Source organism: Manis pentadactyla, chromosome 5, assembly GCF_030020395.1.
Source record: "Manis pentadactyla isolate mManPen7 chromosome 5, mManPen7.hap1, whole genome shotgun sequence".
Classification (NCBI taxonomy): Eukaryota; Metazoa; Chordata; class Mammalia; order Pholidota; family Manidae; genus Manis; species Manis pentadactyla.
This window is the reverse complement of record NC_080023.1, coordinates 20,031,809-20,103,897: the sequence shown is the minus strand read 5'-3', so window position 1 is coordinate 20,103,897 and position 72,089 is coordinate 20,031,809. Positions and strand designations below refer to the sequence as shown.

The 72,089-nt window shown below is 39.1% G+C and overlaps 1 protein-coding gene across 3 annotated transcripts; it reads right to left on the bottom strand.

The window, feature by feature from the left end:
* Nucleotides 1-30,268: 30,268 nt before the first annotated feature.
* On the bottom strand, nucleotides 30,269-63,649 carry PI4K2B (phosphatidylinositol 4-kinase type 2 beta). 3 transcript variants are annotated; one of them, XM_036920988.2, is made up of 10 exons: nucleotides 63,154-63,649; nucleotides 54,131-54,267; nucleotides 52,283-52,483; nucleotides 51,526-51,657; nucleotides 49,700-49,853; nucleotides 48,557-48,618; nucleotides 40,401-40,500; nucleotides 36,873-37,006; nucleotides 36,242-36,301; nucleotides 30,269-30,893 (listed from the first exon to the last, which is right to left on the bottom strand). In XM_036920988.2, exons 1-10 carry the CDS (start codon nucleotides 63,467-63,469, stop codon nucleotides 30,738-30,740), a joined length of 1,452 nt encoding a protein of 483 aa, XP_036776883.2. In that variant the 5' UTR covers nucleotides 63,470-63,649; the 3' UTR covers nucleotides 30,269-30,737. The 3 variants fall into 3 exon arrangements, with proteins under 3 accessions (XP_036776883.2, XP_036776882.2, XP_036776884.2); XM_036920987.2 differs by having other exon boundaries at nucleotides 30,269-30,911; nucleotides 63,154-63,647; XM_036920989.2 differs by lacking the exons at nucleotides 48,557-48,618; nucleotides 49,700-49,853 and having other exon boundaries at nucleotides 30,269-30,911.
* Nucleotides 63,650-72,089: the final 8,440 nt, after the last annotated feature.

Below are 72,089 nucleotides of genomic sequence, written 5' to 3'. Positions count from 1 at the left end.
TGCAGGAGAGCAGAGGCTGGAGTGGTGGCAGGACCAAGGACAGAGACCCAGAGGACGGCTGTGAAGGACGACTGTGCAGAGAGGCCCAGAGGACAGCTGTGCAGGATGACTGTGTGGAAAAAGGGGCCCAGAGGCAGAGACAGGCTTGCTGCATGCAGACTCTCTCTGAGTGAACGGGATTCTAGTGACTGACCTGCCACCTAAAAATAAACTTGGGTATAACCCTTTCACCCCAAGAACATTTTGCTGTCAATTTCTTTGATCATACTGAATCCATAGTGAACTTGCCTGGGGCTGAAACCCATTGGCAAGACAGCAGCCCAGTAGGATCTTGTTAGAACTGTCACACCAATTAAAGCCAGAGCAGCATTCCAGACACTGAGGTACACGACATGGAAGCAGGAGGCAAAGCCCCATGTCTGGACTGTGTCTCTGAAAATCTTCCTAGGGAGCAATATGCAGGCTCTGCCTGGGCCTTCACCCCCACAGAAGGATGATTGGGTGACATGGTTTGGCTGGAGGGGTCAAGTTCCCTACCTTGGTTGATGTGGTGCAGACTGGAGGCCACATGTAGAATTAGCTATTCATTGGTTCCCTGTCAATGTATGTGTTCTAGTGCCTGTGGACATAGCAGCTGAATGTTCTTTGATTTCAGGCGACCCTGAGCATATTCCTGGGCCCCCTGTGATAAATGGCTATGGGAGTAGGGCAATTAGACTGAAAAAAGCCCAAATCCCATTGGGGATAGGGCATTTACTCCAAAAGGACTATACTGTGTATATTTCTCCCATCCTTGAATATATTTTTGGGGTGGATATCCTGCAGGGCCTGTGGTTACAGACCACTGCAGGTGAGTTCAGACTGAGGGTTCATGTGGTAAAGGCATTTCTGAGGGGACATGCTCAGCACCCTCCTGTAGCTCTTCCTGTACCTCAGGAGATGACAAATACTAAGCAGCAAAAATTGCCTGAAGGGCACAAGGCAATTGGAGAAACTCTACAGGAGTTGGAGAAAGTGGGTATCATAATGCCCATTCATAGTCCTTTTAATTTCCTGGTGTTGCCAGTGAAAAAGCTGGATGGCTCTTGGTGTATGACTGTGTCTTAGAGGGAATTAAATAAAGTCACACTCCCTTTGCATGCTGCTGTCCCCTCAATAGCAGCAATTATGGACACAGTCATGAACTAGGGATGTATCATTAAGATGGGGACCTTGCTAATGAGTTCTTCTCTATTGACATAGCACAGGAAAGTCAGGAAGAGTTTGGGTAAACATGGGAAGGCTGACAGAGGACATTCACTGTCCTTCCACAGGGATACCTCCACAGTGCCACCGTGTGTCATGGACTTGTAGCCCAGGACTTGGCCACATGGGAGAAACCACAAATGGTGTGACTATATTACTACATTGATGACATCATGCTCATGTCTGATTCTCTTGCAGATTTAGAAGGGGCAGTTCCTAGACCGCTGCAACATCTAAAGGAGAAAGGATGGGCTGTGAACAGCACTAAAGTTCAGGGACCTGGTTTGTCTGTGAAAGTTTTGGGGGTTGTCTGGTTGGGTAAAACTAGTTATTGCTGTAGCCATCGTAGACAAGGTCCAGGCTTTCCCTATCCCTACCACTGTGGCAGTTTTACAAGTGTTGGGGGTATTTTTTGGCTATTGGAGAGTGTTTATCCTGCATTTGGCACAAATCGTGAAGCCCTTATCCCTGTTGGTACAAAAGGGCATCAGGTGGGACTGGGATGAGACATGTGCAGCTGCTTTTACTGCTGCTAAGCGAGCAGTCAAGGCCATACAGGCCTTGAGTGTAATGGACTCGTCAAGGCCCTGTGACCTGGATGTTCGTGTAACTGAAGATGGTTATGGATGGCGCCTTTGGCAGCAACTTGAACAGACATGCCAACCCATTGGATTCTGGTCACAACTATGGAAAGGAGCAGGGGTGTAGTACACCTTGACAGAGAAGCCACTGGCTGCTGTGCACCATGCCTTGCTGGCTATGGAGCCCATCACCAGAACAGCTCCAGTGAAGGTAATAACCACCATCCCTTCTCGGGGTGGGGAGAAGACTGGACCCAAAGGCACAGATGCCTATACTGGTCAAATGGGGCACATGTTTATAGTAGCGTAGCACCCTCTCTACTAGCCCCTTAAGTGGAGAACTCCAACACTTATTGGGGCTAGTGACATATACCAGCAAAAGTGGGAAGAACTTTCTTTTTTGAGCCATTGGTAGCTGAGAATCCTTATCAGAAGAGAAAAGCCCTGTACCTTAAGATGCTTGGTATACAGATGACTCCACTCATGGGCAGACCCCAAAGTGGAGGGCTGTGGCTTTCCATCCTAAGACTGAGACAATATTGATGGAGGATGGAGAGGGGAAGAGCGGTCAATAGAATGAGATGCAGGCCGTATGACTCATGATCACACGGGAGCACTCCCCTACAGTTGTCTGCGCTGACAGCTGGGCTGTCTATTAGGGGCTTGAGCCTGTGCCTACTGACATGGTAACATGCCAACTGGATAGTTGGTCACCAGCTCCTTTGGGGGAGACATGTGGCAAGACCTTTGGGCCTCTGGTCAGATTAAAACTGTTGCTGTATATCATATGACAGGCCATTTGCCTTTCGCATTCCCAGGGAATGATGAAGCCGACACATTGGCCCAAGTGCGTTGGCTAGAAGAAAAGCCTGCCTCTGATGTAGCCCAATGGTTACATCAGCATTTGTTGCACATGGGGCAAAAGACAATGTGGGCTCTAGCCCATTTGTGGGGCTTGCCATTGACCTTTGAAGACGTCAGCAGAGCCCAGAAGGGGTGCCTTGTGTGCTCTAAGAGGGACTTACACTGAGTCCTGCAGCAACATGGGACAATAGTAAAGGGGCTGATACCTCTTGTCAGGTGGCCAATAGACTATATTGGGCCTCTGCCCGTATCAGGAAGGTATAGGTATACCATGACTTGTGTGGACCTAGCTACTTGACTGTTGGTTGCTTTTCCTGCACATCATGCAGATCAGCAAACTACCAAGAGGGGCCTAGAGCATCTCTTTGCAGCCTATGGCTAGTCACAGGTGATTGAGAGTGATCAAGACACCCACTTTTTGGACATGCATTACAAGTATGGGTGCAGCAAGTAGGAATAAAATGGGTTTCATGTACCATATAACCCTACCAGGACAGGCATGATAGAGGGATAGATTTCTTGAAATCTGGCCTTAATTGAACATCAATAGTCTAGGGGGCTTGTCAGTTCACTTACAGACAGTGCTACGGCATTTAAGAAACCCTGAAAAGAAGCCTTGAGCCCTGTGGATATGCTCACACACCTTGCTGCCTCTCCTCTACAAGTGTATGTGCAAACCAAAGAGAAGTTATTGAACCCAAGATTTGGCCAGCAGAGCAACATCCTGCTGCCAGCTCGAACTGTGTTAAACCCTGGAGATTCTTTTAGTGGACATGGCCTTGGACATTTCAACACATGGACCAGTAATGGCTGGCCCTTCTGGCACCTTGTAGAAGAGGCCTGGAAGCTAGCTTCCTGTGTGTTCCTGGAGTCACGGCATAGTGGCCCCCAAAGATTATGGTAGTATATCCAACACATCCAGAGATTAGAGCATCTTACAGGGAAGTTTTGTTTTATGTTTATGGCCAGTGCATGTACCTCCCATAGCCCTATATGTTGACTCATCTGTAACTCCCACAGGAAAGGGGTGAAAGTCTGGTATATTAGACCAGTATGAGACCCATTCCTGCCATTGTCCTATCATAGGCCCCTCTCTTGCATGCATCTTACCTGATGGACAAGATTTGCCAATGCTGGTGTCGTTAAAACGTGTATCTTACTGTCTTTAAGGTTATTTTCTTCTATAGTGCTTGTGGCCTGCACCGCCCCCTGTGGCTGCAGCTGCTGCATGATGATTGCTCTGAACTCCCTGCAAGTTCTGCTACTGATTGCTGTGGAATGGGCAAGCTATGGACTTAATCTGCATAGGACTTTGATCTTAGCCGGATCCTCTGGTTTGAGGATTATCATGATTTTATTGCTGTTGTTATATCTTATTGGTTTGGTTACTGTGCTCCAGTTGTCTCACACAGGGGCTATTGGGGAAGATGGAAGCACATAGATTGTTAGGCAAGATTTCTGGAGGGGTGGGTTGTGGTTGTGGGTAAAATTGTAACATTTTCAGAGTATCTTGCCTGGCCTTAGTGTATCTCCACATCAATAGGTGTTTCCAAGGGGTGGATAGAAGTAGTCCATCTCCATGTCAATAGGTGATCAAGGGCATATCTGGACTGGAGAGATTTGGTGGCATCCCATTTTTGCAGCTGGGAGAAGGGAGACATGAGTGTGCAGAAGTGGATGAGTGCTTGTAATCAATAAATGGGTTTTTCCCACTTGATTTCTCCCTTTGACTGATTTCAGTTCCATAGTTTATGATAAGTGTCTGTCCTCTTATTTTAAAACATTTTCCCTATTTTATTTCAAATTAGGCATTTAGGTATACTTTGTATGAGTTTCATTTCAAGAAACTCTAATGTGTCTGCAAAGTATTTCTTACAAAAACAGGACAAAGGGACCGTAAGGGTAATCCAGTATATTTCAGCCTGGTGAGGGGCACTGCAGTGGTCACACAGACCTTCCTTGATTCCCGCTCCACCATTTCCAAATTCCCCAACTTCACGCAAGTTGTTTGACATCACTGAGCCTTCCTCAGGTGTACTATGGAGTAATAGTGCATATCTCTTCCAGGTGTAGGAAGGATTAAATGAGATCACATGTGCAACATTCAGGATCCTGGCAGGAAACAGATGGCACACTCCAGTGGGGTAATTGAGGGAGGTTTCCTACAGGGACTGACTGCCAAGTTGGGGGCAGAGTTTTGTTAAACTACTGGGGGAATGTGCATTCCTTTAGGGCTATCATCACCAGGGAGCTATTTCCACCCCATAGGGCTCCAGGGCCAAGGGGAGAATAACAAAAGAACAATACCTTTTCAGAGACATCACAAGACAAAGGGAATGGATGTTGGGTTCCTAGAAGCACCAAATTATGGGAAGGCAAAGAGCTGGGGAACCTAATGGTAAATAGGGCCTTGAATTGCCTTCAGTGATTACCTTCTGTCCTTCTGGTCAGATGTGGGTGCTTCCTCTTTACAAATTATGTCCTGTTTTTAGGCAAACGGGGAGGGCAGAGAGCATTTTTTTTTTCTATTAGTATTATTTTATTTTTATTTTTATTTTTATTTTTGAGAGGGTATCTCTCATATTTATTGATCATATGGTTGTTAACAATAAAATTCTGTATAGGGGACTCAATGCATAATCATTAATCAACGCCAAGCCTAATTCTCAACAGTCTCCAATCTCCTGAAGCATAACGAACAAGTTTTTACATGGTGAACAAGTTCTTACATAGTGAATAAGTTCTTACATGGTGAACAGTGCAAGGGCAGTCATCACAGAAACTTTCAGTTTTGATCACGCATCATGAACTATAAACAATCAGGTCAAATATGAATATTCGTTTGATTTTTATACTTGATTTATATATGAATCCCACATTTCTCCCTTATTATTATTTTTAATAAAATGCTGAAGTGGTAGGTAGATGCAAGATAAAGGTAGAAAACATAGTTTAGTGCTGTGAGAGGGCAAATGTAGATGATCAGGTGTGTGCCTATAGACTAAGTATTAATCCAAGCTAGACAAGGGCAACAAAACATCCACGGATGCAGAAGATTTCTCCCAAACCGGGGTCATGAGGTTCTAAGCCTCACCTCTGTTGATCCCCAATTTCTCACCTGATGGCCCCCCTGTGACTGTGCCTGTCTTAGGTTGTTCCTCCCTTGAGGAATCTTACCCGTCTCAGGCTAACCAGTCATCTTCCAGGGCCATACAGGGAAATGTAAAGTTGGTAAGTGAGAGAGAAGCAATATTGTTTGAAAAGGTTAGCTTTTTACTTTTTTGCAGATTTATACCCTGTGGCTTCTATGCCCAGCATTTGTCTTGAGGTATCTTTACCACTTGGAAGAATTATGATACTCGGTAATTTCAATATGAGGCACGAATTCTACTTAGGGGTTGTAATTATGAAGGAAGAAGAGAAGCTATAGAAGTAGCAGATGGAATAAAACATGGGAAGATTGATTATTTCTTTGACATATCTTCTTGTAGTGTAACATAAGTGTGTATAGATTTTAAATTACTAATTAAATTGCGTGCACACATTAACATAAATACAGCTACATAACCAAAGCAGACCTACAATTACCAGCCATATCCAGTGAAACCAAGAAAAACAGTTAGGCACCCTAGGCATTTGTGAAAAATTATCAATGACATGATGGATATTGTCTAACTGAATTTGAATATTTTGAGAAAAATCAGACAAATTAAAACAACACATTCCTGGGAACTGTTCACATCCCATATGTTCTTTTAACAGTAGATAGTCTATAGTCGCAAGATTTTGGAGTGCTGCAACTTGCACTTCTCCTAATTCTTGGTTGAGTTCCGGCAGTATAGATCCAGTCAAATTTGTTGTTTTATTGTATGCACAGGCCAGCTTAGATATCTCCTTCTTCATTCCAATGGCAAATCCAGGAACCGGTGGGATGAATGCAGCTACAACTGCAGCAGCGCCAGGATCTTTGTTGAAGTTTTTTGATGATCATCTTCTGGAATGACTCTACCAGAGAATGTTGATGTTGGAAGTTCTTCCTCATATTGTATCTTAATTCGTTTTCTGGGTAGCCAAATTTAGGCTTTGATCCTCTGTATAAACACAAACAAACCCTTGCCCACACTTTGATATGCCCTTTATACCATTGTGAAGAACTTATTGGAGATCACCACACAGGAACTGCTTTTTTTTTTTTAAAGAGAAAGGAATATTATCAGAAAAATGTACTTCCATAGCTAATCATCTGACACCCTTTAAATGATCAAAATTAAGGATATTTAAAGCATGCATTAATTGGTTATTTGCAGTTAGTTTTATCCTATGAGGGAGTAATCCCCCTTTTCTTTCTTTTTTTTTTTATTATTAATCTACAATTACATGAAGAACATTATGTTTACTAGGCTCTCCCCTATACCAGGTCCCCCCCACAAACCCCTTACAGTCACTGTCCATCAGCATAGCAAAATGTTGTATAATCACTACTTGTCTTCTCTGTGTTGCACAGCCCTCCCCTTTCTCCCACTCCCCCATTATGCATGTTAATCATAATACCCCCTTTCTTCTTCCCCCAACCTTATCCCTCCCTACCCACCCATCCTCCCCAGTCCCTTTCCCTTTGGTACCTGTTAGTCCATTCTTGGGTTCTGTGATTCTGCTGCTGTTTTGTTCCTTCAGTTTTTCCTTTGTTCTTATACTCCACAGATGAGTGAAATCATTTGGTATTTCTCTTTCTCAGCTTGGCATATTTCACTGAGCATAATACCCTCTAGCTCCATCCATATTGTTGCAAATGGTAGGATTTGTTTTCTTCTTATGGCTGAATAATATTCCATTGTGTATATGTACCACATCTTCTTTATCCATTCATCTACTGATGGACACTTAGGTTGCTTCCAACTCTTGGCTATTGTAAGTAGTGCTGCAATAAACATAGGGGTGCATCTGTCTTTTTCAAACTTGAGTGCTGCATTCTTAGGTAAATTCCTAGGAGTGGAATTCCTGGGTCAAATGGTAAGTCTATTTTGAGCATTTTGAGGAACCTCCATACTGCTTTCCACAATGGTTGAACTAATTTACATTCCACCAGCAGTGTAGGAGGGTTCCCCTTTCTCCACAGCCTCGCCAACATCTGTTGTTTGTTTTTTGGATGGCAGCCATCCTTAATGGTGTGAGGTGATACCTCATTGTGGTTTTAATTTGCATTTCTCTGATGACTAGCGATGTGGAGCATCTTTTCATGTGTCTGTTGGCCATCTGTATTTCTTTCCTGGAGAACTGTCTATTCAGTTCCTCTGCCCATTTTTTAATTGGATTATTTGTTTTTTGTCTGTTGAGGTGGGTGAGATCTTTATATATTTTGGACATCAAGCCTTTATCAATTTGTCATTTACAAATATATTCTCCCATACTGTAGGGTACCTTTTTGTTCTATTGATGGTGTCTTTTGCTGTACAGAAGCTTTTCAGCTTAACATAGATCCACTTGTTCATATTTGCTGTTGTTTTCCTTGCCTGGGGAGATATGTTCGTGAAGAAGTCACTCATGTTTATGTCTAAGAGGTTTTTGCCTATGTTTTTTTCTAAGAGTTTTATGGTTTCATGACTTACATTCAGGTCTTTGATCCATTCTGAATTTACTTTTGTGTATGGGGTTAGACAATGGTCCAGTTTCATTCTCCTACATGTAGCTGTCCAGTTTTTCCAGCACCATCTGTTGAAGAGACTGTCATTTCGCCATTGTATGTCCATGGCTCCTTTATCAAATATTAATTGACCATATATGTTTGGGTTAATGTCTGGAGTCTCTAATCTGTTCCACTGGTCTGTGGCTCTGTTCTTGTGCCAGTACCAAATTGTCTTGATTACTATGGCTTTGTAGTAGAGCTTGAAGTTGGGGAGTGAGATTCTCCCTACTTTATTCTTCTTTCTCAGGATAGCTTTGGCTATTCGGGGTCTTTGGTGTTTCCATATGAATTTTTGAACTATTTGTTCCAGTTCGTTGAAGAGTGTTGCTGGTAATTTCATAGGGATTGCATCAAATCTGTATATTGCTTTGGGCAGGATGGCCATTTTGACGATATTAATTCTTCCTAGCCATGAGCATGGGATGAGTTTCCATTTGTTAGTGTCCCCTTTAATTTCTCTTAAGAGTGACTTGTAGTTTTCAGGGTATAGGTCTTTCACTTCTTTGGTTAGGTTTATTCCTAGATATTTTATTCTTTTTGATGCAATTGTGAATGGAGTTGTTTTCCTGATTTCTCTTTCTATTGGTTCATTGTAAGTGTATAGGAAAGCCACAGATTTCTGTGTGTTAATTTTGTATCCTGCAACTTTGCTGTATTCCAATATCAGTTCTAGTAGTTTTGGAGTGGAGTCTTTAGGGATTTTTATGTACAATATTATGTCATCTGCAAATAGTGACAGTTTAACTTCTTTTTTATCAATCTGGATTCCTTGTATTTTTTTGTTTTGTCTGATATCCGTGGCTAGGACCTCCAGTAGTAAGTTAAATAACATTGGGAGAGTGGGCATCCCTGTCCTGTTCCCGATCTCAGAGGAAAAGATTTTAGCTTCTCGTTGTTCAGTATAATGTTGGCTGTGGGTTTATCATATATGGCCGTTATTATGTTGAGGTACTTGCCCTCTATACCCATTTTGCTGAGAGTTTTTATCATGAATGGATGTTGAATTTTGTCAAATGCTTTTTCAGCATCTATGGAGATGATCCTGTGATTTTTGTCTTTCTTTTTGTTGATGTGGTGGATGATGTTGATGGATTTTCAAATGTTGTATCATCTTTGCATCTCTGGGATGAATCCCACTTGGTCATGGTGTATGATCCTTTTGATATATTTTTGAATGCAGTTTGCTAATATTTTATTGAGTATTTTTGCATCTACATTCATCAGGGATATTGGTCTGTAATTTTCTTTTTTGGTGGGGTCTTTGCCTGGTTTTGCTATTAGGGTGAAGTTGGCTTCATAGAATGAGTTTGGGAGTATTCCCTCCTCTTCTATTTTTTGGAAAACTTTAAGGAGAATGGGCATTATGTCTTCTCTGTGTGTCTGAGAAAATTCCGAGGTAAATCCGTCCAGCCCGGGTGTTTTGTTCTTGGGTAGTTTTTTTATTACTGTTAAAATTTCTTTGCTCGTAATTGGTTTGTTTAACTTTTGTGTTTCTTCCTTGGTCAGTCTTGGAAGGTTGTAGTTTTCTAGGAAGTTGTCCATTTCTTCTATGTTTTCCAGCTTGTTGGCATATAGGTTTTCATAGTAGTCTTTAATAATTCTTTGTATTTCTGTGGAATCTGTTGTGATTTTTCCATTCTCATTTCTGATTCTGTTGATTTGTGTTGATTCTCTTTTTCTCTTAGTAAGTTTGGCTAGAGGCTTATCTATTTTGTTTATTTTCTGAAGAACCAGCTCTTGGTTTTATTGATTTTTGCTATTGTTTTATTCTTCTCAATTTTGTTTATTTCTTCTCTGATCTTTATTATGTCCCTCCTTCTGCTGACTTTAGGCCTCATTTGTTCTTTTTCCGGTTTTGATAATTGTGATGTTAGACTATTCATTTGGGATTGTTCTTCCTTCTTCAAGTGTGCCTGGATCGCTATATACTTTCCTCTTAAGACTGCTTTTGCTGCATCCCACAGAAGTTGGGGCTTTGTGTTGTTGTTGTCATTTGTTTCCATATATTCCTTGATCTCTATTTTAATTTGTTCGTTGATCCATTGATTATTTAGGAGCATGTTGTTCAGCCTCCATGTTTTTGTGAGCATTTTTGTTTTCTTTGTAGAATTTATTTCTAGTTTTATACCTTTGTGGTCTGAAAAGTTGGTTGGTAAAATTTCAATATTTTGGAATTTACTGAGGCTCTTTTTGTGAGCTAGTATGTGGTCTATTCTGGAGAATGTTCCATGTGCACTTGAGAAGAATGTATATCCTGTTGCTTTTGGATGTAGAGTTCTATAGATGTCTATTAGGTCCATCTGTTCTACTGTGTTGTTCGGTGCCTCTGTGTCCTTACTTATTTTCTGCCCGGTGGATCTATCCTTTGGGGTGAGTGGCGTGTTGAAGTCTCCTAAAATGAATGCATTGCAGTCTATTTCCCCCTTTAGTTCTATTAGTATTTGTTTAACATGTGCTGGTGCTCCTGTGTTGGGTGCATATATATTTAGAATGGTTATGTCCTCTTGTTGGACTGAGTCCTTTATCATTATGTAATGTCCTTCTTTATCTCTTGTTACTTTCTTTGTTTTGTAGTCTATTTTGTCTGATATTAGTACTTCAACCCCTGCTTTCTTCTCTCTGTTGTTTGCCTGAAATATGTTTTTCCATCCCTTGACTTTTAGTCTGTGCATGTCTTTGGGTTTGAGGTGAGTTTCTTGTAAGCAGCATATAGATGGGTCTTGCTTTTTTATCCATTCTATTACTCTGTGTCTTTTGATTGGTGCATTCAGTCCATTAACATTTAGGGTGACTATTGAAAGATATGTACTTATTGCCATTGCAGCCTTTAGATTCATGGTTACCAAGGGTTCAAGGTTAGCCTCTTTAGTATCTTACTGCCTAACTTAGCTTGCTTATTGAGCTGTTATATACACTGTCTGGAGATTCTTTTCTTCTCTCCCTTCTTATTCCTCCGCCTCCATTCTTTATATGTTGGTTGTTTTATTCTGTGCTATTTCATGTTTCCTTTAACTGCTTTTAGTGGGTAGTTGATTTTATTTTTTTGCCTTTAGTTAGTATTTGTTTGGTCTGCTTTCTTTGCTGTGATTTTATTTTCTCTGGTGACATCTATTTAGCTTTAGGAGTGCTCCCATCTAGAACAGTCTCTCTTAAATACCCTGTAGAGGTGGTTTGTGGGAGGCAAATTCCCTCAACTTTTGCTTGCCTGGGAATTGTTTAATCCCTCCATCATATTTAAATGATAATCGTGCTGGATACAGTATCCTTGGTTCAAGGTCCTTCTGTTTCATTGCATTAAATATATATTATGCTATTCTATTCTGGCCTGTAAAGTTTCTGTCGAGAAGTCTGATGACAGCCTGATGGGTTTTCCTTTATAGGTGGCCTTTTTGTCTCTAGCTACCTTTAAACTCTTTCCTTGTCCTTGATCTTTACCACTTTAATTATTATGTGTCTTGGTGTTGTCCTCCTTGGGTCCTTTCTGTTGGGAGTTCTGTGTATTTCCATGGTGTTCGATTATTTCCTCCCCCAGTTTGGGTAAGTTTTCAGCAATTATTTCTTCAAAGACACTTTCTATCCATTTTTCTCTCTCTTCTTCTTCTGGTACCCCTATAATACAGATATTGTTCCTTTTGGATTGGTCACACAGTTCTCTTAATATTGTTTCATTCCTCGAGATCCTTTTATCTCTATGTCAGCTTCTATGCGTTCCTGTTCTCTGGTTTCTATTCCATCAATAGCCTCTTGCATCTTATCCATTCTGCTCATAAATCCTTCCAGATTCTGTTTCTTTTCTGTAATCTCTTTCCGGGCATCTGTAATCTCCCTCCGGACTTCATCCCTTAGCTCTTGTATATTTCTCTGCATCTCTGTCAGCATGTTTATGATTTTTATTTTGAATTCTTTGTCAGGAAGATTGGTTAGGTCTGTCTCCTCAGGTGTTGACTCTGTGATCTTTGTCTGCCTGTAATTTTGCCTTTTCATGGTGATAGAGATAGTTTGCAGAGCTGGCACGAGTGACGCCTGGAAGAAATTCACTTCTTGTTAGTTTGTGGCCTTCCTTTCCTGGGAGAACAGTGACCTCTAGTGGCTTGTGCTGGGCAGCTGTGCACAGAAAGGGCTTCTGATTCTTGCCCGGCTGCTACGGAGCTTATCTCCACTGTTGCTGTGGGCGTGGCCTGCCTCAGGCTGTTGCTGCTCCGAAATGGTGGTGCTGCATTGGAGGGGGAATGGCTGGGAGGCTATTTATCTCCGTGAGAGGCCTCCATGCTCCCTGCTGCCCAGGGGGTTAGAGTGCCCAGAGATGCCCATATTCCCTGCTGCTATACTAAGTGTCCCAGGACGTTTCCATCCGGTTTTGGGGTCCCTGTCCCTTTAAGACTTCCAAAAAGCACTCGCAAAAAAAAAAAAAAAAAAAAAATTAAATAAATAATTAAAAAAAAAAAATCCACTTGCTTTTCTTTGTCCCCGGGCACCGGCCTCAGGGACCCGCTCTCAGGTCTTGCTGTCCTGTTTCCCTAGCATCCAGGGCCCCACGCATGCACTGTGTCTGCACTCTGGCCCGGATGTCTGGGGCTGGGTGTTTAGCAGTCCTGGGCTCCCTCTCCCTCCCGCTCCGACTCCTCTCCTCCCACCGGGACCTGGGGGGAGGGGCACTCGGGTCCCGTGGGGCTGGGGCTTGTATCTTACCCCCTTCACAAGGCGCTGGTTTCTCGCAGGTGTGGATGTGGTCTGGATGTTGTCCTGTGTCCTCTGGTCTCTATTCTAGGAAGAGTTGTCTTTGTTATATTTTCATAAATATATGTGGTTTTGGGAGGACATTTCCGCTGCTCTACTCAGGTCGCCATCTTGGCTCCTCCTCCAGAGACCATTTTTTATATCTGTCTCTTCTCAATTGCCTTCAGCTCAAAATCAGCCTCATGCCAAAGTGGCATATTTAGGAGTAGCATATCCTGCTACCTTTCCGTCTCTTCATTCAGAGTCAAAGGCTTTTTCTACTGTGATTCTCCACAGATTATAACACATTTCTGCATCAGTAAGGACAACTTGCCTCTCTGAGCCACATACTTTCAAAACTTAAAATAAAGGTTGTAATATTTGCCCTCAAAACATACTGGGGGGATGCTGTCCCAGTAAATGAGCAGCATTTTGCTAGAGATTCTAGGAAAGTACATGTAAGGCTGGAGGCATAGGAGGGAGGGTTGAGTATGTCAGATGAGCTCAGACCTCACCAAATAAGGAAAGGGGGCAGCAAAGCCCCAACCATGGCCTAGTAAGAGAAAGAGACCAACAGGTTCTGGCCTGATGACGTGCCAAAATCTCTGGCTGCTGTCCCCTTCCAACCTGGAAAAGGAGTAGTAACTTTCTAGTCCTTGGTCTACTGTAAAGGCCAATGACATGTGCCTTAGGCTAGGTAATCCTCACACCACTGTAGACCTATGCTCTCCCTCTCTCTAACTTCTTTATAAACTCACTGCCTGCCCTGCTGGGCACGACTTCTCTGGCCTTTGACTAACCAGACCGGCAAACATCGCCCAGGATTGTGCCCTATTAAACTTTTGGCTCCTTTGTTACCTCCTCGCCTAGTCATTTGTGCTTGATTTTACCTTGCATCTGGTGCCGAAACCTGGGAAGGAGATAGTGTGCGGGTCTCCAGCTGGCCACTGGTAGCTCCCACCCCTCCTTCCCTGATCCAGGACCTCCGTCTACTTCCAACACCTCAGACAGTGATTCGGTGAGTTCCTCCTTTCCCCTGGTCTGTTTCCCAGTCCTGTCTCCACCTGGTTCGGTTAACTTTGAAATCATAGCTACGTCTAGGTTCTCTGGGCATTACACCTGCCCTGGTCCCAAGATAGAGGAGATGTCCTCATCTGGGCTCCCAGATCTCTGGGGAAGAGTATGATACTTCCCTGTCTCCTCCTAACCTGAGCAATTTTGGGACACTGGGCTCGCCAGTTTAGGGACTCCTGGAAACGGGTAACAGACATGGGGAACCAGTCCTCTAAATCAAAGGCTCAGACCCCTCTGTGGTGTCTCATATCCAATCTGGTGACCCTAGATATAATGGAGGAGATCCATAAATGGAAACTGGTCCAACTTTGTTCTCAGACTTGGCCCCAGTATCCTCTGGACAATCAATCTCACTAGCCTCTGGAGGGAACTTTTGATTTTAGCCTCCTCACCAACCTAGCTAACTTCTGTCACCAAACTGGGAAGTGGTCTGAAGTCCCATATGTCCAGGCCTTTTGGACAGTGCCCTCTCACCCTGACATTTATGTTAAGTGTTCAACGATCTAGGTTCTCCTGGCTCGATCTCCAGTTAAGGATTGTCAGCCTCTTACTCTGCCCAGTCCTTCTTCCTTTTCAGATCTACCAGAGGACCTCGGTTGCCCACCTAGCTCAGCCCGCGATCCCGTTACCCTGTCTCCACCACCATTTTTAGGTCCTTTGTCCTCAACCTTGTTGCCACCATCTTTAGGTCTTTTGTTCTCACCCACGTCGCCACCATCTTTAGGTCCTTCATTCTCAGGCATGCCATCTTCCTGCTCCTCTCCTGTTCCAGTGTCCACACCACCCCCTCACCCTCTCCTTCCACCTTCACTGCCCTCTCCCCACTGGAACAGGCTCCTCCCACTCTCCGGATCCAGAAGCCATGGACAAGACTCCTCCCAGCACAGATCCACCTCCTTTCACTCCCGACCCTACACCCTTCCTCACACCCACCGTTCCCTGTTTGTATCCTCCTCTTCTGGTGTCACCTCCATCTTGTCCTTCATTTCTTGTTCCCACCCTGCTGCCATCTTATGTGCCCGTGCCACCCTTAGCACCCAGTTGGTATAGCCCTCCGGTCACCAGATCCAAGGCCCAGCGGCCACCCCAAACAAAGGCCCAACTAGTAGCCCCTCTCCGAGAGGTTGCAGGGGCAGAAGAAGTTGTCCGGGTTCATGCCCCTTTTTCCCTAGGGGATTTATCCCAGAATGAGAAACACCCGGGCTCTTTTTCCTCTAACCCCACAGTTTATACCAAAGAGTTTGACTACCTAACTCGGGCCTACAAACTTACCTGGCATGATATACATGTTATGCTAATCTCCACTCTTACCTCTGAGGAATATGACTGTGTTACCTCCGCCGCCCGACATTGTGCAAATGAGGTACATAACACAGATCAGGCCTAGCCAATTGGGATGGAGGTGGTTCCTCTCATGGACCCCAAGTGGGACTATAATACCTAAGACGGGGGAACTCAGCAGGACCGAATGCTCTGGTATTTACTGGCAGGTATGAATAAGACAGCTCAAAAGGCCACTAATTATGATAAGCTGAGAGAGATTACTCAGAGACATGATGAGAACCCAGCCTGTTTTCTTAACTGGCTCACTGAAGCTCTCTCTATACGTACCCACCTTGACCCCAACTCATTGTTGGGGTGCACGGTGTTGGCTACTCATTTTATTACCCACTCAGCCCCAGACATAAGATGTAAGTTAAAAAAAGGCCAAGGAGGGGCCCCAGACTCCACTCCATGACCTGGTAACCATGGCCTTTAAAATCTTTAATACCCATGATGAAGAACATGAGAGGAGGATAGCATCTTGGACCCATGCCTTCACAGCGGCTCTACGACCAGCAGAACAGGGATTTCATCACACCAAAAACCAGTCCAGAGCTCATGAGCCTCTGGGATCTTGCTTCCGGTGCAGCCAGGAGGGCCACTGGGCAAAGAGATGCCCCAACCTGACTAATAAGCTGACTAAACCCTGCCCAGTTTGTGGTAAGAGAGGTCATTGGAAGGTAGAGTGCCTGGCTGGGGGTTATCCCCCCATGACAGAGTCTTGCAGGAGGCAGGTCCCCCTGAGGAACTCCCCTCCGGACCTGCTGGGCCTACTCAAAGACTGAAGCTGCCTGGACTCGAACACCCCTATCACCCTTGCCAAGCCCAGGGCCACACTGTGGGTAGTGGGTAAGTCCATCTCCTTTTTGGTGGACATGGGGGCTACCTACTCTGTTTTACCTTTCTTTCATGGGCATTTACATCCTTCCCAGGTCTCGGTCATGGGTGTCACAGGAATCCCCTCTAAGCCTCTGGAAACAGATCCAGTAGCCTGCATGTTTGAGGGCCATCCTCTTACCCACTCATTTCTAGTCATCCCATCCTGTCCCATCCATTTGTTAGGGAGGGATCTCCTAACTAAGCTTGGTGCCTCTATCTCCCTGCCGCTTAGTCATCCCCAACCAAGTTCACTCATTGCCCTAGCCTGTATGAGTTGTGGCCCTGAGGCCTCCACGGACCCTCCTGTACTGTCAACTGATGTTAACCTGATGGTCTGGGACACCTCTACTCCTGTAGTGGCGAGCCATCATGCTACGGTCCTCATCCGCCTCAAAGACCCGTCCTCCTTTCCTTCTAGGACCCAATTTCCTATTTCCCAAGCCCATCGCAAGGGCATCCAACCTATCATTAACCGTCTTCTTTCCCAAAGGCTTCTGATGCCGACTAATTGTCCCTGTAACACTCCCATCCTTCCAGTCAAGAAGCCATCGGGGGCCTACCAGCTCGTTCAAGACCTGCAGATAATCAACGAGGCTGTAGTCCCTCTTCACCATGTTGTCCATAACCCTTATATTCTCTTGTCTCAGGTTCCCCCGGACACTTCCCACTTTACAGTTTTAGACCTTAAGGATGCATTCTTCACCATCCCTCTACACCCCAATTCCCAGTTACTGTTTGTCTTTACCTGGGAGGACACAGACACCTGCTGAACTAGACAACTGACTTGGACGGTCCTCCCTCAAGGCTTCAGGGACAGTCCTCACCTTTTCAGACAGGCACTGGTGGAAGATCTGTCCCATCACGACACGGGAGTCAGCACTCTCCAGTATGTCCATGATCTGCTCCTATGTAGCTCCACAGAAGAGGCCTCTGTTCAAGACATAGCTTCCCTCCTAAACTTCCTGGCTCAGTGGGGATATAGAGTCTCTCCATCAAAAGCTCAGTTATCCACCCCACATGTTACATACCTTGGAGTGGCCCTGACTCCTTCTTCCAGGGCACTCACAGTGAACTGAACAGCCTCCATTAGAGCTCTTCTACCACCCACCTCAGGAGCTGAGACCTTGTCACTTCTCAGACTGGTCGGGTTTTCCTGACACTGGGTCCCTAACTTTGCCTTATTAGCTAAGCCTCTGTGTGCTGCTGCCAAAGAAACGCCCTCAGGGCCACTCACCTCTCCCACAGCAGTGGCCCATGCTTTTGAAGAACTGCGAAATGCCCTCCTCTCCTCACTCCCGCTTATGCTTCCTAACCCTAACAAACCTTTTCTCTTATATACTACAGAAAAGACAGAAATAGCAACTGGGCTGCTGATCCAGCCAGTAGGACCCATACACTGACAGATCACTTTCCTGTCAAAACAACTGGATCCCATTGCTAAGGGTTGGCAACCCTTCCTTAGAGCCCTGGCAGTGGCAGCGTGCCTCACCAAGGAAGCTCTGAAACCAACCCTCCTACAGGTGATAAACGTACACTCTTCTCATTTACAGGACCTTCTGGGCCACAAATCCTTGGCCTCTTTCAGACCATCACGTGTGCAAGAATTTCACCTTCTATTTATTGAACACCCCCAGTTAACTTTACAGGTGTCACCATCATTACACCCAGTCACCCTCCTTCCTCCCTCAGGTTCGTCCGCCATGCCCAGCCACTCCTGCACGGAGCTGGTGGAAACCCTTCGACTCCCACGCGAGGGTCTCTAGGACAAGCCTCTCACTGACCCAGACTTAACTCTGTTCATGGATGGAAGCTCAGTCAGGGATTCAAATGGGTGCAGGTGGGCGACCTATGTGGTAATTTCCTCCTCCTCAGAAATAGTGGAGGTGGCTCCCCTGCCGATGGGGATCACCTCCCAAAAGGCAGAACTAGTAGCCCTCACCTGAGCCTTACAGTTGGCGGCGGGTCTTAGGGTAACCATTTATACTGACTCAAAGTATGCTTTCCTAATAGCACACAGCCGTGTGGCAATCTGGAAGGAAAGAGGATTCTTCACTACCCGAGGGGCCCCGATTGTAAATGGTAAAACAATTCATCACCTACTCCAGGCCTTACAGGAACCCAAGGAGGTGGCTATTGCTCATTGCCGGGGACACCAGACAGGTACTGACCCGGTCACTAAAGGAAATGCTCTAGCCGATACTACTGCCCGACAACTAACTTCAGGTCCTGGTTATTCCCCGGTATTTTTCTCCCCCCCTCTGTAACTCCTAATTATTCCAGAGAGGAAAAACAACTTTTAGACCAGGGTGGAATGGCTGGACAACAGAGATAGATACATCTTAAAGACAGGATAGCCCTTCCCCAGGCCCAGGCCAGGGAAATCTTATCTACAGTTCACCAATTCCTCCATATTGGTCCAGAGGCTACGTACAGGTTTCTCTCCCCTATCTTCGCCCCACCTGGGCTCTGAAAGACCATTAACCAGGTACATATGGCTTGTACCACCTGTCATCATGTTTCTTCTCAAGGTGCTCTCAAACACTGTGTGGCCCTCCACCAGCTGCAGGAAGCACTACCTGGACAGGATTGGCAGATTGATTTTACCCACATGCCTAGACACAAAAAGCGCAGATATTTACTGGTCATAGTTGATACATTCTCAGGTTGGATCGAGGCCTTTCCTACCTGCCAAGAGACTGCGTCAGTGGTAGCAAAGATGTTGGTGAAACACATCATCCCTCGTTTTGGCCTCCCGATGTTGCTCCAGTCGGACAATGGACCAGCTTTCATCTCAAAGGTCACACAACTGGTGGCTGACTCTCTAAATATCTCCTGGAAACTATACATACCCTATCACCTTCAATCCTTGGGTAAGGTGGAAAGGGCCAATGGCCTTCTCAAGGATCAACTTACCAAACTCTCCTTAGAGGTAAAGACCTCCTGGCCATACCTACTCCCAATTGCTCTCACCTGATTGCAAGCAGTCCCTAGGGGACCCACCGGACTAAGTGCCTTTGAGTTAATGTATGGTAGACCCTTCCTTCTAAACACAGGCCTGCCTACAACTCCACCCCCTCTAGCCTCCTACCTACCTTACTTCTCAGCCCCAAGACATCTCCTCAGGGAACATGCAGACCAGTTCCTGCCTCAACCCACCTCCCCCTCAGATCCAGGAATCATGGAGGTTCTACAGCCAGGAGACGAAGTCCTTCTTAAAGAACTCCAACCTCGGTCACTCCACCCACGGTGGATGGGACCATACACGGTGATCCTTACCACTCCCATGGCTGCCAAGCTATTGGGACACTCCCCATGGTATCACATCTCCAGGCTTAAACGAGTGCCCAGTAATGATAGGTGGAGGTCTAGAGAGACAGGGCCCCTCCGTTTGCACCTTACTCGCTCTGGTGCTGGCCACAATGACCCATCTGGCTCTGGCAAACTGGGTCTGTAACCAGTGTGTCATATCGGGTATGCTCCAACTACACCAACTGGTCCCCCAGACATGCTACTTTCAAAAGATACCTTGTCAGCAGGGAGACCAGTTGTACTGGGCCACTATAATGTTAAGAGATTTCCAAACTGCCTGCCCAGGAGGAGTCGGCAAGACCATTTGCTGGATACAAGACTGTCCACCAAATCCCCAAGGAAAGATACCCACTTGTCCCACCAAATGCTCGTCTTTCCATTCCTTTGTCCAGGCTGCCTACTACGAACGAGCCTCAGTCTGTCTCTCATCTTCCGGACAACAGTACTGGGTGGGGCAAAGCCTGGGTAATCATGCTGGATATGTCTGTCCTGAGAGACAAGGACAACATATCTGCTGGAACTCCGGCCACCGATAGGGAGGTCAGATGGTGGAAGTGCACAAGACTATGCTGGTACATCAGTACTCGCCCCTTCCCTCCAAGCCTCTGGCCTCCCACCAGCCTTAACGCTGCCCACACTGCCCCTCCTCAGCCAGAAGTAGCCAGATGGAGTCAGCGCCCATTATAACCAAAAGGCAGGAATGTAAGGCTGGAGGCACCAGAGGGAGGGGTGAGCACGTTGGACGAGCTCAGCCCTCACCAAATAAGGAAAGGAGGCAGCAAAGCCCCCAACCCTGACCTAGTAAGTGAAAGAGACCAACAGATTCAGGCCTGATGACACGCCAAAATCCCCGGCTGCTGTCCCCTCCCAACCTGGAAAAGGAGTAGTAACTTTCTAGTCCTTTGTCTACTGTAAAGGCCAATGACACATGCCTTAGGCTAGCCAATCCTCGTGCCACTGTAGACCTATGCTCTCCCTCTGCCTAATTTCTTTATAAACTCACTGCCTGCCCTGCTGGGCATGACTTCTCTGGCCTGTGACTAACCAGACCGGCAAACATCGTCCAGGATTGTGCCCTATTAAACTTTTGGTTCCTTTGTTGCCTCCTCACCTGGTCATTTCAGCTCGATTTTACCTTACAGTATGCATTGCCAACTCCTCACCAACAGCACAGACAGCAAGTGTAGCTAGATGTTAAATCGCTTAGAAACAGGGCAGTAGTGACCTTAGTTTAAACCAGTACCTTGGCTTAAATGCAGTACCTGAGTACCTTTAAGTAGCACAATTTAAAATAAACACTTGAAGGATAGAATAGCTTTCTGGATTGTTCCCAAAGCCACATCAAGATAAAAGGCAGTCTTATTCACCCTGACAAGCATTCAGGCATAAGCATCACTGAATCTGGTTAAACTGGTTCAGGCAGCCACAGGACCAGCCCTAAATGTTTATGCAACTTTCTGACTTGGGAAAGTCAAGACTACCTGATTTTTCTGTAGTTTCCACAAGTCTTAATGGCTTTAGGAGGCTTAACTATCACATGGGAATTGTGTAGTCAGAGCTGAGCAACCAGGGTTCCTGGAGTCAAAGGCCAAATCAACACATTTCTGTGTACAGGGTACATTAGCTGCTTTTTTAAAAATATCACCTTCCTTCAATTTCCAGGTCTTAGAAAACCCACAAGGTAACAAGACATGCGGAGGCACCAGCCACTGACTGCCAGGCCAGCATTTCACTGGCTGGAACAGGGCATCAGGATCCTGAATAAATACCTTTTGAAATGTTGCTTAAGTTTCTCAGGGAGTCAGGTTTGGATAAATCTCCACTATCCAGTGACCTCAGGTGCCTTTTCCTCCAACCCCATGTGTCACACAACAGAAAACTTTAAAATAGCCTTTTGATTCCAAATCTGTCACCATGCTCCAGGAAAGACGATATCAAATCTGGAAATTTGCATGTGCAGATACTTTCTTTATGCAATAATCCAAACCCATAAACACAGATGTATTCCTTATTTCATCATCTAAAACCCCAAATCCACAAGTGCCATTAATACACACAGCCAGCTGCTCAGATAGAAACCAAATCTATAACTAAAAGAATTTGTACGCTTTCACAAAATATACCTTATTTTGTCCTTGTTATAAACCTCTGAGATTGTCATTAGTTCATGTATTTTATATGTGGAGAGAAAGATGGTCTGAGAAATTGCAAGATCTGCCCAAGGACACGGAATTCACTAATAAGGGGCAGAACCAGGACTTAAATACAGGTCTATTCCAATTCCAAATTCTTAGTCAAAAGAAGATTGTGGCATACCTTCCATTTAGAAGATGACCATATTAGAACATAAGTTTATAGTATTTTGAAATAACAAACGTTAAATCTATTGCATTACTTAGTGTTTCAATGAAAACTTTAAATCTTAAGGATTTATTTTTCTCAAAGATTTTACATGTATTCTGAAGCAGGCAAAACTTACTGAATAAAATGATGCTGATAAATTAAGCAATATTTGTTACATACTTTCACTGTTTGATCCATGGGCCCACGTAACACTTAGGGATCTTTACATGAGAAGCACTGAGTAAAAGCAAAATAGCTCATAGCAATGAATGAAAGCTCACAGTCAAATCAGACATTGTTGCAAGTTAAGAATTTTGTTCTTGAGATTCTATGTTTAGTATCATTCATGACAATATTCTTTTGATACTGTAACAGATTAATACATTTGCTCAATGAAAACCAACTCATCAACAAAAATGAAACCTAAAAAGAACTCGGTGATGAAGATGGGAATCTAAAAAACAAAACAAACAAAATTTTCAAAAACAACAAACAGACTCATAAATACAGAGAACGAATTGTTGGTTGTCAGAGCAAAGGGGTGTCAGGAGATGGGTGAAATAGGTGAAGGGGATTAAGAGGCACAAACTCCCAGTTGTAAGTAGAGGATGAAAAGTACAGCATAGACAATACAGTTAATAATATTGTAATAAATTTGTATGATGACAGATGGTAACTACACTCATGGTGGTGAGCATAATATGTATAAATGTTGAATGACTATGTTGCACACCTGAAACTAATATAATATTGTATGTCAACAATACTCCAATTTTAAAAAAGTGCAATGAATAAAACTTAATTGGAACCCAACTCAAGTAAACTAGCTGTAAACTATGTATTTTGTGTGTAAAATATGTAATTGAGGACATCTGAATATGGTCAGTGTAATAGATAATAGGAATTTTTGCTGATTTTCTTAGGAGAGATGATACTGTGATGAGTGGAATGACCTTTCTCTTTCAACATGGCCTCTCCACAGGACTGCCTTGGGCTTCCTTGTAACACGGTGGACTCTGCCCGGCTTCTTAAAGGTAAAGCCCAAAACTGGCAGAGCTTCATTTTCACTACATTCTGATGTTTAAAACAAGGTGCGAGGCCAGCCCAGATTGAAAGGGAGGAGAGGTAGATTCCATTTCCTGATGAGTGGAACAGTATGTGCTTGCAAAGAGAGAAGGAATTAATGACAGCCATCTTTGGAGACTATCTACTCCCTCACTTCAATTAACATTAAATATATCAAGAGCTTGAGTGAAAGCTACACCCTCCACAATCCAAGAAAGATCTAGATGCTAAAAATATGCTTCTAACTAAAAATAAGAAAAATGTTAAGAGCTCAAGTCAAGGCAGTCAAGCATTTTGTTTATAAAGACTTTACTTTCCCTCTCTTGTATGCAAGGAATTGATAATCTAAAAAACAAAGTTAGAAACATGTAGGTGTAAGACACACAATCAAAGATGAGGACATTATTCTCTAGAAAATATTTGATTTTTGGCCTATTACCATTTTCAGGTTTCCTTTTCCCTTTGGCAGTATTTGAAGAGTGAACACAAGAGTTGAAACTATATTTTACTATACATTTTGCATTTTTTTGTATTTTTGTATTCATACTATCATTTACAGAATCTGACATAGTAAGTGTCCAATAAATGTTGCTGAATTCAATGAGTGACTTGTATCTACCATCCAATAATTGTTACCCATTTAGGAGCTGGGATTTTAGGAAATGAACAAGGGCTAAAGCAAATTCATGTGTCTGCCATCACAGAGAAATGAGCTATTATGGTTCATAACTATGTAGAACAGAACCAAGAGCTCAGGAGTAAGCAAGAAATTTATCTCAGAAGACAATAATTATTACAAATCCAGGTTGAGAAGTTCTACACGTTATTAAGAAGAAAGCTTTTTAGACCTCAGTTCAGAAAATACTTAAAGGCGGGTGTTCCTACTATTTCGGTCTTCCATTGGGGATACAACTAAGAGTGTTTGGGTGGTGTTACAGACTGAATTGTGTCCTCCCCAAAATTCATATGCAGAGCCCTAACCCTTACTGTGACTATATCTAGCTCTTAAAGAAATAATTAAGGTTAACTGAGGTCATATGGATGGGCCTAATCCAATAGGATCTGTGTCCTTACAAGAGGAGGAGACACCAGGGAAGCATGCACAGAGAAAAAGCCATGTGAGGACATGGTCAGAAGCCGGCTCTCTGTAAACCAAGGAAGCAGGCCAGAAACCAGCCCTGCCAGCATCCTTTTTCTGGACTCCCAGCCTCCAGAACTCTGGGAACTCTGGGAAAATAAATTTCTGTTGTTTAAGCCACTCAGTCTGTGGTATTTTGTTATGGCAGCCCTACACACTAATAAAGGCGGCAGACAAAACATTCATGTAAATATGTTCCCAGGTAAAAGCTTAATTTTAAATTTTAAATAATTGAAGCTTGTGGAAAATAAGAGAATAATGTAAAAAAAAAAAAAACCACTCACCTATCAGGTTTTAACAAATGTGGATGTCTTGTCCTATTTCTTTAGATAATTAAGAAATAGCATTTTATACTTAAAGTATGCTGGGTACCCCTTACATGTGCTTTCAAATCCTCCTACTCCCGAGGTAACAATTCTGAATTTGGGAGAAGGCCATTCCTGTCCATGTAAGTTTTTGTATACTTACATGTATGCATACGTCAAGAAAGAACACACGGCACTGCTTTGTGTTTACAGAAATGGTATGTGTAAATACTTGCACAGCTTTTTCTTCAACATTGTTTGGTACATTTTGATACATGTAGTTAGAGTTCAATTATTTTCTGTGCTATAATCTTCCATTGCATGAGTATACCACGACTTACTCATCCATTTTCCTGCTGACAGATATCTCCATTGTTCTCAGTTTCTCAGTACCATAAACACTACAGCGTTCACAAACCTTGTATATGTCTCTGCATGCATTTACTATGACAGAGTACTTGCATCCTTAGTTTTACTAGATATGGCTCTCCAAAATGATTGTTCCAATTGTCAGGCTCATAATTTTTCCCAAATTTGTTAGGCTTGAGATGGTAAACCATTATTGTTTTACAAGGAATAATCTACCTACACTGAGCTGTGCAATTTGATTTTTTGACAAATGTATTCAATCTGTGAAATCAAGGCCACGATTGAGATGCAAAATATCTCCATCCCCCAGTTCCTCATGCCCCCAGGTAATTCCTCCCTCCCTCTGACTTGATCCCCACATAGCCACCATTGGACTGTTTTCTTTAATAGTAAATTTCGTTTTGGAAAATTCCACATCAATGGAACCATACAGTTGTGTCCTCTGTGTCTGGCTTCTTTCAGCTGGCATAATGATTTTGAAATTCATCCATGTTGCTGTGTCAATAGTTCATTCCTTTTTGTTGTATGTATGTATGTATTTCTTGCTATCCATCCACCTGTTGGTGAATTCAGGTTGTTTGCAGTTTGTGGCATTACAAAAAAGGCTGCTATGAACATTTCTATGTGGCTGTTTGCTTTTATTTCTCTTCAGTAAATACTAAGAAGAGGAATGGCCAGATGATAAGCTAGGTATGTTTTCCACTCATGGTTTTATTTGCATTTCACTAATGTTAATGTTGAGCATTTTTCATGTGCTTATAGGCTACTCATAGCTCTTCTTTTATGAAGTGTCCATTTCTTTTCTTTTCATTTCTTAATTGAATAATTTTATTTCTTATTCTTGAGTTGTATAATGTCTTTATATATTTCGGAATTCTGGATACAGTTCATCTTACATGCTTGGCAAATATTTTCTCCCAGTTTGTGGCTAGAGGTTTCATTTCATTAAATGTCTTTTGAAGGGCAAAAGTTTTTGATGAAGAACAACTTAACAATTTTTTCTTTTACACCATCTGTCCTCAGTTCTTATATTTAGGTCTATGTATGGAATGAAGGCGAAGGTTCATTTTGTGTGTGTGTCTTGCTAATTCTCAATAATTTTCTGTAGATATTTGAGTTTTCTCCATGCATAATTATGTCAACAGTAAATAATGACAGTTTTGTTTCTTACTTTCTGATCCTCATACTTTATCCCTCTCTTTCCTGCTCTTATTCCACTGGTTAGGATCTCCAGTAAAACAGCAAGAAAGCAGGCATCATTGTCATGTACCTGATCTGAGGGAAAGGGTGGAAGGCAGAATAAAAGTCCCGGAGATGTTCATGTTTTAATCTCCAGAACTTGTGAGCATGTTGCATGGCAAAGGGGAATTAAAGTTGCAGACGAAATTCAGGTTGTGTATCAACAGACCTTAACACAGGGAAAGTACCTAGATGATCTGGGTGAGCCCAATATCATCACAAGGGTCCCTCAAAGAGCAAGGGAAGCAGAAGAGCTGGTATCAGAGAGATTTCAGGAGAAAAGGATTCAACCCACTGTTGCTGGCTTTGAAGATGGAAGAGGGCTACAAGCCAAGGAGCCAAGGAATGTGTGAGGGTTCTAGAAACTGGAGAGGGCAAGCAGTCTTCCCTGGAACCTCAGAAAGGAATGCAGCCCTGCTGACACGGTGAGAGTCCTGTATCACACTTCTAACCTGCAGAACTGTAAACAGTCAATTTGCGTTGTTTTAAGCCACTAAAGTTGGTGACAATTTAATACAGCAGCAATAGAAAACTAATATAGAAAGCATTAGATTTCCCAAACACTATGATGTTTGCTGTAGGGAGTTGGTGGATATGTTGTCTATTTGTTCTATGTTCCTTCTAATTTATTTCTGAAAAATATTTTTCACTCTAGTATTCAGCTCTCATTTTATTTCCTCCTATTGCTCGACCATCTAATTTCTGAGCTTTTCCAATTTTGATGTTACATTGTTCTTTCTTAGTTAGCTTCTACCATTTCCTGAATTTCTTCAACATTTAAAAAAATTGTTTTCCTCTGCTTCATAACTGTTTCTGTGATATCTGCACTTTCTGTGGTAAGTTGTACAGATTGTTATCCTGTTTTATTAAAGCACATTGTAAGATGTGGTCATGTTTAGTGAGCTGGATTTTCCTATATTTTTAGAAGATTTCTGTGTAGGAGGTGAGGTAGGCCAGGACAGTTTACTAGTTTCATGGTTCTAGTGTTCTCTCTTCTGTAGTTACTACAAAATATTATATAACATGGTTTTCTGTGTACCTATTCGGTACTTTCTGAATTCTGTCTCGTTTGGTCCCCTCTCCTATCAGTATCTGAACCTACTCTCCTCTACCCCTCGAGTCCTTCCATTGTCACTGAGTGCTCTGTATCCAAGTTTCTCCGTGCTGGCCTCAGCACTCTCCCTGGCTACTTCTGAGAGCTCTGAAGACCAGGTTGCCCTAAGACCCTCATGACTTTCTGCAGGCTCCTTTTACTAGCTGCCAAGAATGCTGGACAGCCCTCTCCCTCTGACCATGGTTTTGGATCCCTCAGTTGAGACTCCACCACTACTGCAGACTCCTCCATTTGGGGCTGAGTATGTTGGCCAATTCTGCATTCTTTGGTTTTTCAGACCATCACAAGTCCCCTTACTTTCCTTCTGCTTACTCCTCCAAAGCTGATTGTGATAGCAGTGAGTTTTATTACCACATCTGGAAGTCACTTACTTCTTGTCCCCATCTCACTGACCGGAACTCAGTGACATGGCCCCAAACTAACTGCAAGAGAGGCTTGGAAATATATAGCAACACTAAGAATCTTTTTTTTTCTATTTTCTAGTGTTTTTCTTTTTTATTAAGGTATCATTGATATACAATCACATTGGCAATACTGTGGTTACCAGATTTCCCCCATTATCAAGTCCCCACCACATACCCCATTACAGTCATTGTCCATGAGCACAGTGAGATGCTACAGAGTCACTACTTATCTTCTCTGTGCTATACTTCCTTCCCTGTGCGCCCCCCAGCATTATGTGTGCTAATCGTAATGCCCCTTATTCCCCTTCTCCCTCCCTTCCCACCCACCCTCCCCAGTACCTTTCCCTTTGGTAACTGTTAGCCCATTCTTGGGTTCGGTCAGTCTGGTGCTGTTTTGTTCCTTCAGTTTTTGCTTTATTGTTATACTCCACAGATGAGTGATATCATTTGGTACTTGTCTTTCTCCACCTGGCTTATTTCACTAAGCATAATACCCTCTAGCTCCATCCATGTTGTTGCAAATGGTAGGATTTGTTTTCTTCTTATGGCTGAGTAATATTCCATTGTGTATATGTACCCCATCTTCTTTATCCATTCATCTATGGATGGACACTTAGGTTGCTTCCATTTCTTAGCTATTGTAAATAGTGCTGCGATAAACATAGGGGAACATATGTCTTTTTGAATCTGGGATCCTGTATTCTTAGGGTAAATTCCTAGGAGTGGAATTCCTGGGTCAAATGGAGCAACACTAAGAATCTTTGCCACAACTCTTTACAGTTGCCCAAGCACCTCTGGGAAAGGAGACTAGGAAACATAAGAATTTACTTGTCTCTTTATAAATCTTTAAATATAATCTGATCAAAGAACATGTCATCATCATTTTTTAAATAAGGTTTTAACACCATCAGTACAGAACTTTGAATTTAAAAAAATTTTTGTGAATCAAATTGTTTTCAAGTTTGCAAAAAGAAATGTTTCTACAAGTTTTAATTGATGACAAATTTGGGGGAGAATAAGGTAGCATATAATTAAAATTAAAATGTTGCTAATTATAAAAGTTCCAGTAAATACATTTTTTGGAATTATAAAAAATTAAACTATACCACGAATATATAGAGTAACAAATGGTTGTTTGACATCATTTACAAACATAAGTGTGTCTGCAAACATTCTAAATATTCAATATACACACTTAAGGAGAAATCTGCCTTAAGACAATGATTTTTATTACTTTTACTTTACCATATTTGACACTATAAATATACTTACTGAAAAAATTAGCACAATGTTTAAATAAGAATTAAGTTCATGAAAATTTACAAAAATAACCAATGTACTCTAACTCGTGATCACATCTTAAATATTTCAACTTTACTTTTCTGGCATGGCCAGACCATTTCAAAATATTTTAATTTTAGGATATAAAACAGTAGTAATTTACTAAGTTTTCCATTATAAGAATTAATATGGCAATTCTCAAAGTACTGAAAAGGCTGTTTTATGAAACTCATATCAACATCATAGCAACGTATTTCTTTAAGAACACATCTTGAAAAGGCACATTTTAATTACCAGGACTTATCTAAAGATAGTAGCTTGAGTTTTGAATTTCCAGTCAATTTTCCACTATCTCAACATTAAGATCATGGAGGACTGGGGAGACAGGAGGACACAGGTTTCCAATGAACTGCTACTAAGGCAGCACTGTTCTCACTCATCACATCCATGAAGTCCAAGAGAAAGATGTGAAGTTAGGGGAAACTGCAGAACTGTCTTCCATCCTAATTTAACCTCCAGGAAATTCTTTCTACACAAAAACACTTCATTAAAAAAGAAAATCACATGACAGAAAGTTTAAAAAACAAAAGGCCAAGACTACAAACTGCCCAGTTTAGTCTGAATAGTGATGTTATTTCTTTGCAGTCTAGAGAATGAAATTTTTGCTCCTTTGGAATCACATCTTTATATTGGGCTCATCTCAATTTAAATCACTTGGTAATTTAAAAGTGCTACAAATTTTTAGGATAGCAGACATACTATATTCAAAATCAAATATAAATGACTTTATGGCTCTATCAGTCATGTTCCCATTTAAATAGGGCTGATATTCTAAAGTTGACTGTAATTGTAATATCAGTAATTTCAAGTACTCTAAAATACTACAATTATTTTTAAGAGCTTTTTGTCCTAGGACCCCAAAATGCAATCCACTGTGTACTTTTGAGGTTTGGTTTACTTTTCAGTGAAGTTTAATACTAATTGAAGTACTAAATTGAACAAAATCAGTAGTTTAAATTACTAAGTAACTGATCCTATGCAAGAACCAAAAGGGAATTTTTAATGCTATTTTGGAATTTGAAAATATTGGGGATCTACCTTAGTTTCACATTATTCACCTCAAATCTCAGTTGAGTGCTTCCATTTTTTTAAAAGGGGGGATATCTTGAGATTGCTTTCTCTATAACAAAATAACTGAACAAAAATATTCTGAAATACAAAAAAGAAAATGGTCATCTGTTACTTAACCAAAATATAATTTTCTGGTATGCCTAATAATGGTCACTTTAGGGGTACTTATTCAAGTTCTAAAACAGCAGCTTTTTAAGTTAAGGCAACATGTTTTTCTATCAGCTACTCTGTTAAAGTTCATAAGAGCAGTTTCCCCCTCAAAGGCCTTTTATAATGTAAGAAGAGTTAGCATGAAAACTCTTCTCAATATTTAAAAAGTATATAGAAAATTACTGTATTCAAAGTCAACAAATACCTATCTACCTGGAATTCTAAAGTAATTACTATCATTTCAGAAAGTGTAAACCATGAAATTACCTTTTAGACTAACATCGACATAAAATAAAAATTTTCTACAAAAATACAATATAGGAGATATATCACTTCTTCCCTGAAATAGAAATTTAATATTTGGAAAAAAAACTGTAAACTTTTGATTACATTCAAAGATAACCTTTTAAAGACTGACATTATTCAAGGTTTTGGCAGATGGAGCTCTTAACAGATTTATACTACTGGAATGTTTTAGTAATGCAATAACACCAAACAGTTTGTTTCTCTTACTCTTACATCTGCTACCAGGAGGAAAAAAATGGCTTCCTGCAATGGACAGTCTGGGTGAAGGAATTGCTGAGGTGGACAATCCGGCCCTGACTGCCACCTTTACTGCGCTCCACAATCACACAAGGCATCTGCACCAGCTGGACAGGACTCTTTTCATCTCTCAAGGCCTGAGTGAGATTTAAGATCTGTGAGAAGAAGAGATATTTTCAACATTTCAAAAATGACCACCCATTTATGCCCAACAGAGACTATGATGAGGATTAACTGCTATAAATATGTTATACGGATGAATGTATGTTCATACATACATATACATACACAAATGTACAAAATTAGAACTAAATAACTCTTGCCAATTGGTAACTAAAATATTCTAGAATACACCCAAATCCAGGATCAATGGAATCAGAATCCAAGTAAAGTAAATGGTTCCATATACTCCATTTGACATAGAACCTAAACAAATACTGGTCTAAACAGTCTGCTTTTAACTAAATACTTCCCTTATCCTCTCATTCATCAAATAAATTTATTGCATGCCTACTACTATGTGCTAGGCTCTGTTCTAAGTACTGGGGATACCAAACAAAATCCCTGCCTTCAAGAGCTTATGCTTCAGCAGGAAGAGGAGTCAATACACATAATAAGTAAGTTATACCAAATATTAGAAGGTGAAAGTGCCATGGGAAAGCATGATGCAGGGCTAATGGGCTGGAGAGCTTGGGAAGGCATCCATTTAAAATCAAGTTCATTTAAGAGTTTACTCTTCACAGAAAAAATAAAACTAGGGCAAGTGAAATACATAATACTCCATGTTTAAACATACTCTTGTAATTGCTACTTGAGCATATAACTAAAGTTATGAAACTCAAAGTGTAGCTTGTAGCCTATTTTACTCTGTTCATATAAAATAAAATTTTAATTAATTAATTAATTTCTCCCCTACAAATTAGGTTAAAATCCTTTCTGGCATATACTTTAGAATAAGAATGTTTCCTTCAAGTATTTGAAAATATGTAATATACATTTTACTGGTTCTGGTACAGACTATTTTAATAGTGATAAGCATAAAGCTTTCAAAAGAAAGACATACTAATATGTAAAGTTCCTAATAGTTTGAATAGTATAAATTAGGTAGTTTAGAGCCTAGAGGATGTGAAGTATTTAACACATCAGATAAATAAGCATTTACTAGCAACAGCAGTTACTCATTATATTTATGGTTTAGGATTCTTTTTAGGTTCTTCCCTGAAAATCTTCTAGGCTGGCTATATTTGGATAACAAGACAAAAAGAATTTATGAACTTTACATTTAAGCATTCTTCTTACCATGAAAATAAAATGTGGGCACTAGGCAAGGCTAAGGAATGAAATGTTCTGGTTAATCTCCTCTTTTAGTTTTAAAAATTCTATTACAAAAATGTTAGTCTAAACACACTAATTTAAGTGTAACATCAAATATTTTCCCAACTAAAAACAATACATGATTGTTGTAGAGTATCTGGAAATTAGAATGGCATAAAAAAGATAAAAATCATTCTACAAGACTAACAGTTTCCAAATATATAATAGCAAAAATTTTTCAAACCTAAATGTATCCTAAATATTAATATTTATTTGGGAATTGAGAAGACACGTGATAATGTTGTGTTTATTTATGAAAGAAACTTTACTAAGCATGCATTGCATGGGGGAGGAGAGAAGATAAGGAGGAAAAAAGTCATGTGAGCTCTTAAGCATTTACATTCCAGAAAACAGCCCCTATCAACAAATAACTGTAATATAGTGTGATAAATACTTCAACAGCGAAACTATGCCCTAAGGGGATCTGATCCTCTTTCCTACATACCACCCATTTCTTTTTATTTCTTAAAGAACAAATCTATTTTTCTATGTTTAAATCGGAGATTATTTTTAGAAATAGATAAACATCTCAGGTGAAGAGACACACTGCAGAATTCTCCAACTCTGCCATATTTGCTAGCTTAGTAGGGATATGATACGTCAAGGACAGACGGTGTCAACTCACAGACGTCAGCATATAGACTTTGCTTTCCTTGAGACTGCTTCACTGGGCGTAAGAAGCACTGTACTATCTGTATAAAACCATAAACATTCTGCTTTATGGTTGCTTTGAATTTACTTTTCAGTAGTAAGATGTCCAATATGAACTTTAGAATAAGGATGTTTAACATCAAATTTCTGAGTAGAATGTGACACTGGTGCATTCCCAGGGAGTCCTGTGGAAATCAGAACTCCCTGAGTGGCAGGAGGAGCCTAAGAAGGCAAATCTGGAGCTCCAAAGAAAAACTGTTCTCCAGATGAAGAGGAAAAGAGACAATGGGAAAATAGGAAAGGGGAAGAACAGTTAAGAGTGGCCAGGCTCAGGGGAAGCTGAAAATTATGAGAGAGAAAGGCAGGTATATTGGAAAAAGGCAGATCGTGAAGGGTCTTGTTGACTGTGCTCAAAGTTGGGACATGAACCTGTACACACTGATGAATCAAGGAAGTTTTAAGTCATACGAGATATGACCAGATTTGCTTTTAGAGACATTGTTCTGGTCTAATGTGGAAGAGGGATTGGAGAAGATATAAGGAAAACACTTAGATGATTAACTCAGAGGAGAGTTGAAAAGGGGTCCCAGGCAGACACAATTCTTAAATGTTGCAGATTTGCAGACTAAGACAGAGCCCCTTATTTTACAGATGCAACCTGTTACTTAACCCCTTTAAAGCTAAGTTTCCTCCATATAAAACTTCCTTCCTGTAGATAACTATGCAGAGCTGTTGGGAGGATAAAAGATAAACATATAAATATCCGGCCACTGCTTAAGTACTCAGGAGGTACTACAGTGTTAGTTTCATTTTCTTTAACATCAGTTATACTGTATCTGCAAATTATCTTCTGGTTTATAAATCACTGAATATAAGTTTACTGTGTATTCATAAAAGAGTTTATTTATTATTTCTGCCTTTTTTTTCAGATCATTTGTAAAATATTTTAGATAAATAAGTTTTTTCTGAGGTCTAGTGTTCCAAATAGATAGGGGTAGAACAGTGATCTTACTGACCTTAATCATGACTTACCACTATTTAATGTAAAATTCAAAATCTTTAGCTTTAATAAACATTACTAATCCTAGATTTTAAAAGAAATGTCTTCATACTATTTCCTAGTTCCAATCCATATTTTTATGTGAAGAATTAGAACATGTCACTGACAATGTGTGTAAAACAGGAAACCTACTATAACTAGGGCAAAACTTGGTTCTAGAAGGCACAAGTCATGAAGTTAACTGGCAAAACTGGAAGAGAGAGGGATTTAAGGGATAATTAATTATAAAAGAAATAACATAAGTATTTTGACTCAAAGAACTGGCTGAATAATGATTCTATTGTTTACAACATAGGTTACTGCTATTTGTTTCTGTTTGTTAAGCCTCTCTTTCAAAAAGCACTGATGTACTTTAGAATATAAAACAATAGCTGATTTTTCAGACCACATTTTCATTAAAAACAAACAAACAAACACCTAAAACCAGAGAACTACATAATGATGAATATGGTCAGGGCACATTATTTTTTTTGGCTATCAGATGGGTCAAAACCAAATTGAAATAAAAAAATAAACAAGATAAAATTAAAACATAAAACTAAGGTATCATTTTATTTTTTCTTTCCTTAGATCTTGAGCTTGTCATTTTTATAGTTTAGTACACACATCTGTATAATAACATAACTCCTTTGTGAATGAAACAGGATACAAATAAATTAGCCTAAAATAGCAGAAGGCCACTGGTATATCTTTGTAATAGACCTCAAAGCTGGAACACTTCCATTATCTTTTCAGAAAAACATTTAAATATAAATTTCTTATGTACTCTTGTTAATTTCCAACTAAAGCTTACAATAAAATTATTTGGTTTTTATTTTTTAAAAAAGGCATTCCCAAGATAAAGATACTATTTTTAGCGATAAAATAATTACAGAAGATGGAGAATATTGGTAAATCAAGTCGATTTGTTTCAAACCAAAAGGTCAAATTAAGGCATAATTATCTATGCCAGAAAATTTGGGTCAAATATAGTTGAGGATGGTAACACTTGGCAACATAATTATAAGCACTGACATCTAAGCCCTTCATTCATGCCTGAGTTACTGAGAACACCTCCCAGCAGGACTCTCTGGCCCCGGACTCCTCATCTCCAGAGCAAATCTGCACTCCGCTGTCCAGCTTCTACAGTGGTTCTTAATCTTGGTTGAGTTCAGGTCCTCTTTGCTGAGAAATAAATCCTAGCACCCCCTAACCTCCCATCCTCTGTCCAAAAACACATATATAAACAGAATTTAGCACATAATTTTAGGGAGTTCATAGAAGAAACCCAGGATAAGGCCTCCTCTCCAAAAAGATCAGTCTCATCACACTCTTAAATGCTGAATCTCTATCTGTTCCAATCCCTTTCATGTGGAATCTACATTCTGTACTTAAAGCCCTCCATGATCCGGCTCCAGCCTACTTCTCGCCATTCACTTACTGCACGCATCAGCCAAGCACAGAGATGCGTAAGCTAATAATTGGTCTCATTTCCCTGACCCCTGGCCTTCTCACCAGGGCAAGAGCTCCCTGAGAGAAGGAACTGGGCTCTGCTAACTGCTTTAACTCAGTCACTAGAACAGTTTATAGCACTAGTTCTACCAATAAATTTCTGGTGAACAAATGACTATCTAATTTAATTATAGTCTGTTAAAGGTATAAATATAATTAATAATCAGTATAAAAAATAAGCTAGACAAGAAAAAAAGGAAAAATAAGCTAGATTTGAGCTTCTTTGTCACAGGTGTGCAGCAAATAAGTGCTTATTTTAGGAAGAAAAATTTAGTAAGTTGCTAAAAGACAACGTTTAGAGTACAATTTATTTTCATTTCAAGTCTTCCATTTGCAATCAAAATACAATTAATAGAGTGAGAGAACCGGATGTCATCTGAAGATCAGCCCAGTCAGCAGGCCCACAGGAGCAGATCTAACATCCTGCATCTCTTATTAAAAGAGGGGAGAGGACTGAGTTACAATCAGTACTTTTATTCCCCAATCAGCACTCAACCTTGGTGACATGGTTATTTACTGACTGCTCTAGCAAAGGCCAAACATATTCTACAAGAAAAATTATCAACAGACAACAGAACTTGGTACTGAAACATCCAAGCAAGTGGATCTGAGGATGAAAAAGAGAGTAATACTCAGGAAAATACTTATCAAAATGAGGACAAAGAATTCGAATTCACAGTTTGGGAAAACTGGCTAACTAAACAATACACAACAAGGTCAAAATATCTAATTAGAAGACAACAGAAGATAATATTGAAATCAACTACATTTTTAACCATCTGAGCTATTTTGGTTGAGCATAAATGGTAGTATTGAGAGTTGTATCTTTGAGTCACAGTGGAGAAAAAAGTTGACTGTTTCAAATAATTTTTTTCTCTTAATGAACAAAATCATAAAAAGGTGACCTACCTGACCCCTCATCACAGACATCTGACTTTCAAAAGTGGCTTTGTCAAATCTTTTGTCAGTCTACCACAAAAAGGAAAAAAAACACATTATTATACCTCTAAAAATCAAGATCTTTAACACAAATATTTAAAAACAAACTCTTCACTTAGCACATAAGCACATTTAAAGCTTTCCTAATAGATAAAAATAACATGAAAAGAGTATTTTTTACTCGATATATTTTTGTATACCTCTAGAATGACAAGAATAATTTATCTGTGTTCCAACTTCTTTTAGAAAGGATTTAAAATTACTTTCTAGCCAATGGGTTTAGGCTTTTAAGAGAGAATTAAATCACAGCAGGTCACAGTTATATAAATTTATTATAATTTATAGAGAATTTTGTAAAAATTCAACTTTTGAAGAAAACAATTCAAGTTTTAATGTAGTCTCACTTCAAAGAATATTTATAGTAAGAGGGCCTTCATAAATTTATGCTCCTGTAAAGTAAAACCACTAATTCCTTTCTGTCATGTCAGGTTCTACTGCAAGTCAGAAGCAGTAAACTGCAAATTAGCGCTATTAAGAAAATCTCTTTTACGTTAAGATTTATTTCATTTTCTGCAATAATTAAAACTAAAAATTTATTTACCTTAAAAAGTTCATAAAGATCTTCACATAAATCTTGCACAAAGTTCATGTCAGAAATATTTGGTAGAATCAAATTTCTCGTTTCTTCAGAAAAAGGAACTTTTGCTTGAGGAAGCCAAGCCCAGTGAAATGGATCTAGCAGAAATAAGTATTCTTCTCATCAGTTGTAGGGAAATGATTTATTTAGACCCCCCATTTACCCTAGTTTTTTCCTATAATTCCTAGGCTCTCCATGGAAAAAAAAAAGGACAGGAGAAAGATATTATTAGAGAACTATTTTTTGCAATCTAAATTATTCAGCTTCCAAGTTTGGATGGTCAACTCAGATGGTAAAACACAGTAATATATTACCTGAACTAGTTAGACTTTTGAATTTCAAACAGTAAAAAGAGTTTTGATAATGAGTTTATTGCAAATAGCTCTATATCAGAAAATGTATCCGAATCACTGGTTCCTGAGTTTGGAAATTGAGGGATCCCTAGAATTTGTTCACAGCCCCACCCAGATCAAATACCATGGCTGAGGTTTCCCTGCCCTCTCAGCCACAAATCATTAGGAATTGACCATTCATGTGTGTGTGTGTGTGTGTGTGTGTGTGTGTGTGTGTTTGTAAATACATGATGTTCTAAAATCCTAAATCATTAATAGGAAAAAGGTGAGTGGCTTTAAGGGGTAAAAGATCCATGATTCCAGTTTCTTCCAAAAGAACCATTAAATCCACACAGGGCCGGGACTAGATTTGTTAAGTAGTGGAATCTTCCAGAGAGGGTGCATATTCAGATTCCTGTAATCAAGTACAAGCCTTATGACAATATGAGCACCCAAAAACTACTGTGAGTGTATACAGTGAGAACCTCTTTGATGGCGCTAACCATTTAAAAGCCTCTGAAGAAAAAACCTGCCTTTAGAGTCACTCCTTCTTCCTTCTTTATCTCTCTTTTTGGCCACTGTAGGAAGTACACAGTTCAGTCCAAAGAAAGCCTTTCCTCTGCCCCAGATCTCCCTGAAGCTATGTCCCATTTCCTTTGAACCTTCATAATTACGTAAGAGAAAAAGCCCTTAATCTACGCAGGCTTCCACTTCCAGTCAATCCCTACCCCTCAACTTCTACAACAGCCATGCAAACCCCCTCCCCCAAGACCACCAGTCATCTTGCAAGGTATTTACAAAGGCCCATTTGCAACCCTCATGCTACTTCACCTCTCTTTAGCAAGTAGCACCATTTCCTATCACCTCACTCGGTGAATTTCTCTTTTATGGCTTTGAATATACCATTCTCTCAAAGTTTACATTCTTTTAAGCCACTTCTCTCATATGCTGGCTTTTCCTCTTGTCTTCAGTGCCACCATTCTCCCAGATTCTATACTTAACCCCTTCTCTCCTTCATTTACTGAACATTCATGAAGCACTTACTGGATACTCAAGTATCTCACGCTGTCCTAGTTTTGGTTATTTATTCACCATGATTACCCTGGATGACAGCAAATACCACAACTTCCACTACAGAGGTGAGTTTATAAATTATACCCTCAATCCCAATTCCTCCTTCAAGTTCCAGACCTTTACTTCCCAACTGTGTGTGTGGTAAAATTTCTAACATGTATTGTAGGTACCTAACACTTTTAAAGTGTAATTTGCATATAGATTGCAAACCATTAGAGAGAAAAAATAATGGAACAAAGACATCTCAAGTCAGTTCAACAAAAGAAAGGGAAAAAAAAAGAAATAACTGGAATTCATTATAAACAGAAAAAAATTAGCAGGAAAAGTTCAAACATCAGTAATTTGAGACAAACTACAGTTAAGTGTACCTATTAAAAAAAAAATCTCAGATTGGGTAAAAAAAAAAAAATACCCAGCTATGTGCTGCTTGTAAGTCATATTTTAAATGATGGAAATTAAAAATAAAAGTAGAGCATAATACTAGGTAAATACTATTAAAAGGAAATGAACTATAACAATGTTACAACAAAATAAGAGAAGAAAAAACACACCAAGAGGGATAAAGCAGAATGTATTTCACACTAATAAAACAACAAGACACCACCAGCAAGATAAAATGCTGGACCTTTATGCATGTAAAATACAAAGCAAAAACACATAGAAATGCAAAAAGAAATTGACAAAAATCGCAACCACAGTAAACTTTAACTTCCTTTCAAAAATTAACAGATCAAATGGTCAAAAATTAAGTCAAGAATATGACTTGACTAACAACTAACAAGCTTTAATTAGCAGATAGAGAACTTTGTGTCCAAACAAATTTCAAGTACAGTCCTTCAAACTGGACACATAGCAGATTACAAAGGAATTATGAACAAACTTCAAAAAGCAGATTCACATAGCCATATTCACAGATCACAAAGCAATAAAACTTGAAAATAACAATGGACAGTTGTTTTTCTTTTATAAATCAACTGACCTGGAAATTTTTAAATCAAACTAAGTACTTCTAAATTACTCCTGCTAAGAAAGAAACTCTGCAAGTATGAATATGTAAAGACAACAACAGAGCAGCACCTTTAGTTTAGCCAAAATGATCTCTAGAGGAAAATACATAGCAAAGCAAAAGAGGATGAATGCAACAGAAGAATAATGACAGAAAACAAATCAATGACAGAGAAAAAAGCAAACAAACTGAAAATCTGATTAATAAAAGTCCAGTTATCTGAAAAAAGGCAATAAATAAATAAACATACCAATGCTTTACAACAGACAAATCTTCAGCAATTCTAATGATGGGAAAAAAAGCCTACTAATAAACAGTAGGAATTTAAAAGAGGCATAGTCATAGATACAGAGGTTCTTCTTTTTTTAATTTATTACACATATTTCAAACATACACAAAATTTTTAAAAACTAGTACAATGAACTCCCATATTTGGGATAACCTAATTCAGTTATTTCCAAATTTTACAAAATGTTTTATCTATCCCCATTTTCCTTCCCTCCAAGTATTTTAAGGTAAATTCCAGACATCATTTCATTTCACCCCTAAACACTTACTATGCATAGAGGGGATTTCTTTAATTATAAGAGTATTCTATAGAAAACTTTGTAACCATAAATCTACAACTCAAAATAATATGGACAATTTTAAACAAAACAAAAATGTCTAAAAATGATCAAGAAGATGTAGAAAACCAGATCATTAATCATAGAAGAGAGTAGTAAGGCAATTAAAGTAGCATTCACTAAACTGGGGGAAGGTGGGTCTAAATTTTTATTTAAGTGAATGCTACCCAAAACATTAAAAATTCTACCAAAATATTAAAATAGATAATTCCCATGTTACATATAACTTAAAACTGGAAAGTTATCAACCTTATTTTACAAGACTAAAACAAGCCAAAACACCAAAACCAGATTTAGTCAGCTAAAGATAAGCCAACAATACAACAGAGCCTAGTGCCTACAACAGAGCCCCAATGAATGATTTTCCCTCTGCTATCGTTATCTCCCTAAGTTTTGTTCCCTACCTTATCTGGAAAAGGAGTACTTACAGAATCTATAGGTTCTAAATACTCACATGCTCTCCACTCATCAGGATGTTTAAAAGGAAATGCTAGACCATTATCAATTGCAGCTATTTTAATAAGCAATTCTTTGTCATCAATCCATGTTGCTTCCTACAGGAGAGAAAAATAGTCTGTTGACAAAAAAGTTTATATGAATATTTGCAAAAAATAAAGTATTTACAATAATTATTGAAGTTTAAAGACATTCCATTGGAAGAGCCTATAAAAATAAAAAATAAGTTTTCAGAAGTACAAATTAACCCTTGAAGGTGGAGGCTGTCTCTAAAAAAATCAGTAAGAATTTCATAATCACTACTTTTAAAAACTTGATATTATAAATTTACATAGTAATGGTTTCATTTTTTCCTCTTTGGGAAAGAGGGCCCGGAATTATTGAGTTAAAAAAGTGTGTTCTGAAGAATTTATTGCTAGACACATTGCTTAAATGTATATTTGCAAAATATTGATATTGTTAAGACAACAATTTAACAAAGTTACCTTACTAAAATCTAGCCTTTCCTAGGGAACCCTAGAAATAATTAGTTCAAATACAAAACATTTCTAAATAAAACTCCCAAAGACCTTGGCTAAATCTAATAAGGTCCTGTAGAAAGAACCTCAAGATACTCTCTGATTAAAGAATGTAGGCTATCCTGATTTCTGCATTCTTCCGTAGCAGAAACAAAGACCTCAGGAGCAAGGTTTTCATGTTAAAGAGTACTTCCTCTTATTTAAAGATAGATGGTTGCCATTATTATGTGGCCTAGATAAAATAACAAAAGGTAGGGGGAGGAGGAGCCAAGATGGTAGTGTGAGTAAGGCAGCGGAAATCTCCTCCCAAAACCACATATATATTTGAAAATACAACAAATACAACTATTCCTAAAAGAGAGACCAGAGGATACAGTAAAACAGCCAGGTGACATCTACATCTGTGAGAACTCAGCATCTCACAATGGGGGTAAGATACAAGCTGCAGCCTGGCGGGACCCAAGCGCTCCCCTCACCCCAGCTCACTGGCAGGAGGAAAGGAGTTGGAGCGGGGAGGGCGTGGAAGCACAGGACTGCTGCATAACCAGCCCAGCCCTACTAATCTGCACTGGGAATGCAGACATACATTGCATGGTGTGCTGGATAATAGGGAAACGGAAAAGTAAAATCTGTGAGCGGGTCCCCACAGCCGGCTCTCCTGGGACAAAAAAAAAAAGATAGTGCTTTTTGAAAGTCTTAAAAGGACAGGGGCCTCACAGCTGGATGGAATTGATCAGGTACACTCAGCCCAGCAGGCTGGGAATCCTGAGGAACTTCAGGATTCCCAGCCCGCCCCCTGGGTGTCAATGCAGCTCTGAAGCCCCTCACAGTGATCAGCAGCCTGCGATTCATTCCCCTGCTGGTGGGGCCCTGCCACATCAGCTGAGCAGCCGGAGAGCGGCCACACGTGCAGCAACGGCCCAGAGTCTCCTCCAGGTGCAAAGCTACCTGGACCAGACCCAGAGGCAGCCACCGGCATGCAGCCGCCCAGCACAGGCAGAGGAAGCCGGGGCAAGGTGCGGAGGAGCACCGTTCTCGCAGGAGAGCACACTCGATACACCTGCCACTCCCCATAGGGCTCTGGGCTGCCCCGCCTGCGGCAGCTCAGGGAATTAACCCGGATGCTGCTCCTGGTGTGCAGGTAACTGACACAGGTGGCGGAGAAGGGCAAGGCAACCAGCAAGCAGGAAGGGACTTTGACCTTCCAGTTGATACACTCGTCACCTGCCTGCAACTACCACTTTTGCCATGAAAAGACAGAAGAATTTGGTTCAGTCCAGAATTACCCAGACAACCCCTGAGAGAGGGCCTGGGGAGATAGATATAACCAATCTTACTGAAAAAGAATTCAAAATAAAGGTCATAACCATGCTGATGGACCTGCAGAGAAATATGCAAGAGCTAAGGGATCAAGTCAGGAGGAAGAATACAGAAATAAAACAATCTCTGGAAGGACTTAAGAGCAGACTGGATGAAATGCAAGAGACCGTTAATGGAATAGAAATCAGAGAACAGGAATACAGAGAAGCTGAGGCAGAGAGAGATAGAAGGATTGCCAGGAATAAAAGAATATTAAGAGAACTGTGTGACCAATCCAAACAGAACAATATTTGCATTATAGGGGTACCAGAAGAAGAAGAAGAGAGAAAAAGGGACAGAAAGTGTCTTTGAAGAAATAAGTGCTGAAAAGGTCCCCGAGCTGGGGAAGGAAATAGTCTCTCAGACCATGGAAGCCCACAGATCTTCCAACACAAGGGACCCAAGGCGGACAACATCAAGACATATAATAATTAAAATGGAAAGATCAAAGACAAGGACAGAGTATTAAAGGCAGCCAGAGAGAGAAAAATGATTACCTACAAAGGAAAACCCATCAGGCTATCAGCAGACTTCTCAACAGAAACCTTACAGGCCAGAAGACAATGGCATGATATATTTAATGCAATGAAACAGAAGGGCCTTGAACCAAGAATACTGTATCCAGCACGATTATCATTTAAATATGAAGGAGGAATTAAACAATTCCCAGACAAGCAAAAGTTGAGGGAATTTGCCTCCCACAGACCACCTATACAGGATATTTTAAAGGGACTGATCTAGATGGAAGCACTCCTAAGGCTAAATAGATGTCACCAGAGAAAATAAAATCACACCAAGAAAGCAGACCAACCAAATACTAACTAAAGGCAAAAAATAAAATCAACTATTCACAAAAGCAGTCAAAGGAAACAAAGAAGAGTATGGAATAAAAAACCTAACATATAAAGAATGGAGGAGTAGGAATAAGAAGGGAGAGAAATAAAAATTCATCAGACTGTTTTTATAATAGCTTAATAAGCAAGTTAAGTTAGACAGTTAGATAGTAAAGAAGCTAACCTTGAACCTTTGGTAACCACGAATCTAAAGCCTGCAATGGCAATAGTATATATCTTTCAATAATCACCCTAAATGTAAATGGACTGAATGCACCAATCAAAAGACACAGAGTAATTGAATGGATAAAAAAGCAAGACCCATCTACATGATGGTTACAAGAGACAAACGTCAAACCCAAAGACATACACAGACTAAAAGTCAAGGAACGGAAAAAGATATTTCATGTAAACAATAGGGAGAGAAAAGCAGGTGTGGCAGTACTTGTGTCAGACAAAATAGACTTCAAAACAAAGAAAGTAATAAGAGATAAAGAAGGACATTACATAATGATAAAGGGGTCAGTCCAACAAGAGGTTATAACCATTATAAATATATATGCACCCAATACAGGAGCACCAACATATGTGAAACAAATACTAACAGAATTAAAGGAGAAAATAGAATGCAATGCATTCATTCTAGGAGACTACAAGACACTACTCACTGCAAAGGACAGATCCAATAGACAGAAAATAAGTAAGGACACAGAGGCACTGAACAACACACAAGAACAGATGGACCTAACAGACATCTACAGAACTCTACACCCAAAAGCAGCAAGATACACATTCTTCTTGAGTGCACATGGAACATTTTCCAGAATAGACCACATACTAGGCCACAAAAGGAGCCTCAGTAAATTAAAAAAGATTGAAATTCTACCAACCAACTTCTTAGACCACAAAGGTATAAAACTAGAAATAAATTGTACAAAGAAAACAAAAAGGCTCACAAACACATGGAGGCTTAACAACATGCTTCTAAATAATTAATGGATCAATGACCAAATTAAAATAAAGATCAAGCAATATATGGAGACAAATGACAACAACATCACAAAGCCCCAACTTCTGTGGGATGCAGCAAAGGCATTTCTAAGAGGAAAGTATATAGCGATCAAGGCCTATTTAAAGAAGGAAGAACAATCCCAAATGAATAGTCTAAAGTCACAATTATTGAAATTGGAAAAAGAAGACCAAATGAGGCCCAAAGTCAGCAGGAGGGACATGATAAAGATCAGAGAAGAAATAAATAAAATTCAGAAGAATAAAACAATAGAAAAAAAAATCAATGAAACCAAGAGTTGTTTCTTTGAGAAAGTAAACAAAATAGATATGCCCCTAGCCAGACTTATTAAGAGAAAAAGAGAATCTACACACATCAACAGAATCAGAAATGGGAAAGGAAAAATCATAACGGACCCCACAGAAATACAAAGAATTATTAGAGAATGCTATGAGAATCTATATGCTAACAAGTTGGAAAACCTAGAAGAAATGGACAATTCCTAGAAAAATACAACCTTCCAAGACTGACCCAGGAAGAAACAGAAAATCTAAACAGCCCAATTACCAGCAACAAAATTGAATCGGTAATCAAAAAACTACCCAAGGACAAAACCCCCGGGCCAGATGGATTTACCTCAGAATTTTATCAGACATATAGAGAAGACATAATACCCATTCTCCTTAAAGTTTTCCAAAAAATAGAAGAGGAGGCAATAGTTCCAAACTCATTCTATGAAGCCAGGATCACTCTAATACCAAAACCAGGCAAAGACCCCACCAAAACAGAAAATTACAGACCAATATCCCTGAGGAACATAGATGCAAAAATACTCAACAAAATATTAGCAAACCTAATTTAAAAATACATCAAGAGAATCATATACCATGATCAAGTGGGATTCATCCCAGGGATGCAAGAATGGTACAACATTCAAAAATCCATCAACATCATCCACCACATCAACAAAAAGAAGGACAAAAACAACATGATCATCTCCATAGACGCTGAGAAAGCATTCGACAAAATTCAACATCCACTCATGATAAAAACTCTCAACAAAATGGGCATAGAGGGCAAGTACCTCAACATAATAAAGGCCATATATGACAAACCCACAGTCAACATCATACTTAACAGCGAGAAGCTGAAAGCTTTTCCTGTAAGATTGGGTACAAGACAGGGAATGCCCATTCTCCCCACTTTTATTCAACATAGTACTGGAGGTCCTAGCCACGGCAATCACACAAAACAAAGAAATAAAAGGCATCCAAATTGGTAAAGAAGTCAAACTGTCACTATTTGCAGATGACATGATATTATACATAAAAAACCCTAAAGACTCCACTCCAAAACTACTAGATGTAATATCTGAATTCAGTAAAGTTGCAGGATACAAAATTAATACATAGAAATCTGTTGCATTCCTTCACAATAATAATGAACTAGCAGAAAGAGAAATCAGTAAAACAATTCCATTCACAATTGCATCAAAAAGAATAAAATACCTAGGAATAAACCTAACCAAGGAAGTGAAAGAACTATACTCTGCAAACTGCAAGACACTCATGAGAGAAATTAAAGAAGATATCAATGAATGGAAACACATCCCGTGCTCATGGATGGGAAGAATTAATATTGTCAAAATGGCCATCCTGCCTAAAGCAATCTACAGATTCAATGCAATACCTATCAAAATACCAACAGCATTCTTCAACAAACTGGAACAAATAGTTCAAAAACCACCAAAGACCCCGAATAGCCAAAGCAATCCTGAGAAGGAAGAATAAAGCAAGGGCAATCTCGCTTCCCAACTTTAAGCTCTACTACAAAGCCACAGTAATTAAGACAATTTCGTACTGGCAGAAGAACAGACCCACAGACCAGTGGAATAGAATAAAGAGTCCAGATATTAACCCAAACATATATGGTCAATTAATATGTGATAAAGGAGCCATGGACATACAATGGGGAAATGACAGCCTCTTCAACAGCTGGTGTTGGCAAAACTGGACAGCTACATGTAAGAGAATGAAACTGGATCATTGTCTAACTCCATCTACAAAAGTAAATTCAAAATGGAGCAAAGACCTGAATGTAAGTCATGAAACCATAAAAGTCTTAGAAAAAGACATAGGCAAAAATCCCTTGGACATAAACATGAGTGACCTCTTAATGAACATATCTCCCCAGGCAAGGGAAACAAAAGCAAAAATGAATAAGTGGGACTATATCAAGCTGAAAAGCTTCTGTACAGCAAAGGACACCACCAATAAGAACAAAAAGGCATCCTACAGTATGGGAGAATGTATTCATAAATGACAGATCCAATAAAGGGTTGACATCCAAAATATATAAAGAGCTCACCCACCTCAACAAACAAAAAACAAATAATCCAATTAAAAAATGGGCAGAGGAGCTGAATAGACAGTTCTCCAAAGAAGAAATTCAGATGGCCAACAGACACATGAAAAGATGCTCCACATCACTAGTCATCAGAGAAATGCAAATTAAAACCACAATGAGATATCACCTCACACCAGTAAGGATGGCTGCCATCCAAAAGACAAACAACAACAAATGTTGGTGAGGTTGTGAAGAAAGGGGAACCCTCCTACACTGCTGGTGGGAATGTAAATTAGTTCAACCATTGTGGAAAGTAGTATGGAGGTTCCTCAAAAAGCTCAAAATAGAAATGCCATTTGACCCAGGAATTCCACTCCTATGAATTTACCCTAAGAATGCAGCAGCCCAATTTGAAAAAGACATATGCACCCCTATGTTTACTGCAGCACTATTTACAATAGCCAAGAAATGGAAGCAACCTAAGTGTCTATCAGTATATGAATGGATAATGAAGATGTGGTACATATACACAATGGAATATTATTCAGCCATACAAAGAAAACAAATCATACCATTTGCAACAACTTGGATGGAGCTAGAGGGTATTATGCTCAGTGAAATAAGCCAGGTGGAGAAAGACAAGTATCAAATGATTTCACTTATCTGTGGAGTATAAGAATAAAGAAAAAAACTGAAGGAGCAAAACAGCAGCAGACTCACAGAACTCAAGAATGGACTAACAGGTACCAAAGGGAATGGGACTGGGGAGGATCGGTGGGAAGAGAGGGATAAGGGGGGTGGGGGGGGAGAAAGGGGGCATTATGATTAGCATGTATAATGTAGTAGAGGCATGGGGAGGGCTGTACAACACAGAGAAGACATGTAGTGATTCTTCAGCATCTTACTACGCTGATAGACAGTGACTGTAATGGGATCTGTGGGGGAGACTTGGTGATGGGGGGAGTCTAGTAAACATAATGTTCCTCATGTAATTGTAAATTAATGATACCAAAATAAAAAAATAATAAAATAATAAATAAAATAACAAAACGTAAAAAAGATAATTTTTAAATTAAAAGTATTAGAGTGAAAGTCCACGCGATATATACCAGGCTTTTTTGTTTAAGTTTATATCAATTACCTTTTTTAGATGAAAATGCACAATACACTTAAGGGCAAAAGAATGAAATTTTCAGTGAAATCTAACTGCTCAAGAAATACCAATAAAATATATTCAGGAACTATTATAAATATGTATGGTTTTTGGTGTACTTACCTGCTGTTTTGCTCCTTCAGTTTTTTTCTTTGTTCTTATACTCCACAGATGGGTGAAATCATTTGATACTTGTTTTCTCCACCTTACTTTAAACCCATTTCTACTATTAACTGCTTTTTATTTCTATCATCTTTTCTACTTAAAATTATTGGGGTATAATTCACAGACAATTCACATACTACATGTACAATTAGATAAACATCAGCAGATGGGATACCTTCACCAGTGTCCCACTGCCGTGCCTCCCTCCCTCCTTCACCATCCCCCAGGCAATCAGGTCTGCTTTGTGTCACTAGGGATTTCTAGATTTGTATATAGACAGAATCAGACAGTATTTCCCTTTGTGTGAAGCTTCCTTCACCCAGCAGGATTTTGAGAATCATTCACATTATTGAGGCCTAAGTCTCAAAAACAAGTGAATTAGTAAAATATAAACATGTTGACCTAAAATATCTGAAGCCTCTCACATAAAAGCAATGTAAATATGGTGGTTCTACAACATATTTCCCAAGCCCCCAAAAAAGTACCAAACTGGTATCAATCTTCTATTCTAATAAAATATAAAAAATAAAGCTACACAGAGATTTAAAAAAATAGAATAAAAAATGTAGTGTAAACAGGGGGAGGAAAGAAAAAAAGATGAAAAAAACAGGAAAAGGAGATAAAACCAAGGATTTAAGTGAAGGATATGAGGAAAGGATGAAGAATAACTTGACTTCAAGGAATCTTTTATAGAAATTGATAGTGTTTATGTGTGTGTATGTGTGTATGTGTATGAATATACATATACATATACTTTTTAAATTTCTTTACCTTAATTTCCTTTCCATGTTTCTCCTTTTCATATCTGATTAACCAATTATCATTTCCTCTGTCTTTCAAAACAAAACAAAATCTGTTACTTCATTTTTTTATGAATAGCTTGACATCAAGGGAGAAAACCTAGTTGCCTTTTGATTTTTGAGACCATCACTGGTTATCTGGACATATGTTTATATACTAAAGGCTCCAATTTAACACATACAAATTTAAAAATACTCATAAATGTTAGCTAACACTATGCATTCACTCTGTGTCAAACCTTGTTATAAGTGCTTAACATGTATTAATTTATTTAATCCTCATAACCACTCTGTGAGGTACATATAATTATTGTCAAGGACTATTAAATCTCTTTGCCTTAAGAAAAAAGCATCTACTCATTACCAGGCAAATGAACTGGGTAGACTCTCACCTAATATCTGTACAGGAGTACTCCAGACTCCACACTAATTTTAACATTAACCTAAGACCATATTAATTAAGTAAACCTAGAAAAGTATATAATGCTTTTTCAGAAACTATGAGCAAGCATTTTGAACCAGTGGTTCTCAGGCTTCTGAGTGCACCCGAATTACCTGGAGGACTTGTTGCCATGTGCAGAATTTCTGCTTCAGTACGTCTGAGGTAGGTTCCTGAGAAGATGCACATGTAACAAGTCCTCACAAGATACTGGCCCTGCCAGGTCAGGAAACCACTGATTTAGATTAGCTACATTATTGCTCCCTTCTGGCACAGAAACAAATGAAGAGTTTAATATATTTATAGACTACACTAAAGTTACCTAATGTCAAAATAAGCATCTAAAATAATTTACACAATCAAGTTTTAATTATTTTTATTATGCAGATAACATTTCTAATAACTGGCTTTGTCCTACTGCCACGGAATTTCCCCCTTGGGATAGGAACTGGTCTCTATCACCTGGGCAGAGGCCTGTTCTGAGTCAGACTCTCCAGTATGGGATTAATTCTGCTCACGAGAGTCAGTATTACAACTCTGTTTTGCAAAGCAGGTGGAGGAACGTGGTGCCAAGACTTCTGCATCAGAATTTATATCTTTGATTTGGATAACAAGAGTTGAATACAGTCTGAAAGCTAACAGGATTTGAGTGAACAAATGGGAAAATTTCAGTACCTGTATTTCTGATGATGTAATCCAAAATAACCAATCTTTCAAACTGTGACTGAAATTGTTTTCTAATATTCTCAGGCAAAGGGTCAGATTCAAATTTCCTAAGCCAATATTCAGCCTCCTTGTAACCTTCAACAAACAGCTGAAAGGAACCAATCTATAATTTTAAGAACTATAGTTAGAAAAGAAAGTACAAGAAAAAAGGGATTCTTTAATTTCTCAGCAGCACTGTCATAAAATATATTACATAAATGCATAAACACCCCACTAATTTAGATAAGCCACATTTATCAGAAAGACTATTTTTATACACTAATTTTAAATAATCACATAAAGAAGACATAACAAATTAAAAATGATCAACTCTAAACTTTCAAGGACCATAGCAGCATTTTAGGACAATTAAAAAAGAAAATATACATGTTGTCCTCAAGGTGATACTCTAAGCAGGAATGCTGTTTTCCAAAAATATCTGTTAAAATGAATTTAATTACAGAGGCCAAATTTTACACCTATCCTGGTTTGAATAAATTTTATCAAGTGCAATTTTATCTTACTTAAGAAGTAATTCTTTTTACAACATAAAATATACGGAAAATAACTTAATTTAAACAGAGAATGAATTCTTTGACTATACAGATTAAAGATCCTGTCATAAATTTTAAGGAACTAATTAATCGTAACTTCTATAGCAGTTTTTAAAAAAAATCCTTTCCTTGAAGATATGTCCATTTTAAAAGTCATTTCTATGACTAAAATTGCTAGTTGTTAACATTAAACAACGTATTTAATATTTAATAAGGAAATACACATTTAAACTGCACAGACACACTGGTAATGGGTAACCTAGTTGGCTTTATAAACACAAACAAATCACCACAAAGAAAATCTATTTCTTATCCTAACACTTTATGCTCTAGATGGTATGATATGTGGCATGAAATTTTAACAATCTCTTAAAGGTCTTCTCTTAAGCACTTATAATTAAATCCTAGTAGTCATAAATATAGAAATAATATCCTTCTGTAGTCACACTTATTTCAGCATATCCAAGGAGTAATAGACATTGTACAAGCTTTCAAACCTGCTTAGAGTACAATTTTAAAAGGTTAAGCATGAGGTTCTACTCAAATTCTTTTATTTAGATTAATACATACCAACAACAAAGCAACAAAATCATAGGTCAAATATACATATTTTTTAAATGTCTATACCTTTTTCTAGAATGCCTTCCTATTAATCCTCCCCACCCTTGCTTAGATAACTGCTAATCATCCCTTAGGTTTATTTAAAAGTGGTAAGAAAAAAAAAATCTACTATGTAGTGAGTAAACAGAGTTACTACCATTTATTTTACTATGTGCCAGGCACTGTACCAAGTACTAGACATAAGTTTCTTCATTTTTTTCCTCACAACCCTAAGAGGCAGTTTTTATCATCCCCATTTGATAGAGTCCAGGGCTTGGAAAAGAAGGAACTTGCCCAAGGTCTCACAGCTAACTGGTAGAGAAGCTGGTGAAACCTTAGGTCTGATTCTCATTCTGTGCTTTTAGCCATTACTTTTAAAGCCTTAGATGCAACTTCCTCTTAGAAACATTTCCTAGAACTCCAAACTGGAACAGACATCCCTGTTTTATCCTCTCTGAGCTCCCCATACTTAACCATTCTGTTTGTCACATTGCATTCAGATTGTTTCTTTGCAAGCTCTTTGAAGATTAAAAACTGTTTTCTTTACTATTATATCCACAGCTGCAGCACAACGCCTAGAACACAGAGCTCATATATGTGCTTAACTGCCCCCCATATATAAAGCTTACTACAGTAACTTACCTTAGGAGGGAGTCCTATCCGATGGAATTTTCTACCTACTTTTGGCACTTTCTCTAAAGCATACTTTTTGCCTCTAGATTTTGCACGGTCAATTGTACTGTAGTTAAATGTCTCACTGACAAGCCAAACCACCTAGAAACATACAGTTTAGAAAAATAGTTATTAGAATTTGCACTATAGTATTTCTATTTATATGCACCATCAAATTTACTCTATGCTGCAAATTAGCAAAGTTTAGCCCTATATTAAATGCCCCCGCCCCAAAATCTAATATAGAAAGGCTACGGGATTTTGCAAAGTCAGTTAAATGGCACGTATTTGTTTCTAAGAGACACAGCCTAGAACTGGTTGGTGGAAGGAAGAAGTAGTAGTCCTGAGATACAGAATTAAGAATGAATATTTTGAGGAAAGCTTCAAGTACAACTTTATAAAGTTTGAAAAGAAAAATATAATAGTCTTTAAGCATGTTAGTTATCTCTACCTTCCACAGAATTTCTAGAACCTTAATCTTTTTCTGCTTTCTAAATGGTAGTTCTTTCTTCTCTTTTTGTTAGCATCATTTCAGGTCACATAAACAATAGATACTCCCTGCGGTACTTTGTAGATCTACACGAGAATCAAATTGTAAGTGCTTATGACTCTGGATTACCAAATAGGAGCTCAACTTCAGACTCCGTCATTAGAAATATAACTAAAGTGTTCACAGAGAAGTGGGCTATAAATAGCAGTACATGATTAAAAAACATTTCTCCTTTACCCTTGTTTTAGGTACAATGCCCAGATGAAGCTTTCCATCCACAAGGGAGGCACCAGCTTCGGAAAGGTATCCCTGATTTGGAAGCAGGCAGCCTCTACCAAAGCAGCAAGGACAGCAGACCTTATGAACATATTTGGACCACTTTGGATTCAGTTGACCATAAGGCTCTTCTGACTTTGGTTTAAACACACCAATAATTTTCTATAGGAGGAAAAAAGTAGAAATCTTATTAGACTTTTAATACAGAGAGATAATAATCCACAAATGCATTCTGATCTTTTTCTACTTCCTACCACATATTTGGGCATACCCCTTAACTAGTAAGAGGTTTAGTTTTAATCACGTTTTTATATTCATTCTTATTCAACAATATAAAATCAATAATCCTTTGGGCTAGCGGTTGCCAAGCTGTGCTCTGAGAAACCATAGGGAGTTGAGAGGCGAGGCGAGGGCTGGGCTCTGAGACCCCATGCCATTTAACCAAAATGACTCCAATTTCACCTGTTTTCTGTTACTGGACTTCCAAGTGTAGAAGGGTTCCACTGATTTTAAAATGTTTGAAAACCACTGCTCTAGGTCATATAGTATTTCAATATTATTCTGTATCTATTAAATAATCAAATTATATGTTTATTCATTTATTGTCTACTTTCCCCACTAGATGTACATTCTAGAAGGGCAGGGAGTCTGTCTGTTAGGGCTGTATCCCAAGTACACAGAACAGCACCTAGTACACAGTAGGCATTTCAGCATTTTTAAATGAATTAATAAGTCCAATGACAGAAAGCAGACTCTAAAAAAAAAGATACTGATAGGATATAGTGAGTATCTATGCTGTCGGATTTTCCTACCCTAATTTTTTCCAGTTACTTTCTTATGAACCAATTTTAAATAAATTCTCTCTTAAAAAAAATTTTGCTCATGGATGTCTAAAAGTCTATGATCTTTATTACTGATCTGATAAAATACATTCATATTAAACTTAGAGGCTGAAACATCCTTAGACAAGAAATAAAAATCTTACAATTTCAAGAATATAATTGCTTTATAATGCAATAAGGACTAAGTCACTAATAAAGTCAACAAGAACAAATTAACAAATCAAGCTTGGAATAAAGGCAGAGATATTGACATTACATACATATAAATTTAAATCTCAAAAATAGACTTTTAAAATACAACTTCAAACTTGGCAAAAAATATTTGGATGAAATAATATAATCTTTCTTCTTCCTGGAAAAGGAACTGCTGGCTATGCATCATTCAGACAGCTTTTAGAAATGATAATATAGATTTCTGAAAAATTCTAGACTATGTGGAACAAAGTCTCATATCAGCTTCTCTTTTCTGCCCTAGAATTATACTTCGGTTCATTTCACTTTGTCACATTCCAATGCCTTCAAACTTCAGATTGCCCAGGCACCTTCTCTATATAATGCCAGAAAAAATATCCCTAGGGTAGAATAAACTTTTGAAAAAAATCAAACACTTTGGAAATAACATTAAACAGGTTTTGAAAGTTTAAACTTCTACTCTGCTTGGCTACTTTAAGATAAGGACTTATGAATATAAACCCAACAAATCTACAACTGAGTATGAGTATTCAATAAATGCTTGAAATCAAGTATTAAAATACTGAACAGCAAACTATTATTTAAAATGAATAGCTCTATTTCTAAGGAGCTTTAGTAATAGCTTTAGTAATAACAAAAACTGACCTTTATTTCTGAAAAGAGGGTGTAATCAGTTTTATTAGGAAATTATCTTCAGAAACTCACAATGACTTCACATTTACATTAGTGTTTTCCAAAATTTCTGTTATATATAGTAGGTCTGTGAAATTCTCACCCTCTTAGGATCCTTCACAAAGTAACTTCCACTTGAACCTTGAGAGATTCTTTCTGGAAAAACTCCATATTCTATTGCTTGCTCTGCTTTCAATATAGTATCAGCAAATTCAGGATCATCCAAGAATGTGTTCAACTCTGAAGAAGCAACAATTATTGCATTAAGAAAATTAATGTTAATATAAAACATAAAGGAGAAAGACCAGCTATGAGAAAGCTCATGATATGGACCTGTAATATTGCATTAGGTTATTAGTATTAGGACACTAAGATACAGAAAAACTGAATCAAGTATTGTATGGGCTGTTTTGATCCTCCATTGCTCCCCACCCCACTTGTCTTTACACTTCAAGTTATGACACATGCAAAACAAAATCCCTACTGAAATCATCACCCCAACACCTCACATTACTTTGAACTCCTCTCTTCCAGGGATTTGGTTCTTCATCCTATTTCAGCCTCCAACTGCTGTCATACCTCAATTATTACCAATATCTGCAACCTCTCCATACTTTTCATTTCAAGCAATTTCTGTCTTCCTAGTTCATTCCCTCCGGCACCTTGAGCCCCAAAATTCCTCCATTCCACTAGGATCTACAAAGCACTGACCTACTGTGTTGTTTCTGGTCTTCATCCTCTCATGTCCTTCCTTACCTCCTTGGTCAGCTTAAATTATGGCCAATCATCATATAACTACTCTTTTCCTCCCTCCCCTCAGCATAGTCACCTGGAAAAAATCCCAATCCTGGTTAAACCCAACTGTCTGCTCACTATGCTTGTGCTAGGACAGCTGGACTTGACTACACACACACACACACAAATACGATGCCTGGCCTCACTCTAAATTCATCACTACAAACCTCAGGTAGGCCCTGCATGTTGCCTGGGAAACATACCTACATTAATGTTACGGACTGAATGTTTATGTCCCCACAAAACACGCTGAAGCCCTAACCCCTACTGTCATCATACTGGATGATGGGGTCTTTGAGAGGTAAGGTTTAGATCATAAGGACGGGGCTCCCATGATACAGTCAGTGCCCAGAGCACTCTCTTCTCCCTCTGCCAAGGGAGGAACAGTGCAAGACAGCCATTGGCAAGCCAGGAAGAGGGCTCTTACCATGAACCTGACCATGCCAGCACCCTGCTCCTGGACCTCCCAGACTCTGTGGACTGAATACCTGTTGTGTAAGTGACCCAGTCTATGGGATTTTGGTACAGCAGCTTGAACTGGGACAACTCCCCTGGCGCACAGGCTCTCCCATCCTTCTGGACAACCATCTCATACCCTTCGCCTCCTCAAATTCCCAACACCCTCTCCTCATCAGATGATACAGCTTCCTATTTCATTAAGAAAAGAGAAGCAGTCAGAAAAAACTATCATTGGCCCCCACTGCTACCCACCCACATCCCCTGCCTCCCACCTCTTCCTACAGATGAACTGTATAAACTCTACAGTCAAATCCTCCCCTTTGTGTCCTAGACCCTATTTCTTCCTGACTACACCAGAACATTTCTCCAGCAATCCTTCTTTGCACCAATATTTCCCTCTCTGTTGGATCATTTTCATCACCATACTAAGCATGCTGTAATTTTTCTCATCTTAATGCAAATCTTTTAAGCCCACAACCCCTCTAGACACTCACTTAATTTCTTTGCTCCCCTTTATAACAGAAGTTGTATGCAGTTATTTATATTTATCTCCAACTCTTCTCTGATTCTCTCTTGAACCCATTTCAGTCAGATATAATTTTGTCCGGGTACATAGTGACCTTTTTTTTTGTCTCCACCGATATAATTTTGTCAGGGTACATAGTGACCTCCAACTTCAGAACTTATCTTCCTTGGGCAATACCACCTTTGACCCTGTTGGTCACCCACTCCTCTTTGAAACACTTTCTTCACTTGGCTTCCAGGACGCTTCTCCAGGTTTTCCTCCTACTCCATTGGCTCCTCTTTTTCAGTCTTCTTGCTGGCATACTTCATCTCTCTGACTGCTTAACTTTGGAATGTCCCAGGCTTAATTCATGATTCTCTTTTCTTTATCAACACTGGTATCTCAAGCCTGGACTTCTGCCCTGAACTCCAGACTACTGTACTTCAGCACCTCTATTTGGATGTTTAATGAACAGCTCAGACTTTACTATCCAAAACTCAACTCTTCATCTGCCCACCCCGACTGCATCACTCAGTTAGTGGGAACTCCTAATCTTCCAGTTGCTCAGACCAAAAACCTTAGAATCATCCATGAACCTACACTCTCACCACCCCTCCACATCCAACCCATCAGCAAGTTGTGTAACTCTACCTTAAATATCCAGAATCCAACCACTTCTTACCATCTCCCCTCCTTCCAGGTGATTTATGTCACTATCAACTCTCACTTAAATTATTATAAGAGTCTCTCAACTGGTCTCTTTCATCCATGCCCTCTCTATCGTCAACAGAGAAGCTACAGTCAGATAAAATATAAGTTAGATCTTGTCACTCCTTTGTACAAAACAGCCCAGTAATTTCCCATCTCACTCAAAGAAAAAGTCCAAGTCCTTACAACAGCCTCCAAGACCCTGCCACATCTCCCCCATCCTCCACTTCATTTTTCTATTTAGCACTTATCACCTAACACATCATTTAATTTTGTGAGCTCCAAGAAGACAAGGATTTCTTTTACTGTTGTATGCTCAGAAAATTTATAGTTCCTGGAACATAATAGGCACTCATTAAACATTTGCAGAATGAATTAATAATTAATCATTTAAAGTGGTAGACAAGCCGAAACTTATTCACATTTTACTTTGTAAGGTATTTAAATACTATTGTGTGCATTCAATATTATGAAAATTTTAAACATAAACTTCCCTTAATTCAAAATTTGCCTTAATTCAGACAGAAATAAATCTGTTATTTACTAGTTTTTAAAAGTTGTGCTGAGAAAAATAGTACATAAATGGCAATTGGTCATATTTAACCTACTTAAAAGAATAATTTAAGTATTTTAGTTATGTCTATATAATTGATACATTAATTCCAAATCATTCATATTTATCCTATAAAAATTCTTAAGAATGAAGGGAGGCTACCATTTGCAACAACATGCATGGAGCTAGAGGGTATTATGCTCAGTGAAATAAGTCAAGCAGAGAAAGAAAAAAACCAAATGATTTGCCTCATTTGTGGAATATAACAGCAAAGCAAAACTGAAGGAACAAAATAACAGCAGACTCACAGACTCCAAGGGACTAATGGTTACCAAAGCGGAGGGGAGGGAGAAGAGGATTGTGGGGTATCATGATTGGTGCACATGGTGTGTGTGGGGTCATGGGGAAGACAGTGTAGCTCAGAGAAGACAAATAGGGACTCTATAGCATCTTACTACACTGACGGACAGTGACTGCAATGGGGTATGGGGGGGGACTCAATAAGGGTGAATGTAATAACCACATTGTTTTTCTTGTGAAACCTTCATTAGAGTGTCTATCAATTACACATTAATTAAAAAAAAATTAAAAATTAAAAATTAAAAAAAAGAAAGAATGAAGGGAAGAACTTTTTCTGTTCACAGTGAAGAGGGATCAAAATTTAGTGGGTACTTAATATTTAATTGAATACATGAAGTATTTATGTCCTAGAATGGGCCAGTAATAACTATCATTAGTCAAATGATATTTCTTCTAGGTCAAGGCTCTTAACAAGAAGGAACCTGGGAAGTTGCTTATTTCAACCTTGCTCTAGTGCTGGCTTACTCTCAGTACTACATCACCAGCCGGTGCTCTTGGGCCAACATTTAACCACTTTCAAAGAAGAGATCGCTACTCTTTTCATGCTCCCTTTGTTAGTTTGAAAACAGATAATAAACCTCCTCTTCGAGAAATAAGTCTCCTGTAGTTTTACCCATTGCCCTAGACCTGCCATTTGGAGCAAAAGTCTACTTACTCCTTTCTTCTCAAGGATAGCTTTTCAAATAGTTGAAGATCATTCCATATTCCCCTAAGTCTTCTTTATTCTCCCCCTCCTTCCATTTGGAAGTGTTTTCAGGCTTTCCAGCATCCAAGTTATCCTCCTGTTTCATGCCTCAGTTTTTCAGTGTGTCTCCTTAAAACGTGGTCACCAGAATCGAGCAACCCATTCAAAGAATAGTTTTTTGAAAACTACGTGCAGACTCTGACATTATTATTAAATGTTATCACACTACTTCATGAGTTCATCACAGAACCTGCCTTTGTTCCTCTTATGGAGCCCAAGATCATACTGAGTACTTAGTAATTTAGTTTCGACCAGTGGTTTAGATCAATCAGAACCATTCCTATAAAATCAGCCAGGATGTTTTCAAGCCCTTTTCTCTGTAACTTGTCCCTTATTGAGCAACTCTTTTGGGTGAGATAATATCCCTACACAAAAATGGACATTATTTGAAGACGGTGCGGGTTTACCATCATATTCTAGAAAGACACTTAAAAGACAACCGGTCTTACCATCTCATTACTGCCAGTAAAAAGGCTACTTATTAACTATTCTAAAATCAAAGTAATTGTTTTCGAGTAGATTTTTCTTTAACTGACTCATAACACAATTACATTCTACAATTTTCTTCATTTCAGTTAAACAGGCATTTGGCAATGAGTTTAATTTGAAGGATACCCTCAAATGTTACACTGCGTCAGACTATATGTGCTACAGAGATCGGGTTTGAAAGTTTGTTGTCATTGTTTGGTTTGATTTTTAACAACTGAGGGGCATGGTTAGCTACATTTTAATTTTTTTTAATTAAAATTACTATTACCCCTTCTTTAGGTATAAACTACAGGGATTTTTGTTTGGTAAACAAACAAATCAATCAATATTCAAATTGTTTCCAAGGCAAATCTCAATTCTACCTCATGTACTCACTTTGGGCCTCCTCTCAGTGGTGGCCTTCTAGTTAAGTTCCAGTCCTATTTAAGTGCCTCATTTTTCACAAGACATCCAGCCCACCCACTGAACCTTTGCCCATGCTGTTCCCCATTTGACAAGCTTCCTTCCCACGGCTAATTCTAACTCACCTTTCATCTCCATCTGACCACTTGCAATGCTGTAACAAAACGATCTAAGTCTGGGAGGGCAGACATGACTGTTTTGCTCTCTGATAAACCCCAGGTGCTTAAAACAGTGCCTGGCACATGGTAGGCCCTCAATAAATTTGAGAATTATTTATTAACACACTATCCCCTTAACTTATGGGCTATTACTAGTCCTTTAGTAAGTAGAAATTGAAACTAGAATAAAATAATTCATTGAAAAACCTTTTTCATTTATTTTATGTAAGTATACATAACTTATCAAGTTCTCATTTTAAATAATCAAAATGAACTCTTCCTTACTTGAGGGTTGGGACTATATCTTACCCACTGACCAGAATATTTTCTAAAAGAAAAAGTAGCTGGCTCATGAGTTTGGAGTTCTGTGTCCTGCCCCGGGGGCTCCAGGGCTATTCATCCTTCAAGTCTCAAATTGGATACCACTTCCTTTACTTAGTTTTCCCTGGCGCCTAAATCCAGAACACAACCTAATAAACTCCTCAGCTTTCCCCATCCAAGCATATATATTGCCTGTTAGAGCTGTTTTAATTGACTGTTTCCTCCATGAGAATATAAAGCTAAGTGGGGACAAGGCTGGTGACTGAACATTCATTTGATATGTCAGTCACCACTGCTTCCCCAAGGCCTCGATTTCCACTGGCAACCAAGTAAGCACCCAAATATTTGATGAATGACTTTTCTCAGCAACAAATGGAAAACAAAGAATAGTTATATTCTAACTTACTGGTTGAGGAATAATCTCCAACATCCCCACTGCTCACTACCTTTTAAAAGCTCACGTACAGAGGATTATCAAGACACACGGGACATCTACTCTTCTAAGACCTTCCTCTAAATTAAGCCAGATTATCGCTATCTTGAATCTAGATCCAGCAATACTGATAGCACCACCCACTGGAATTACCTCTACTGAAACAGGCGTCAGGAAAGTTGCAGGAATATTCTTAATGAAATTCATCGTTTTCATTACAAAGATACTACTTAGCATACAGGCTCTTCCGCAAAGGAATGAATACATGACAGGTTATCCTTTATCAGTTCTATTTCCGTCCAAATAGCCAGTTGATTTTAATTTTATGGACAGACTGTTTGCGTTTCTCTCAAGCTGGTGGCTCTCTTAAAAATCAGATTTGTATGCTGCCTGCATCAAGTGTCTGATGTACATTTTGTGTATTCCTATTTCAATCTCCATCTTGTTTATTTCATTACTCTTATTTCCCACTGTTGTCTTTCTTCCTTTCTTGTAAATGATTTTATTTTGTTTGTACATTTATACACCACCATGAATCATTAAAAGGCTTATAAATACATACTTCCCTTTACTTGGTAGCTCTTTGTGAACTCCAATACCATTCACTAATTGTTAGGCTCTCTGACAAAACAAGACCTCTCCAAGGTCTCCTGGTTTTATTAACTGGGACCTTGGAGAAGTCACTTCACTTCTCTATGCTTCTTTAAAATGAGAATAAAAAATAGTACTCACTTCAGAGGGTTGGCTATGAATTAATAAGAGAACTATATATAGAACTATGCCCTGCACATACTACTTGTTACATGGGTATTACCTATTATCATCTTTATTACTCTTCAATTCCTGAGTAAAAATGGCAACTAGAACAAGGAATGCCACTAATCCTTCTACTCTGACATTGATCCAACAATATGGTTTATGTTTATGCTGGTTCAAGACCTTGTCAAACGCTTTGTTCAAGTACGACTTTCTTGTCTAATATGACATTCTTCCACTGGCTAATACATCAAGCTCCTGTTTACATAAACAAAACAGGTAATCATCATAAATGATGTTAATATTCATCTAAAGGCAAGAATTTCTTGGAATTACAGAGGTGGCTGCATAGAAATTGGATGATAAAGGATAAGTTAACAGATATGTTAAAAGATAACTAAACTTAAAACTCTAATTAAATTACTCAGTCATAAACTTTTTAGAAGACTGGTTTGAAATTTTTAAAGTAGTTTTTATAATTCAAAACTATTTCTAAATCTATTAAAAATAAGACCTCGATAATAAATAACCCAAAGAAACAATTATTTTTTAACACTTGGGGATCTACAGCAAAATGGGAAAAGTGCAGGACAGGAAGAAAGAACTAGGCTCAGTCCTGCCTTTACCACTTCCTGGATACTTGACTTTGGCTTAACCTCTTATGTTCTATGAACTATTAGTCATTACAGTTTTACTCATTTTCAATCCTCACTACAAGGATTAAGGATGAGTAACAATTAACAAGGAGTAAGGATGAATTAATGAAGTTTTTTAAAAAGGTCTTAACAAACCATAAGCTGTGCTACAGTTTAGAAAGTGTTATAAAAGCTACTACCATTAAAACTGGTAGGAATTCTCTTTAATAATCCATTTGTATTTTGAGTACTAAACTCTATTCCCAATTTTACTTTTTCCTAACCTTAGTATTATTTGTTTCCAAAATCCCACTTTCACAGAATAAAGGTACTTACAAGGTTTTGGGCTCTTTTGAAATCTACTTACACAGGTAATTCTGGGGTAGGAAAAGGCAAGCTAATCAGTCTGATTTACCTCAGATGGAATTCTGGGTAATATATACACCAATTATCAATGTAGGTAAGTGAATGTGGTTTGGTTCCATTTGTCATCTGGTTCCAACTTCCTGATTGTCTGTTAAATGTACTGTCAACGCATCCATCAGCTAACACAGTAACGATTACAATTTACTGACCCGCATGTCAGATGCATGTAAGACTGGTTTGCTAAAGCTTTATTTCTGAAACCCTTGAATTGGAAAGTCAACTTCCCTTGGGCCTCTCCATTTTATTCAGTCTAAAATATGTTTCACTGGAAGTTCAACTACAAGTTGAATAACCTATTCTATCTAAAACTCTTTAAATTGGAGAAAGCCCATTAGTGTACTAGTAGTAGGACATGTCAAACTAAATAGTACTGATAAAAACTACATTTCCTGTGGCTTTTATTTGTCACATATTAAGTGATATCCACGAACAACAGTGCACACACCATCTCAGTTCAACTATCTTAACCAGCAGCTAGGTGTTACCATTACCATTTTACAAACTAGCCTGTCTCATTTCTAGCTAGAACTCTTACAAGTCTACTCTGTTTTACTATCAAACTAGCCTAACTTGACACCTCATGTGAAAAAAAACCTTCCTTTATCAACATATATCCATGCCTGCAGGATAATGCCTACATTTTACTCCCTTTCAACACTTCAATTCCCCTCTCTTTTACCTGAGGCTATCAATCCACTTAATAGTGAAAGGGGTTCTTTTTTTTTCTTTTAAAGTATATTAATAGAAATGATTCAAGAAAGAAAACCTTGCAAGAGATATCAGGTACAAAAACTCAACTGCCTCTGCCTCCTCTAGCTAAAGTCACAGTAACATTTAATATAAAGTTCCTGAAACGTGTCCCTGTGGCAATCGGATATTCTTGCTGTACACTTCGGCTGTCATCCACCTTGCAAATTAACAACTTGGGGAACTATCTTGAAAATTCAGGGTTCTTAATCCAAACCTCAACTCCAAACTGGAGCAAATAGCTTCCGTCATTTTACGGTGTTAAATTTCCCTTAGTGTCTGACTCCAAAAGCTTAGGCTCATAGGGGAGCCTCAGGGATCAGAGTTTGATGACAACCATGGGCCTTAGTGAAGGAGCCTAGAGCCCCTGGAAACGGTGCGGTGAACGGGAGAGCAGGAAAGAAGGGCAAGGTGTCCAAGGTTTAACCAGCGGTTGGCCCCTTGTCCTGTGCGTTGGACGGGATGCCTGGTGAACTGCCTTTTCTACAGGGAAGCGCTAGTGTGAGACAGAGAACCGAGCCCGGGGCAGGGTGGGGAGCTGGGACCCAGGCAGGGGCGAGAACGGGCTGCGGAGCAGGGTGGCGACAGGGGCTCCGAGAGCGCCGCGGACAGAAGGTTAAGAGCCGGGTCGCACCTGAACCCACGGGGCGGATCCGGTCCGGGTCGGTTGGCGAGTTCCGGAGGCCTCTTGGGCCCCGGGAGGGGCAGCGCGGCGCGTCCCTGTGCGGGAGCAGCGGTTCCTCATCGCCAGCCTCGAGAGGGAAGGCCGCGCCCTCCTCGCCTCCAGCCTCCACCAGCCTCACGGCGACCCCCGGCGCGCCCCTCCGCGGCGGGGCCCAGGCGATCCGCGGCAGCAGCGGCTCCCGCTCTTCCTCCTCCTCCCCCGTCTCGTCCTCCAGGCTCCCGCTGCCTGGGGACTCGCTGCGCCCGGGCGCGGAGGACTCCGCCATAGCCGTTCTCTGAGCCTTCCGCGCCGAGAGCTGCTCAGAGGGGCGAGGCTGCCGGCTCTGGCCTCGGCATCGCGGGTGACCTCAGCCACTGGGCCTGACCGAGGCCACCTCACAAGCCCGCGGACCCACTTGGTGGCTGCCAGACGGTTGTCCCGCCCCCTCCGCCGGCCGCCCTCCACCCAGCGTTGACTTTGCGCCTGCGCAGAAGGGCGGGGACGGGAGCGGGGCGGGTCTGCCCCCTGCCGGAGGGGGCCGGGAAGACCAGGGGCCGAGATGATAATTTACCTCCTCAGGGGGGACACCCAGACCTAAATTGGCCACGCTAATACAGAGTTTACAACAGTCTATAGCTATACATCTTTGTGCTATTATTTGTTTGTTTCCCCCACTAGAAGTCCATGAGAGCAGGGACCCAGTCCTTTGCTCAAACATTCTTAATATTGGTAGTTTATATTTTATCTTCCAACGAATCTAGTCAGAAGCTTATCAATTTTTAAAATTGTTTCAAAAAGCCATTTTTTTGGTTCCATTGATTTTTCTGTTTTCTAGTTCATTGACTTTGCTCTTCATTATTTCTTCCTATTTAACTAGTAGTTGATTTCCTTTTCTTTTTATAATTGTTTAGAGTAGATGATGTTATTGATTTTAAAAACTACTTTTAAAAAATACTAACATTTAAAGCTATGCCTTTCCCTCTAAGCACTGTTTTATCTACATTTCACATTTTTTGATATACTGTGGTTTCACCATTCAAAATATTTTATTTCCCTTATGATTTCTTTTTTTTGACACATTTCTTTTAAGTTGTGTTTAATTTTGAAGTATTTAGGTGCTTTCCTAGAAATTACGATTGATTTCTATTTTAATTCTGTTGTGACCAGAGAAGAGGCACTAAGATTTCAACCTTTTGAAATTTATTGAGACTTCCTAACTTGTTTTCTTATTTCATAGTGTATTATCTACTTTAGTGAGCATTCCCTGTGCACTTTAAACAGAATGTGTAGGCTGCAGTTGAGTGGTTCTGTAACTATGAATTGTTCCTATAAATATCAATTAAGTATTGATAGCATATTTGGATCAACTATATCCTTATGGATTTTTTAATTTAGTTTTTCTATCACTCACTGAGATGAAAGTTACAATCTATGACCATGGATTTGTCTATTTCTTCTTTTATTTTGGTGAATTTTTACTTTATGTATTTTGAAGTTGTTAGGTACATACACAGGATTTTTATGTTTCTGGTTAGGTTTTTATGTCTTCTGATGATTTGACCCTTTCTTTATGTTATGAACTGTCCATTCTTATTAGTCTTAACACTCCTGGTTTGAAGTCTATATTGTCTAATATTAATAGAACCATTCAATTTTTCTTAAGCTTACTCTTTCCTGGTAAATTTTTTTCCATCCTTTCCCCTTCAATCTGTCTGTGTGTATCTTTGTAGATAACTTATAGTTGCTTCTTGATTTTCTTTTTACATCCAGTCTGATTTCTGCCTTTTAACTGGAGTTTTTAGTCTATTTACATTTAATGTAATGTTAATGTGGTTGGATTTAGATCTAGTAACATTTTGCAAATTGTATTCTAGTTGTTTCATCCTTATTTTGTTCCTCTGTCCTTTCTGCTATCTTTTGGGTTAATCAGTATTTTTTCATATTTTATCTTAATTCCTCTGTTGACCTTCTGTTAAACCTCTTTAATTTTTAATGCTTACTCTAGAATTTGCTGCATACACCCTTAAATTATCTCAATGTACATAAACTTCATATCGCATCTGATGTAAACTGTAAGAAACTTGCAAATGTCCTATAGTTCGATTTATTCCCAATCCTTTATGTTATTGTTATCATATACATGTTGTCATGTATTTTAAGACTCAAATATGTTTCAATACAATGATAATTTTTGCCTATGATTACATGTCTTTTAAAGAAATTAAGAAAACAATGTGCATTCTTTTATATTTACCCACATATTTACCATTTCTAGTGTTCTTCATTCATTCTTTTAGATCTGAGTTTCCATTTAGTCTCATTTCCCTTCCCTCTGAAGAATGTTTTAAAAACATTCTTGTAATGCAAATCTGCTCTTTTTTATTTTTATTTTTTTTATAATTAATATACAGTTACATGAACAACATTGTGGTTACTAGATTCCCCCCATTATCAAGTTCCCACCACATACCCCATTACAGTCACTGTCCATCAGCATAGTAAGATGCTATCAAATCACTACTTGTCTTCTCTGTGCTATACTGCCTTCCCCGTGCCAACCCCCTACATTATGTGTGCTAATCCTAATGCCCCTTTTACCCCTTATCCCTCCCTTCCCACGCATACTCTCCAGTTCCTTTCACTTTCATAACTGTTAGTCCATTCTTGGGTTCTGTGAGTCTGCTGCTGTTTCATTCCTTCAGTATCTTTCTTTGTTCTTATAACCTACAAATGAGTGAAATCATTTGATACTTGTCTTTCTCCGCCTGGCTTATTTCACTGAGCATAAAACCCTCTAGTTCCATCCATGTTGTTGCAAATGGTATGATGCGTTTTCATCTTATGGCTGAATAATATTCCATTGTGTATATGTACCACATCTTCTTTATCCATTCATCTACTGATGGACACTTAGGTTGCTTCCATTTCTTGGCTATTGTAAATAGTGCTGCGAAAAACATGGGGTGCATATGTCTTCTTCAAACTGGGCTCCTGCATTATTAGGGTAAATTCCTAGCTGTGGAATTCCTGGGTCATGGTATTTCTATTTTTAGTGTTTTGAGGAACATTCATACTGCTTTCCACAATGGTTGAACTAATTTACATTCCCACCAGCAGTGTAGTAGAGTTCCCTTTTCTCCACAATGTCGGCAACATTTGTTGTTCCTTGTCTTTTGGATGTTGGCCATCCTAACTGGTGTGAGATGATATCTCATTATGGTTTTAATTTGCATTTTCCTGATGGAGCATCTTTTCATGTGCCTGTTGGCCATCTGAATTTCTTCTTTAGAGAAGTGTGTGTTCAGATCCTCTGCTCATTTTTTAATTGGGTTATTTGCTTTTTTGTTTGTTGAGGTGCATGAGCTCTTTGTATATTTTGGATGTCAACCCTTTATCAGATATGTCATGTATGAATATATTCTCCCATACTGTAGGATGCCTTTTTGTTCTACTGATGGTGTCCTTTGCTGTACAGAAGCTTTTTAGTTTGATATAGTCCCACTTGTTCATTTTTGCTTTTGTTTCCCTTGCCTATGGATATATGTTCATGAAGAAGTTGCTCATGTTTATATTCAAGAGAGTTTTGCCTATATTTTCTTCTAAGAATTTTATGGTTTCATGACTTACATTCAGGTCCTTAATCCATTTTGAATTTACTTTTGTATATGGAGTTAGACGATGATCCAGTTTAATTCTCTTACATGTAGCTGTCCAGTTTTGCCAACACCATCTGTTGAAGAGGCTGTAATTTCCCCATTGTATATCCATGGCTCCTTTATCATATGTTAATTGACCATATATGCTTGGATTTATATCTGGGCTTTCTAGTCTGTTCCATTGGTCTATGGGTCTGCTCTTGTGTCAGTACCAAATTGTCTTGATTATTGTGGCTTTGTAGTAGAGCTTGAATTTGGGGAGCATAACCACCCAGCTTTATTCTTCCTTCTCAGGATTGCTTTGGCTATTTGGGGTTTTCTGTGATTCCATATGAATTTTAGAATGATTTGCTCTAGTTCATTGAAGAATGCTGTAGGTATTTTGATAGGGATTGCATTGAATCTGCAGATTGCTTTAGGCAGGATGGCCATTTTGACAATATTAATTCTTCCTATCCATGAACACAGGATGTGTTTCCATTTATTAGAGTCCTCTTTAATTTCTCTTAGGAGTGTCTTGTAGTTTTCAGTGTGTAGGTCTTTCACTTTCTTGGTTAGGTTTATTCCTAGGTATTTTATTCTTTAGGACACAACTGTGAATGGAATTGTTTTCCTGATTTTACTCTCTGCTAAATCATCATTAGTGTATAGGAAAGCCACAGATTTCTGTGTATTAATTTGTATCCTGCAACTTTGCTGAATTCGGATATTAGATCTAGCAGTTTTGGAGTGGATTCTTTAGGGTTTTTTAATGTACAATATCATGTCTTTGGAAACAGTGATAGTTTGACTTCAATCTGGATGCCTTTTATTTCTTTGTGTTGTCTGATTGCCATGGCTAAGACCTCCAGTACTATGTTGAATATAAGTGGGGAGAGTGGGCATCCTTCTCTTGTTCCCAATTTTAGAGGAAAAGCTTTCAGCTTCTCACTGTTAAGTATGATATTGGCTGTGGGTTTGTCATATATGGCCTTTATTATGTCAAGGTATGTGCCCTCTCTACCCATTTTGTTGAGAGTTTTTATCATGAATGGATGTTGAATTTTGTCAAATGCTTTTTCAGCATCTATGGAAATGATCATGTGGTTTTTGTCCTTTTTTTTGATGTGGTAGATGATGATGTTGATGGATTTTTTTAATGTTGTACCATCCTTGCATCCCTGGGATTAATCCCACGTGATCATGGTGTATGATCCTCTTGATGTGTTTTTGAATTTGGTTTGCTAATATTTTGTTGAGTATTTTTGCATCTATGTTCATCAGGGATATTCGTCTGTAGTTTTCTTTTTTTGTGGTATCTTTGCCTGGTTTTGGTATTAGAGTGATACTGGCCTCATAGAATGAGTTTGGAACTATTCCCTCCTCTTATATTTTTTGGAAAACTTTAAGGAGAATGGGCATTATGTCTTCTCTAAATGTCTGATAAAATTCAGCAGTGAATCCATCTGGACTGGGAGTTTTGTTCTTGGGTAGTTTTTTGACTACCGATTCAATTTTGTTGCTGGTAATTGGTCCGTTTAGATTTTCTGTTTCTTCCTGGGTCAGTCTTAGAAGCTTGTATTTTTCTAGGAATTTGTCCTTTTCTTCTAGGTTATCCAGTTTGTTAGCATATGGATTTTCATAGTATTCTCTAATAATTCTTTGTATTTCTGTGGTGTCTGTCATGGTTTTTCCTTTCTCATTTCTGATTCTGTTTATGTGTATAGATTCTTATTTATCTTAATAAGTCTGGCTAAGGGTTTATCTATTTTGTTTATTTTCTCAAAGAACCAGCTCTTGGTTTCATTAATTTTTTCTATTGTTTGATTCTTCTCAATTTGATTTATTTCTTCTCTGATATTTATTATGTCCCTCATTCTGCTGACTTTGGGCTTCATTTGTTCTTTTTCCAGTTTCAAAAATTGTGTTTAGACTTCATTTGATATTGTTCTTCCTTCTTTAAATAAGCCTGGATTGCTATATACTTCCCTCATAGAACTACCTTCACTGCATCCCACAGAAGTGGGGGCATTGTGCTGTAGTTTTCAGTTTTCTCCATATATTGCTTGATCTCTGTTTTAATTTGGTCATTGATCTGTTGGTTATTTAGGAGCATGTTGTTTAGCCTCCATGTGTTTGTGAGCCTCTTTGCTTTCTTTGTACAATTTATTTCTAGTTTTATACTCTTGTGATCTGAGAAGTTGGTTGGTACAATTTCAACGTTTTTGAATCTACTGAGGCTCTTTTTGTGGCCTAGTGTGTGGTCTATTCAGGAAAATGTTCTGTGTGCCCAGGAAAAGAATGTGTATCCTGCTTCTTTTAGGTGGAAAGTTCTGGAGATGTCTGTTAGGTCCATCTGTTCTAATGTGTTGTTCAGTGCCTCTGTCTCCTTACTTATCTTCTGTCTGGTTGATCTGTCCTTCAGAGTGAGTGGAGTGTTGAAGTCTCCTAGAATGAATGTTTCCCCTTTCAATTCTGTTAGTATTTATATCACATATATAGGTGCTCCTGTGTTGGGTGCTTTTTTCAGCATCTGCTTTTTTCTATTAGTTGCAACACCTGCTTTTTTCTATTAGTTGCATGAAATATCTTTTTCCATCCCTTCACTTTTAGTCTGTGTATGTCTTTGCGTTTGAAGTGAGTCACTTTTAGGCAGCATATAGATGGGTCTTGTTTTTTAATCCATTCAGTGACCCTATGTCTTTTAATTGGTGCTTTCAGACCATTTATATTTAGGGTGATTATGAATAGGTATGTACTTATTGCCATTGCAGGCTTTAGATTCGTAGTTACCAAAGGTTCAACAGTAACTTCCTTACTATCTAAGAGTCTAACTTACCTCACTTAGTATGCTATTACAAACACAATCTAAAAGTTCTTTTCTTCCCCACGTTTTCTTCCTCCTCCATTCTTTATATATTAGGTATCATATTCTCTGCTCTTTGTCTGTCCCTTTTTATTACCTCTGGTGACAGCTATTTAGGAACACTTCCATCTACAGCAGTCCCTCCAAAATCAACTATAGAGATGGTTTGTAGGAGGTAAATTCTCTCAGCCTTTGCTTCTCTGGAAATTGTTTAATCCCTCCTTCAAATTTAAATGATAATCTTGCTGGATAAAATATTCTTGGTTCAAGGCCTGTCTGCTTCATTACACCAAATATATCATGCCACTCCCTTCTGGCTTGTAAGATTTCTGCTGAGAAGTCTAATGATAGCTTGATGGGTTTTCCTTTGTATGTGATCTTATTTCTCTCTCTGTTTGCTTTTAGTAGTCTGTTCTTAAAATTTTCTATTGACTGTTTTTCCTCTTGACCATGAGTCAAACTTTCCTGTTCCTTTACCTCTGTGTTAATTTTTTATTGTATACAGGATATTGTGGATGAAATATTGTAGTGCCTGTAAATTTTGTTATCTTCCTTGATGAGTGGTAATGTGTTCTGGTATGTAGTTAACTTGGCTAGAGTGAAATTCCACCTGAAAGTTTTAATAATTTCTTTCAGCAATCCAGCTATTGCTTTTTGGTGGGCTCCTTAGAGAGACCCCCATGCATACAGAGTTCAAGAGTCAACCAAGGACTTCGGCAGAATATATATGGAGACTTTGGAGCTCTCTCTTTCTGTTACTCCCTCCTTTTCAGGATTTCTTTCCTCAATTTCCAGCTTCTCTGGAGTCCCAGATTCCATCCTCTAACTCCTTAAGTCAGGAAGACTGAGACTTTTTGATTGACTTCCAACTACCTTTCCTAGTACAGACTGAGTAGTTCCCTCAGATGAAAAGAGGTATGAGCATAAATCACACTTGTTATATTTCAGTTCTTTGAAGAGTGGTCATCCCTTCAATTACTGCCTGCCTGCTTTAGGTTACTTTCCAGTGTCCTCAAATAATTGTTTTTTATATTTTGTCCAGAAAACTCATGCATAAAAGGGTTAGTCCGATATAAATTCCTATGAATATTTTATTGGAAATGTGTCTTCTAGTAAGATGAGTGGTGCTATATTTTTTTTATTATTTTAGTTCACATGTTAGTAGAGGAATTTACTTATTGCCAGATAAGATAGGATTAAGCATCAGTTCTATTCATAATTTTAGTTTTCATAGACACAAACAGATTTGTTTGAAAACCTGTTAAAATAAACAGATGAATATGGGCAACATTTTGTAATAGCAATGCCACTCAAATCTTTGATCTCCTTCCAAGATATATGCTAAAAATCACATAATATTCTACCACCAAAAATTGTTTTTTATGACCAACCATCAGGCCCCTCATTTAGATAATCCTTTCTTATTCATTTTCTCAATTTCTGGGAAGTATATCAAAAGGGCTTTTAAAAGTTTAATCAAATTATTAATAATTATAATATAACTCATTTCAAGGCACCCTATATTTTAACTCAGAGTTAAGAAAATAGAAATATTAATATTTCTACAGAACTTTACCAATGAAATATTATTAAAATTCTTTTATCTTATGAATTTTAAGTATATTTTTGTCAAAACTTTGGAACTGCAGATTTGGTTTATTCAATATATGTAAAACACCTAACTTAAAAGTTAATTGGCAAAGCCAGCCTGCATTGTCAATCAATCATCCAAAGCAGACTTGTTCAATTCACATAAACATGTTAAAATATATACCTGTGTCAACATCTAAGTTTTGAGTTCTAAGGCTTTGCTGCCTTCATTATACAGCACAGATTCTTTCTTTACTTCATTCCCATAGAATATTCCTATATGAGTGCATTCTTTGATAGTAGACAGAAGCTAGAATGACAAGTTCTTTAAATGAAACTGGTCATTGTTCCCACAACCTCACTCTACAATACCTATGTATTAGGAACATTCTAACACACACCTAAGTGCATCATGTCTAATGTCACCATTGCCTTTAAAATCATGCTCTTTAATAAGAAGAGACAGGATGCACTGCTGCTACTGTATGGCATCTTTGCTAAAGGATGCTTTGCCAACACCAGTATTTGAAATCCAGTCTTTGTTGGGAGCCTTAGATTTTTTACATCCTGAAGCAAGGAGCCATTGGAAGAGTGAGGTTAGGTATCCCTGTGCCAATTGTATAATACAATTCAATTGTGAACTAACCACCCAGAGTTAGAACAGATCCTGCAAGGTAAAGAGTCATTCCTCCATAAGACTGTCTTCAGATGGCAGCCACACTTTGGGGGTCCCCAGGTCAACTACATTTATGACCAGCTGGGTATAAATTTGAGAGTTCTATGACCTGTTCAGATCTATAATTAGGTAGAAAAAC

Coding starts and splice junctions, on each gene's coding strand:
- PI4K2B (XM_036920987.2), bottom strand. CDS start 63,469: ATGGCGGAGTCCTCCGCGCCCGGGCGCAGCGAGTCCCCAGGCAGCGGG. Junction 51,658..52,282: donor GCATTGTACCTAAAACAAGG/GTAAAGGAGAAA, acceptor GTATGTTTCTAG/GTGGTTTGGCTTGTCAGTGA. Junction 48,619..49,699: donor TTACATCATCAGAAATACAG/GTACTGAAATTT, acceptor TTGTTTTGAAAG/ACAGAGGAAATGATAATTGG.